The following is a 72,089-nucleotide window of genomic DNA, read 5'->3' on the forward strand; positions in this document are numbered from 1 at the left end:
TTCCCCATGTGGCTACCAAAACGAATGCGTGCGACAATCAACGGCCACCCTTCCATCTTAGATGAAAATCCTAGTCGTCCAAGGTCGCCAAACAACGCATGGTAACCTTTGGCCCAAAACCCTTGTTTTGGCCACGCCAAACCGTGCCAAGGCATGCCATGAAACATGTGCGAATGGCATGCCAACCACCTTGCCGCGCCATACCATGCCGACCTTCCCCACGCGGCTACCAAAACGAAGGCGTGCGATGATCAACGGCCACCCTTCCATCCTAGATGCAAATCCTAGCCGTCCAAGGTCGCCAAACAATGCATGGTAACCTTTGGACCAAAACCCTAGTATTGGCCACGCCAAACCGCGCCAACGCATGCCATTCCACATGTGCCAATGGCATGCCAACTACCTTGCCGCGTCATACCATGCCGACCTTCCCCATGCGGCTACCAAAACGAAGGCGTGCGAGATCAACGGACACCCTTCCATCCTATATGCAAATCCTAGCCGTCCAAGGTCGCCAAACAACGCATGGTAACCTTTGGCCTAAAACCCTAGTTTTGGCCACGCCAAACCGCACCAAGGCATGCCATGCCACATGTGCCAATGGCATTCCAACCACCTTGACGTGCCATACCATGTCGGCCTTCCCTATGCGGATACCAAAACGAAGGCATGCAACAATCAACAGCCGATTTTTCATCTAAGATGCAGATCTTAGCCGTCCAAGGTTACCAGCTAACACATGGAAACCTTTAGACCTAGTTTGGTCGCGCCTAAACAAAGACAAAACCCTAAATTTTGGCCGCGCCTAAACTGGGCCATATTAAAGATATACTGATCATACTTTCATGCCACTGGATACCAAACGAAAGGTTGCAATAATCAACGGCTACCTTCCTCTTAAGATGTAAAATCTCGACCGTTGAAGGTCACCACCGAGCCGGCAAGTCTACCAAGCTCAACTTGCCAGACTACAACAACATGCTACATGTTTTCCACAAAAACACTCGAGACATCAACACATGTCACAAACTTGGGGATGCTCATTGCGTATTAGTTAGGCGGTTTACAGCATGCGGCGTACACTACGCTCGTTATAAGAAAGTGTCATAAGGATGAGGCGGTTAGTAAATATAGGGAGTAATGGTGAAACGCTTTCTTTTATGGAATATCAATTCCAAGCGTTACCGGTTATCACCTCCTCCCATTTACTCACTCGTTTTTCATTTCTTAATGAGACAAGAGTACGTTTCACTTCGACTTGTATAAATAGACATTACCTACCACCAAACAACAAGTTCAGGTCAGGAGGATACAACACTCAGAAAATATTTGCTAGCTTTCCATCTATTAGCTTCCCACTTTATGATACAAGTCGTGAAACAACTACTCTTCACTTTGTGACCGAGCAAGTCTGGAACGACCATTTCTTGGTTTAGGCCGGATTTGTACAGATTTATCTCTCGAATCTAAAGTACTCCCTTGCAGTACATTGTTTAGGGTTTAAATTCATTTCTCACCCACACACCCGAAATTACCAAAATCAGCAAAAACCGTTTTCACCCTCAAACAACAAGATACAATTGAAGCAAAGATGATTTGATTCAATTGAATCGGTTCATGAACTTTTATAGCCACGGTTTGCAAACTGCATTCCTTAGTCTTTTTAAGTTGAAGTTCAGAAATCATCTTTAGATATATAACCTTCTTAAGTTCGCACACTAGGTTCGCGGACTTAAGCAACCAGGCAGAGTTTACAAACTCCAGCAGAAAATCTCGGCAAAAGACCTTCCGCCGGTTCGCGGACTGGTACTCACGCAACTAGTTTGTCAACTCCAGCAGAATTTTTCGGGATGAGAAGTTCGGCAGTTCGTGGACTGAGTTCGCGTACTTGGAAACAAGCCATTCTTCCGGTTTCTCTTGATCAACAAAGTTCACAAACTATGGTTCAAGGAATAGGACTTATGCACATATGTGTTTCCACAACAATACTTATGTCCATAATTGGTTATGTAATCTAAACTCTCATTCCAATCATTGAAAAATTCTTAGAGGACGTTATATAGTTGTTACACCATTTCTCGTCAAAGCAATTTTCAAGATGATTGAAAAATACTAGGTAAAGATAAACTTGATCGAAGTGAAAAGCTTACCAACACATATTTGGAGATATAGATATGCGAGGTATACTCGACTCGAAATACCAAATGTGTATAATCCAAGTCTATATATACCATACGAGTTCTTGTCTCAAAGAGTATAAGATAAAGTAGATATACTTTTGAGTGACAGGTAAGTTCAAGTCTTCACATACCTTTTTGTCGATAAGTTCCACTGGTTCCTTGAGTAGTTCTTCTACTTGTATGATGAATCGCCATGAAGTCCTTGAGCTCAACTACACGTTCTATCCTAGTCCGAGACTTAGCTATAATAGACTAGAAATCAAGACTTATAGTTTTGATCACTAACATTGACAAACATGCTTGAGATAGCAACGCATGCGAGTTCGACCGAGCAATGCTCTAACACTTTTAATTAATTATATACAGACTAATTAAAGAGAAAAATAATCTAATATCTCATTGTTGTTATGTTATTCGTATTTCCCCCACAAAAGTTGTTATTCTGCACCAAACAACTTTGCTAGTTCATCTGCTACTTTATCCTACAAAGGATGGTACTTGACTTCTCTCAAGAAGTGAATATTTATTTCAGCTGGGGAAAAAAATGTAGAAAGAGCAAATGATAATTGTTCTCTGGTCTTCTTGGTAAATATAACATAATAATAAAAAATATATCAACGTATTAATAGAAAATGAACAACATAATGCAACTATACCGAGTAATAAAGTTGACAGGAATCAATGTTAGCCAGTTTTTCACTTGTACCGTGGAGAGGAAGGCCTTAACCAGAACAACCACGTGCAAGGTGACCAACTTTCCTAAATGGCATATAGATTCATTATTGCATTGGACAACATTTCCCGACTTATTGCATCTCCAATACACATGGTTTGCATTGCTTTCGCCAAACATATGCTGAAATAAGATAAAAAATACATCAAAGAATAAAAATGAAAGTAAACGAACAACTCAGCAAATGAAGCTGCAGATAAAATGAGTGTATCATAAGACTGTATCTTCATGAATAAAAAGAATGATTAGTGACATTATCCCCACTCTCTGAGTTTCTACTGAAAACCACATTTTTTACTGGTTTACTCATGAAGTCTACAGTTGTTGCAAACAACCACATCGGGACAATATATGGCATAGTGTCCAGGCCTCTTGCAGATGCTGCAAAAATTACCATATGAGAATAACCTAGATGGGGATGGTATATGGGGATACTTATCTAATCTGTGAAGTGCCTATTATAGATAATCAACTAATTTTTTAAGGCTACTACTTACATTATCATCGAGCATGAAGACGCCTAGGATGGCGACCTAAGTGGTCCCATGAAATCTAGAACAATCCACTTTCTTGAGATTCAAACATGAGTCGTCCATTTTCAACAGATGATGGGAGAAAATGGAAAGAAACAAGAAAATCCCTAATAATTGGTACATAATTTCAACAGACATAGGTCTTAGTTTGGTATTGCTGTGAATATTAACTGGCGGATACAGTTCCGTTGGGCGGAGCCTAAGGCAGTATCTCCAATGGGGAACCAATCATGTTTGATGATTGAATATTCACAGCCTATAGGTGATAAATAATAAACTACTTAGAATACTTACATTTTCATCAAGCATGAAGACGTCCAGGCTGGTGACCTCGTTGGTCACCATGACATCTAGTTCATTCCACTTTCTTGAGATTCAGACGCGAGTCATCCATTTTGTTCCTTCTTCTGCCTCACCAATATGAGAGAAATTTTTATAGGAACCCAGTTGAAAATATTGATAAGGTATATACCGCACAAAATTGGAATCAATTTAGTCAGCAAAATTAACTTGAATGATATATGAAAACTAAACAAATACGGTATGGGTTTTTCTAAACAAATATGATATATGGAATTTTGTCAATATTATTAAATGATATATTAAACAACGATATTAACTTGAATTGAATGCGACTTATTAGAGTTATGAGTACATCCCTAGGGTTTTTCCTACTTCACAAAACCCAAGATACAGTGCACAACAATCTAGTATGCATAAGAAGTGAGATGTTCTTTTGTCACTCAATTTTGTAACAATCACTCATTCATGGATTTACAATTCTAGATAGGAATCAACAAAGTCTGGAAACAAAAAAGAAATCAATCGGACACAATCATAAATGCAAATGAATTACCTAAGATGTTTAGAACTGTGATGATTCTCTGAACCTACAATAGAACAATAAAATTATCAGGCACTCATATTTGTAACAATCACTTATTTGCAAACTCATTCACATATTTACAAACACATAGAGGAATTAACAAAGTATGGAAACCTAAAAAAATAAAAAAAAAATCAATCGAATCATAAACAAAATTGAATTACCTAAGATGTTTAGTACTCTGATTATTTTCTGAACACAAGAATCGAAACCTACAATAAAATAATAAAATTATTAGGAACATAAATTGAAAAATCAAACTAGAAGAATTAACTATAAAAATCACCGGGCGTGTAATTCCTGTGATGATCTACCAAATCGATGAAACATGGTGAGATGATGAACTCTTCAAGGGTTTATGTAGGGATGTTGTTGTATGTAATGTATGAGGAAATTATTAAGGGGTCTTCAAAAAAAATCATTTTTGTTTCCTTAAATCAGAGGAGTGATGTAAGAATATAAGATTAGGGGAGAGTTTTGAAACGGAACAGTGAAGACTGAGGAGATTATTCCATAAATTAACGTTGATTTTATCTGGAGTATAATGATTCCATAACAGAGGAAAAGGGTAATAATGGATGGGATGTGAGCGGTTGGATATGGGCATTAAACATAGGTTGATTCTGAACCACGATTTATCTCTCAACTTTGATAGCAAATGAGAGAAAATGACGGTCGTCGATCACAATAAAACACTGATTCAAAACCGTCGGATTATACTAAAACATCTTTTTTTGCTAAGAATGATAACATAATTTCCACATGTAAATTTGGTTACATTTTCAAATTGGTATGACAAAAACAGTACATATTGGTATGTAGTCTAAGTATCATTTGAATAGATATTTAACTTTTTTGAGGATTACATTTGATTCCTCCCCTTTGGATGCTGGTGAAGGAGTACCTTCGTTTTCATTCGTTTTCGTTGATGGAGGGAGTGACAGATTGAGAAGATTTTGTCATACTTCTTGTAGTTGGTGAATTTACAGGGGGTTTGGTTTTTGCTGCTCGTGAATCAACGACAGTTTTCCTTCTTATTTTTTTCCGGTGAAGGAGTTTCTTATACAATTACTTCTCTAATTGTTCGTTTAAGTTCCCTTTTGATAACCATTTATTTTTTCAGATTGAAAATTATTGGTTCTGTTTAGGGTTGCTGAAAATGGAGTCAGGGTTTGCTGAAGAAGATTGATTGGAGATTTTGGTTTTTGCTGAAGAACCTTGATCAATTTTTAAAGATGATTAAGCATGAGTTTAAGTTGATTTTGTTTTTGGTGTTGTTGATTGATAAGAAGGAAAAAGGAGTTTTGTCTGTAGATGAAAACAATGAAAAGAAAAAATAAAGAAGAAGAATGAGATAGTTATTTCCACACGTGAGTGGTGAGGGTAAGCGAGTAATTTTATCTATTCAAAAGTTTTTTGGACCTCCGGTTAACTGATTTTTGGCGCTGGACTACATGATAAAGTTAGACGGGTTTTCTGGATGAATCAACAAATTTCCAAATTCAAAATCATCAGGACATGGATACACGTTTATATATTAACTAAATAATTTTTATATACGAATATCATATAGACACGTTTATTTATTAACTAAATAATTTTTATATATGAAAATCATAGTGATACACTGCATCAAAAAAAAAAAGATCATAGTGATACATTAAAAAATAAAAACTAAATTTTATACGGTTAGGTAAGCTTATCAGTTGGAAAATTTGACTACCTACTAATTTTCCTAGCATACCATATTACCCAACCAGTAAAATAAAGTATAGTTTTTGACACTTGCGTTGTATCGGTATTCCACGCGTGTCCTGTGTGCAACACGCATTTGAAGTGAATATGGCGCCAATAGCTTCATATCTGAGTATATTAAGGGCAATTCCTATGACAATAGTCAAATTAATTTTTTTATTGAGCCAGGTGGATGGCCAAACTGACTTTTCCACTATGGTAAAGCAGTGGGTGGGTTATCACTAAGCGGCTGGACTAGGGACACATGCTGGCGTGTATAGGTTAAACGCGGCACTGGTATGGAAAACGTTGGCACTCGAGTCAAAAACGCTGACGTTAGTCATACCAACGTGGGCGTTAGAACCCAAAAAGCCCACGGTCGACTTTCCAACGCCCATATTTCAACGGTATTATTTTCAAAGTATAAATTCTGTCAACTGAATTTATTTTCAGTCAGCACTACCATTTTTTTCTTCTAAAACTCTTATAAGCCAAAAAAATTAGTACAATTTGAGCAACTTATTCAGAAAAGCGACGAATATTATCAAGAAGAAAAGAGATCGAAGAAATGATCCGGCACCGCGGCCTGCCACAAATGTAGATTATTCTCAAAATTGGGAAGCAGAGTTTGCTTCGCTGAGTGTCGTTGATACTCTATCATTAGTCCAAGGTCATGTGATGGGGCATCAAGATCGGTTTGAGGGTTATTATAGAATGAGAGGTGGATTTTTAGACTTAAAGGATGTTTATGAAGGTCTACCCCCTCGATTCCGAGAAAGGGTTGACATATATACCTGGCATGCGCTTTATATTGTGAAGCCTAGAAGACACGACAATAAAATTACGACAACAGTGGTAGAAAGGTGGTGGTTGAAGACGCACACATTCCATTTTATGGATTTTGAAATTGGTAAGCTTGTTTAACTTAACTCAAATTATATTTTTAAATAATTATTAAATAACCAAAAGAATTAATCATAGTTGATATTATTCTTGTAATAGGAATTACTCCCCTTGATTTGTATTTCATTTGTGGGATCCCAAGTGAAGTGGGAGAACCGGTACCATTCAACCAAGATGAATGCATATCAAATACTAAATCGGAGACGCTTTTTTCCCTCGTTTATAGAATCAGAAATACATGAAGATCATAAAGAATTAAAGGAGGTGGTATTAAATGTTCAGCGTTGAAGTCTTTGCTTACCCAAGGCAGAAACCCAGAAGATGTAGATGATTATCCTGAACTATAAATGGTGTTTATCTTATGGGCACTGGGTCAGACATTTTTCCAAACTCAACTTCCGTTGTTCATGCTGGTTGGCTTCAAGGTTTAAAAGATCTTGACAAAGTACCATATTATGACTGGGGATCTGCAATTTTAGAAGAATTGTACTGTGGGATGGATCAAGCGTCCATGGGTAAGGAAAATTTCGCTAGTTTCTGGGGCATCATAGAGGTAAATATCAAAATTATTATTTTTAAATTTAAATAATATTTATGAACAAATGTAGGTTAAGTCAAAATACTAAAATTATGGAGTAATTTGCAGTATTGATGGTATACCTACTTCCGAAAACCAATCCTTAAAGACTCCACTCATAGATTTTCAATCTTGTACATGTACATCTCGAGCAACTGGGCGAAGGACACTGGCAGCGACGTCTCGGCTTCCAGTTTTGTTCATAGGTTTCACAGATGACTCGAAGCCACAAGAATGTTGTTGTTCGCCCTTACATTGATTTTCCTCAGTATTTTGAAAATGATTCAGGACGTGTTCTTGATTGTTCTCTCCGTAGAGTTGTTTTTTACACTCCAGATTGGATAAAGGGGCTTGGTACCTGGGAGAAAGACTGCAATACCAAATACAAGGTATATATGCAATTGCAATCAACCCGCTACAACAGATGGAAATCATATTTTGATGTTCTGAGAAGAACCAACTGGGAGAGGTATGAATTAAATACAAAGAGGGGAATTAGTGAAGCTGAGTATGTAACTGGTACGAGTCGATTGCGAAGCCTATAATTGGGACACAAAACATGCACATATATGGGTTTGATTTCCCAGGGTTATCAACCCTGTCCCATGATGCAAATATCGTTTCTAACCAGATACCTCCAAAAGAGCCATGCTTTATGACTTACCCCACCACGAGTGCAAGTCCTTCATCATCTTCGCCAAATATGCCCGAAATTCATTAGGAGATGGCAAGTATTACTTCACAAGGTGAGCCAACCACGATACCCATTGTTTCCCAAGGTATGGAACGTGATTATCCTTACTACAATGTGACTGCCAGAAACGAAGATTTGAAGAGATAACTGAATGATATGTATTGGCTGAACCGGCAAATGGAGGCTACACACTTGGTTGTGTGTCGGAAATGGCAGACAGAAACAATGTTTGGATTGAGTCCAACTGTAAATGATGATGTGCGCTCACAGTCTTCTGATTCCACCAGGGACACCAGATCATGGCACGATAGTGATAATACAGTGATGGGAGAAACACAGGTACGACACAGTACTTCACCACAAATTGTGCATGTATCTCAGCCTCAACTAATTCAGCCAGATCCTAGGCGCATTGCATCATCATTCTCGCCCTACAACCCAAATGATTTCTACACCGTTTCACCACCACCACAACAACAACAACAACAAGCATCTTATATGTTTGGAGGACCGAGTGCGTTTGGAGGACCGAGTTCTTACCAATCGTGTAATGTTGTTCAACCAGTTTTTACCCCTTATGGACATTTATCTAATATTTTGGCAAGTGGGGATATCCCAGGTCTTGGGGAATTCTTAACTCCAGAAGATAACAATGAGCGAGTTAACCATGAGCGACGTTAGAGATTGTAAACTTTAATTCTGCTACATTTGTAATTCTAGTTTTAAAAGTATGACGGTTTGACTTAAATGAAATTACATATGTTTAAAATTAAGCGTCTTACAAATAGATTCATCTTCTTCTACAATATACGGAACTCTCTGAACTAATAAGGGCTGAGACATTTTTGACAAATAGATTCAAGAATTGAAGAATTTTTTTAAGCTCAAAGAAGAAAAGAAGACTAGATGTGTTAATTTGGAGTGAAAATTGAGAGTATTTATAGAACTCAAAATTCTAACCGTTGGATGACAAGAATTTAGCTGTTAGCGTATTTGTGTCAAACGTTGGAGATTTCAATACAGATGCTGGCGTGTGAAATATCAACGTGCGCTTTAGCCAAAACCGATGGAGCTTTTCTGTCAAACGCCCACGTTGTGCCCACCCGCGCCCGGCCTTCCATCGCGCGCGCTTCTATTCTTCCAACTCAGTGAATAAACCAACAATTTTGTTGGTTTGTCCATCCGTTTTTCAAGTTTGTTGAGTCCATAGTGAAAATAAAATAAACAAATCCGTGATTTGTTCATTCTATATAGGAACTGCTCTAATTTTCACGAGCCAAAACAAAAAAGCAGCACAGGAAGACAGGCCACAGCAGCGCGCGCGCACACAACAACAAAAAGAACAACTCCAATGACCCCACCCAGGCAGAACCAATAGCCTGGTCTATCGGAATATAAACCAAAGGAAAATATGTAACCTGTACGATGGGACTAAACTTCTGTAAGCTTTATAAACACACACCAAAATCTTAAACTTCACATCTGTCTGTTTTAACTCTTTTCAGGCGATAAGTGAAAATTTGAAATCCTAATAACAATTCTGCAATTAGAAATGGGTTATGATTTCTCTCACTCAGATTCGGAAGAAGGGAAATGTCTGATTGGAGGGGGGATTTTGTTTCTACGTAACTCTACTGATGGTATTGTAACAGAAAATAGTGATGTAGAGGACACACCTGTTTTGGTGATTGGAAAAGAGAAAAGAGAGCTTCAATGGAGATTCTTATTCATCTAATTGATTTACAAGGGGAGTCTAATGGAATGTATGTATGTCGATATTAAGTTTGATTTTACTTGACTGATTTAGAGTTGTGGTTTCTTACAGTTTTCCTGATTTCCTAGGGTTTCTGTGATTTTCTTTCAATGTCTCCAACCTTTATTGAATTTCCCTAAAATACTACTAATAATCAAGGTTTCGTTTCATTTGACTAGTTTTTTAACCATAGTTTTTGATGAAGAGTGTTATATTTCAAAAGCAGCACTTTGACGAAACATGTCTAGTGTAGGTTGTGGTGGCTCTGGTGCAGGTGGTGTATATCACCTTGGAGATATCAAATGACCCCCAAGAGTATCCTGAAGGCTGAAAATGATGCCCACCAATAACAACCCCAAGTCTTTGCTTGAATTCCAACCTCCATCAACAAATGTCAAACATAACACCAACTAATTCCGTTTCTGAGCACATGCCAAATGTTGTTATTATGCAATACAAAATCTAATTCTGGCAGCTGATGAGGTTCCGAAAAGGCATGGTCCGACAATGAGGACTCTAGCTACTCAAGTGCAGGTGCTTATCTTGTTACATATTTCTTTTTTGACTGATTCATCAATTTGCTGTCTCTTACTGTTTCAGTGTTTGATATTGTTGTCCTATCTTAGTGTTACCATACTTGGGTTGCATCTTTGATACATCTGTGCACAGATTACAACCTTGTTTCATATGCTAGTAAGACGAGCCTTTGTTGATTTATAAATTTGTATGTTTCTGTATGTGCACAAACCATATTTTGTACATGGTTAACTGATATAAATGTCCAAACCTGCTAGTGATATTAATCTTGGAATGTTGGAACTCTAAACATGGAATTTAAAAGAATACGATTAACTTATCAAGTTATGAAGAGTCAAGAATAATTTGAGAAACAGAAACTTATAAACAACACTACTATATAAAGAATCTTGGATTCTTAATGTTTCTTTTATGAGTTCCACTTTGAGTGTGCTATGGAGGTCTGTCCCCAGTAATATGGATGTTCCACTAGCACAGCTACTGCAGAAGAGGATTCAAGAACTGGAGGCTGGAGATGCCAGCCTCAAAAAAACCATGTCACAGTTAATCCTTCATGCAAGCACTCCAGGGATCGGATGTTAATCTCAGTCAAAAGTAACTGAGGAATCAAGATCTGCCAATCCTAGGAAAGTGGGTACTGGTGTTAGGATTTGTAAACATAGTGAGATTAGTAGCCTAAATGTTCCAAATAATCCTCCAAGAGGAAGTATAGATTTCATGAATAAACAGTATTTGGATATCTTGCAGTCAATGGGCCAGGCACTCCAATTTTTGATCAAGATGGTCCGATAGGTTACTGGTGAGTGTTTTTAGCTTTGGTTGAACCACCTAAAAGAAACCGAAAAAGTAACAAATGAGGGAATGTGAAGGAAGACGCCAAATAAAACTTGTTGGGTTCATTCATTTTATTTCCTAGTCCCCCTCCAAATTTGAGCTCAGATTGTTGTCGTTTTCAGTTCACATAGTGTAGTTTATGTAACATATATACTACACTTCCACCTATAAATATGTTTATGGATAGTAGATCATAATTTCGGATCTTAAACGTTTTACAATGTTATTGCAGGAATAGAGCAGCTGCACAAATTTATGGTTACTCTGCATCTGAAGCTCTTGGTCAGAATATCAATGGCTTCATAATTGAGGTGCAGGACATCAATGCAGCGAATGAAATACTTCAAAGAAATGCCTCAGGGGAAAACTGGACAGGGATTTTTCCTGCCAGGAATAAGCAATGCCGGCTATTTCAAGTACTTGCCACCGGTGCCCCGTTATATGATGATAGTGGTACTTTGGTTGGAATCATTTGTTAACAATTGCTTCGGAGTCTTTTGAAGAAACCTTGGTACCAGATTCTCTTGGTACAAAACCTTTAAAAGATAATTCTTATCCCAGCTCTAGTTGGCTGCATAATGGTGGTCTAACAACAACCAAACCTGATTTTGATGCTCGGCACAAGCCTCTGAAATCTATTACATCTTGGCTGATACCAAAATTGGTAAGTTTTGATTTATTAAGAATGTAAACCATCTCTTCTTCTTCTTCCTTTTTATGCGTCTATCTCTCTCTTTCTCTAATAACACAACTTTGTATCCGATATCGAGATCAAAAAATAAAGTATGTCTGAAAACGAAAACATTGGAAGCCGCTCTCTCTGACCACAGGGTGCACCCTTCCCTTGAGAACATATGCCCAAAGAATCCTTTTAGAAATTCTTCTGATGGCAAGGATGCAAGTAAGAATGGTGTCTACAAGATGATAACTTCTAGAGTGAAGGGAATATCATGGTCCTGGGAGAGCCAACAAATCCCGCAGGTTGCGGGTGGCAATGAAGTCTCTAGATCCCTATCCTATTCTACTAACAGTGATGGAACAAGTAGCATGGGCAGTAGAAGCAGTCCTCGTCGCAATTTTTATATGGAAACAGATTATTTTAATTGTGATATCTCGTTGAACAATTTGACATTCGGTGAGCAGATTGGGCGAGGTAGTAAATATTTACATTATTGCTAAAGCATTTACTTCTGTGTTACTTTATCAACTATGAAGTTCTTTTGTCTTATCCATAATATTTTGTTGTTGGGTCTCAGGTTCATGTGCAACTGTGTACCATGGTCTTTGGTGCGGCACGGTATATTTCTCTTTCCATCTTGAAATCTACATTTCTTGATAGAAGTACCACATCTTATAGAATTCACATTAATGGAGCATCTCTGTCAGACTACATTGTCAATTTGAAAATGATTAGGTATATCCTCCGACAGATAATTAGAAGGTAAAAAGAGAAAGAAGCACATACTTTTTACCCATGACCTACCAACCCTGCATAGGTTAGGGTCAAACCTGACTCGTTACATGGTTTTCAAAAACAATGGAGCAAACAATATACTGTAGGATCTAGCATTTGTCACCCAACCTGGCCCCAGAATGGTGCAGAGGGATTGTATTCCAACAAGCTGTTAAAAGGAACTCATTTCCATATCTCGCAGGATTGTGCAATCAAAGTATTTTTGAACTTTGATTACTCAGAAGACTTGCTAATGCAACATTCCTTCAGACAAGAGGTTTGTTTATGAACTCAAGCTAAGTTTTATCATCAAATAGTTATATTGCTTAAAGAAGTTTCGGAGACAGGTCTATATATTTACTGGATTTCGCTGTGAATCTATTGCTTAGGTTTCAGATTTCTGTCATCTGTAGAATTGGATTAAATTTCTATGCTTAAAAGTATGTACTGTATTAAAAATGAAGGTATTACTGATGAAGAGGCTGAGGCATCCAAACGTGGTACTCTTTATGGGGGTGGTAACTTCACCTCCGCATCTGTGTATTGTCACTGAGTTCCTTCCACGGTTCGTTCTCTACATTTATCCGTTTTTCATTGTTTGCTTACTGGATAATTTACCTTTCAATTCCTTTCAACAACTTCTATTAAGGAAAGTTCATCAGGAACCAGATTTCAGATATAAATATCGTTTCTGGGTCTACCTCTTTTGCAGGCACGAGGAATGAATTACCTTCATCGTCACAACCCACCAATCATTCACCGTGATTTGAAGTCATCAAATCTTTTGGTTGATAAGAACTGGAGTGTGAAGGTACTTATTATCTATCTTCTGGGATGCTAATAATATGCTAATACGGAGAAGGAAAATAATTCATTAACCTCCTTGATATTGTTTTCATGTTAGGTCGGTGATTTTGGTCTCTCACGGCTGAAATATGCAACATTCCTAACAAGTACCGGAAATTGAACGGTAACACACGTCATAATAAGCATTGCGTTAGTTCTTTTGCTTCCTTTTGCTGTAGCTTTGAAACAAGATTATTTTTGTTTGCTGTTTTTTGCAACTTCAGTGGATGGCTCCAGAGGTTATCCGTAATGAGCCAGCAGATGAGAAGTAAGCGAGCAAATTCTTGAGATTGCACTCTTTTATTTTCTTGCTCGATCCGCAAATTCTAACGGATACATTGGAAACTAATTAGGTCAGATGTATATAGCTTTGGAGTTGTTCTATGGGAGCTTGCCACACTAAAAATCCCTTGGAATGACCTGAACCCAAAGCAGGTATGTTCATCACATGATATGATTCTGTGATAATCAAGTAACATTCTTACTCAAGGTATGGATTGTGGAGATGAACTACGCAGGTGATTGCCGCTGTAGGATTCATGAACCAACGAAATGAGATACCTCCGAAAAGGCATGGTCCGACAATGAGGACTCTAGCTACTCAAGTGCAGGTGCTTATCTTGTTACATATTTCTTTTTTGACTGATTCATCAATTTGCTGTCTCTTACTGTTTCAGTGTTTGATATTGTTGTCCTATCTTAGTGTTACCATACTTGGGTTGCATCTTTGATACATCTGTGCACAGATTACAACCTTGTTTCATATGCTAGTAAGACGAGCCTTTGTTGATTTATAAATTTGTATGTTTCTGTATGTGCACAAACCATATTTTGTACATGGTTAACTGATATAAATGTCCAAACCTGCTAGTGATATTAATCTTGGAATGTTGGAACTCTAAACATGGAATTTAAAAGAATACGATTAACTTATCAAGTTATGAAGAGTCAAGAATAATTTGAGAAACAGAAACTTATAAACAACACTACTATATAAAGAATCTTGGATTCTTAATGTTTCTTTTATGAGTTCCACTTTGAGTGTGCTATGGAGGTCTGTCCCCAGTAATATGGATGTTCCACTAGCACAGCTACTGCAGAAGAGGATTCAAGAACTGGAGGCTGGAGATGCCAGCCTCAAAAAAACCATGTCACAGTTAATCCTTCATGCAAGCACTCCAGGGATCGGATGTTAATCTCAGTCAAAAGTAACTGAGGAATCAAGATCTGCCAATCCTAGGAAAGTGGGTACTGGTGTTAGGATTTGTAAACATAGTGAGATTAGTAGCCTAAATGTTCCAAATAATCCTCCAAGAGGAAGTATAGATTTCATGAATAAACAGTATTTGGATATCTTGCAGTCAATGGGCCAGGCACTCCAATTTTTGATCAAGATGGTCCGATAGGTTACTGGTGAGTGTTTTTAGCTTTGGTTGAACCACCTAAAAGAAACCGAAAAAGTAACAAATGAGGGAATGTGAAGGAAGACGCCAAATAAAACTTGTTGGGTTCATTCATTTTATTTCCTAGTCCCCCTCCAAATTTGAGCTCAGATTGTTGTCGTTTTCAGTTCACATAGTGTAGTTTATGTAACATATATACTACACTTCCACCTATAAATATGTTTATGGATAGTAGATCATAATTTCGGATCTTAAACGTTTTACAATGTTATTGCAGGAATAGAGCAGCTGCACAAATTTATGGTTACTCTGCATCTGAAGCTCTTGGTCAGAATATCAATGGCTTCATAATTGAGGTGCAGGACATCAATGCAGCGAATGAAATACTTCAAAGAAATGCCTCAGGGGAAAACTGGACAGGGATTTTTCCTGCCAGGAATAAGCAATGCCGGCTATTTCAAGTACTTGCCACCGGTGCCCCGTTATATGATGATAGTGGTACTTTGGTTGGAATCATTTGTTAACAATTGCTTCGGAGTCTTTTGAAGAAACCTTGGTACCAGATTCTCTTGGTACAAAACCTTTAAAAGATAATTCTTATCCCAGCTCTAGTTGGCTGCATAATGGTGGTCTAACAACAACCAAACCTGATTTTGATGCTCGGCACAAGCCTCTGAAATCTATTACATCTTGGCTGATACCAAAATTGGTAAGTTTTGATTTATTAAGAATGTAAACCATCTCTTCTTCTTCTTCCTTTTTATGCGTCTATCTCTCTCTTTCTCTAATAACACAACTTTGTATCCGATATCGAGATCAAAAAATAAAGTATGTCTGAAAACGAAAACATTGGAAGCCGCTCTCTCTGACCACAGGGTGCACCCTTCCCTTGAGAACATATGCCCAAAGAATCCTTTTAGAAATTCTTCTGATGGCAAGGATGCAAGTAAGAATGGTGTCTACAAGATGATAACTTCTAGAGTGAAGGGAATATCATGGTCCTGGGAGAGCCAACAAATCCCGCAGGTTGCGGGTGGCAATGAAGTCTCTAGATCCCTATCCTATTCTACTAACAGTGATGGAACAAGTAGCATGGGCAGTAGAAGCAGTCCTCGTCGCAATTTTTATATGGAAACAGATTATTTTAATTGTGATATCTCGTTGAACAATTTGACATTCGGTGAGCAGATTGGGCGAGGTAGTAAATATTTACATTATTGCTAAAGCATTTACTTCTGTGTTACTTTATCAACTATGAAGTTCTTTTGTCTTATCCATAATATTTTGTTGTTGGGTCTCAGGTTCATGTGCAACTGTGTACCATGGTCTTTGGTGCGGCACGGTATATTTCTCTTTCCATCTTGAAATCTACATTTCTTGATAGAAGTACCACATCTTATAGAATTCACATTAATGGAGCATCTCTGTCAGACTACATTGTCAATTTGAAAATGATTAGGTATATCCTCCGACAGATAATTAGAAGGTAAAAAGAGAAAGAAGCACATACTTTTTACCCATGACCTACCAACCCTGCATAGGTTAGGGTCAAACCTGACTCGTTACATGGTTTTCAAAAACAATGGAGCAAACAATATACTGTAGGATCTAGCATTTGTCACCCAACCTGGCCCCAGAATGGTGCAGAGGGATTGTATTCCAACAAGCTGTTAAAAGGAACTCATTTCCATATCTCGCAGGATTGTGCAATCAAAGTATTTTTGAACTTTGATTACTCAGAAGACTTGCTAATGCAACATTCCTTCAGACAAGAGGTTTGTTTATGAACTCAAGCTAAGTTTTATCATCAAATAGTTATATTGCTTAAAGAAGTTTCGGAGACAGGTCTATATATTTACTGGATTTCGCTGTGAATCTATTGCTTAGGTTTCAGATTTCTGTCATCTGTAGAATTGGATTAAATTTCTATGCTTAAAAGTATGTACTGTATTAAAAATGAAGGTATTACTGATGAAGAGGCTGAGGCATCCAAACGTGGTACTCTTTATGGGGGTGGTAACTTCACCTCCGCATCTGTGTATTGTCACTGAGTTCCTTCCACGGTTCGTTCTCTACATTTATCCGTTTTTCATTGTTTGCTTACTGGATAATTTACCTTTCAATTCCTTTCAACAACTTCTATTAAGGAAAGTTCATCAGGAACCAGATTTCAGATATAAATATCGTTTCTGGGTCTACCTCTTTTGCAGGCACGAGGAATGAATTACCTTCATCGTCACAACCCACCAATCATTCACCGTGATTTGAAGTCATCAAATCTTTTGGTTGATAAGAACTGGAGTGTGAAGGTACTTATTATCTATCTTCTGGGATGCTAATAATATGCTAATACGGAGAAGGAAAATAATTCATTAACCTCCTTGATATTGTTTTCATGTTAGGTCGGTGATTTTGGTCTCTCACGGCTGAAATATGCAACATTCCTAACAAGTACCGGAAATTGAACGGTAACACACGTCATAATAAGCATTGCGTTAGTTCTTTTGCTTCCTTTTGCTGTAGCTTTGAAACAAGATTATTTTTGTTTGCTGTTTTTTGCAACTTCAGTGGATGGCTCCAGAGGTTATCCGTAATGAGCCAGCAGATGAGAAGTAAGCGAGCAAATTCTTGAGATTGCACTCTTTTATTTTCTTGCTCGATCCGCAAATTCTAACGGATACATTGGAAACTAATTAGGTCAGATGTATATAGCTTTGGAGTTGTTCTATGGGAGCTTGCCACACTAAAAATCCCTTGGAATGACCTGAACCCAAAGCAGGTATGTTCATCACATGATATGATTCTGTGATAATCAAGTAACATTCTTACTCAAGGTATGGATTGTGGAGATGAACTACGCAGGTGATTGCCGCTGTAGGATTCATGAACCAACGAAATGAGATACCAAAAGACACTGACCCACTCTGGGCATCTCTAATCGAGAGTTGCTGGCACAGGTTTGTGCTTATCTTGGAACGTGCTTTTGTTTTTATACAGGTCAAATAATCAGCTCTATGTTCAGTTAAGCATTTCCACAAAACAGTTCGAGTACACATAGCAGTATCTAAAATTGTCAGTGAAAAATCTTTTTTCTAACTTGTAACTGCAATTTGATTAGAGGAAGTGCTTGTCAGCCAAAATGCCGCCCAACATTCGAGGAAGTGCTTGAAAAGTTGAAAGCTATGCTGAGACATAATTAAAAGCCAACATATGATATATAGGACCTTGCCGCCTTTCTGTCTAGATATATGTAGAACTTTTTTTTGTTATGCACCACATTAGGCCATGGTGAATGTAAGAGTCAAGTACAAAACGAGTTAGAAAGAGCAGAAGAAAGGTTAAGGATTATCCGGAAAAATCAGGTTTTAACTTTTTATTTCCTTAATATGATACCACTGTCTGTTGGTTTTTGTGATTGATTAGGACAAGTAATGGATATTTATTCTATGACCCAAGGTCGAATATGAGAACCATGCTAAGAAGAGAACAGATTGAAGCACTCAAACAACAAAATGCCTCTTCTTCAGCCTTTGCCGATGCCTAATTGGAAGCACAAGAAAGAAATGCTTTCTTAGTAATTCTTAATACTACATTACTTACGACTGTAAATATTGTATTGAATGGACTGAACTCTACTTTGGTTTTGTAAACGCTACATAAAATTTTAGTTTCCAAGTATTGTAGGGCTTTACCCTTGATTAGAGGGAGCCCTTCCAGAAATTCTCGACGGCCCTAGGAGACCCAAGGCCGAGGAGGGGGTTTGGAAATAGTTTTCAACCAGCAATTGACGCGCCTCGGTTATTACCTCATTAGCTGCGTCATTGCCCCAAGCGCAAAGATAACTTGAACAGGCTGCATCGACTAGTTTTTATAATACCTTCATTCGCATTCCCATCTCAGATTAGAAGGATGTGGGACTAAAGGTTTGCTAGCTTCACTGCCAAAACAGCCTTAGATAAGTACTCTTCTTATTTCTCCTTGTGCTTTCTTCGCCACCTTATGATTCTTGATAAGTTCTGGCATGGGCCGTTCCATGGCAGTTGCAGAGGTATAGCTTCCGCCAACAAACAGGTTCTGCAAATCCGTACAAAAACTTCAATGGTCAACTTTAAAATACTTAAACTGATGTTTGCAAGATCTGAGATTCTGAGACTCACCAAAATTACTCTGATATTATTTCTTCAATGATCATATTTTGATCCCTCCTTGTTTGTCTGCCCCTTCAAGCAATTCTCATGTATTGTGCAAATGGTAAAAGACAACAAGTAGTTGTCTGCACCATGAATGTTGTATGCAAGACTGTAAATGGAACTGCAGTTGGAGACATATTCCAGACATAGTGGTTGGAGTAATATTGCATCCAGGCTCAACAAGAGTAGCTTCTTCTAATGCATTTCACCACGGACTGATCGTTTTGCTGGGTAGAAACATCAACTGATTTATATGCGAGGAAAATAAAAACCAAGATGTTACAACGTTCAACACCAGTGGTCTAGTGGTAGAATAGTACCCTGCCACGGTACAGACCCTGGTTGGATTCCCGGCTGGTGCATGGTTTTGTTGCTTTGCTGCTCTGCAAAGCTGTCCATGGTTTTGTTGCTTTGCTGCTCTGCAAAGCTGTGTAATCAGCTCTAACAACAGAGCAACATCTAGCACGGGAAATTGGAAAATATCAATTTGCTAACCTGCGCGGTAGAGAACTGTGTGCAGCGCGATGTTCGTGCAGGTAACAAGTGCTGATTGAAATAGCGAAGAACATTCCCACCTCTTTGATTATCACATTTTTCCATCCCATTTGAGATAAATTTACAAGATACACTGATCCATTATGCACTCTGGTTAATTAGCATTCTAAATAACGGTGTTCGATCTGCAATGCATTTGCTTAAACTGAATGAGCCACCAGGTGTAGCTTTTCATCTTTCCCAACAGTGTGTGGAGATGGCAAGCGTTAGTGATGGTGTCAATTGCGTGGGATTTGAGGTTCAAAACCTTAGACTTTCATCATTATTTGGTTGGTGCAGATTGTCACCGGGCCAACTCACCTGGACTGGACGGAAAAAAAAAAGGCGGAAGATTAATCATCAAAGAAAAAGAAGATTAAGGATAAAGAATTCATTTGTGTTAAGAAAAACTATGAGCAAGAAACCCAAAAATTGGGAGAAGAAGCGGCTAACTGTGTAAACCTTGTCATTAAACCAAAGAATGAAAATACACAAATAGGAAAGAGCCGGGAACTCAACTCACCACCTGACAGAGAAGCTATTAAGACTTCCGAGTTTCAAGGCAGATCCCAACTGAACCAAAACAAATCCATAAAAAATTACTAGAAAATAAGAATGGTACAGTAATTTAGGTCCCAAGCATAAGAAAAGTTCTAGTCTTGAGAGGGAGTTAAACTCGACAGTCAACAATACCAAATTTCTTTCTGAAACAAGAATATTAGACATGGTGGTGATGACCCTTGAGATTCCATCCAGATACAAGAAGAAGTTGGCAACAACAAACATACATGGTATTACTGCCAAGTTGAGATGTTTGCATTTTGGGGTTCCTGAGCCATAACAGGTGAAGCATGAACTCGATGTTTTCATTAGTTTTGGTGGGGGTGCGCCAGGCCTTTGCAGTAGTGCAACACAAGGGCGACGCGTGAGAACCCCAGCAGCAAGCTGCTGTGATGGGAACTCCCCCATGAAAAAAATTAATTTAATATCGTGTGAGCCGATGGCTCACATATCAGATATTAAACTGATAAGAACAGATACTACACTTGATCTTAGCCAAAAGGCCGAGAAAGGTATGCTTGTTCTCAGTTTGAGCTTCTGTTTTTATACCGTCTCTTTTCCATTCCGCTGCTCTGGACTAGTCCATGTGGGACCTTATCTCGATCTCCATGGGACTGATACGAGTCCAGTTTATTTGGAGCACAATAATTCGCCTGATGCATGAGATTAAAGCTTGATGGAGTGGCATTTAATCATCGTTAAGTGATGATTTTAGTATTTAATAATTGGCTTGATGGTTGCAAAGATATTTTCGAAGCAATGCATCAACTAGTTACGACACCTTCAGCTTTGAACATCATGGAACTATTACTTGTTACTTCCACTGACAGAAATATAGTAAGCTACTGTATAGCTTACTGCTAGGCCCTTTGGCCTCTACAAAATCTAAGAAACTGCATCTTGGTCTGTAATGTGTTCCTTGAGCAACACCAGGAGATGTGGTCAGGAAAGATATTTGCGGCATAATGCAATTTAAATAAGAATTACTCTAGTTTGCGGTTTTGTTTTGCTCGGAAAGAAGAGAGACAGCCATTGTTTGGTGATAAAAATTATGAATGAAAAGTAGTAGTGAACATGGTTATACAATTAGATTGTTGTATTGGATGTTACATAGTTTTATTAATTGCTTGAACTGTTTTCAGTGTCTTGATCCGCTATGTATCTCCGTTTTTTTCTTATTTGTTTGTGAATGCAGTTAGACGGTTCCCGAGCATCATGTAAGGTACTGAACAACAGTCTTTTTGATGTACCTCTGCAGTAACTGTTTGTTTGATTTCAGATTGATTTTCTATTAGTTATTTGGAAGAGTGGTCTCAGGATCGAATCCCTCTCCCTACTGATTGTGCATATATATTATTATATATATTAACATTAGTCCGGGAGCGGGGCTTTGGGGGTCTTGGGAGGTCTCTTGAATTTGGAAAGTATTTTTGTTGTGTTTAAAAGAATTTTTCAAACCGTTTTACTGCACTTAATTATGTTTTAATCAAGAGACCAAAAATACTTAGCAAAATAGAGAGAGTAAAAATGATCAATTTCTCATTGTGTGCGTGAGAGATCGAATGAGTTTTTTTTTTCTCGGCTGTTCTATCCTGGGGGCATTGTGGCGGAAAATAACTGCTTGCACAAAATTCAAGGCAGAGCCACGAAACGTCCTAAAGAGAGCGACCTGGTCGTGACTCAGCCGTCAGTTTGTTTCGTGTCTTAATCTCTGTTTTGCAGGTGTGAAATCGGCAATTGTTCCAACAGTACACGTCTGCCTTAGAAAATAGAGTTTCCTAGGAACAAATTTGGGCAGAGACGAGTTTATGGGCATGAGTGTATTTTCAAATTTGCCTTCCTAGTAAAGGTTTGCTAATTTCACTGCAAAAACAGCCTTAGCTAAGTACTCTCTAGCAAACTACCAGGCACTTTAGTTTTGTTTCCAAACAATTTCTTGGTCAGTTTTGATTATTTATAAGTTCTGACATAATCCATTCTATGACAGTTGCAGAGGTTTCGTCCCCGCCAAAAACTTCAAGCATCAACTATATTAGCTAATGTTTTTAAGACCAAGTCTCGCCACCTTTGATATTGCTTCTGCTGAGACTAAGGTTATCTGATTCAACATGGAGGAGCAGATCCATAAAGTTTCTTTGAACGTTTTTAGCACTATCAATAAGAGGACGCGTGGAGTGTCATTAGTTCAGTTGCGTACTCGATGTTCAATTGCATAGTATTGTTACCATCTTTCTTCTATTCACTGGAAATGATTAGTTCTAATTTTCATTAAAGGAATTTTGCTTTAGGTCGTACGCTGAGGAAAAATATCCATTGCAAATAGGAAAATTGAACATGGAGACTCAAGTAAATAGTGGTATATAAAGCTTAATGTGTTGACAACCATCGATGTCGTCGGTTTGCATGTTTTGAACCTGTAGAAACGCAATTTTTTTTATTTTGAGGATCATTCGGTTCTTCTTAAAGAAAGAGAAACCCTCCAAAAATAGGCAACTAATCATTCACCTCCAACTAATCTTTCTGGACTTGCTAACCAAAGGAGAAATAATAAGCTTCTGAAATGTACTCATTCTGCTTCTAGGTGAAGGAAAGGTTGCCTTCCTAGTGATTCTTCTCGAGGTAAGGAAAACCTAAAAAGGGGATTGAAATAGTATTCACTTTGATTCATTCTCGTATATTATGCTAATGGTAGAAGGAACACAAGTATCCAGAGCCTTCCATTGACCAGTAAGGTAATATTTGGTTTAGAATTGGCAGGGGCCGCGCGGACGCGTTCCCCCTCGGGAACAAATTATGACGTAGACTCTCCCTCATTGGGGAGATCTTAGGCGAGCACCCCTCCTTAGTGTGCAATGGAGGTCGCTAACCTAGGCCATGGACCTTCTTGATCATCCATAGACCCCGTCCAGGTAAGTATGTTTTCCCATTCCCATGTCTCATCTACTTATACTCGCTCGTTCCTTGTCTCTTGAATGAACACAAGCAGTGTGGGACTAATCGTTTTGCGGAGAGAAACATTATCAGGTTTTATCTATATGGGAGGAAAATAAACACCGAGATGTTACACCGTTCAGCACCAGTGGTCTTGTGGCTTTTCTTCTTCTTCTTCTGCTCATTTTTTTCTTTTCTCTAATGCTCGGAAACCTACATCAACTATTCCTAAACATGACGGTATAATATACGATCAAAATCAACCAAGGAACTCCAGCTCAAGCCAACGTAAGACTAGTAATCGATCTTGGTGGAAAATTATTTGCATCATCATCTCGGATTCACTTGCATATTTAAGGTACGATCAATTCGAACCCCAATTCTTTACTCCTCTCTTTTAATCAGGCTCTCTGGTATTCGATTATGTAAGTTTGATTTTTTTTTTCTTTATTGGGTCTGTAATAAATCAAGGGTTTAGGGTTTATCTTTGTCTTCAATTTTTGTTTGTGATGAATTCATCAAATGAAATTCTTGATTTGAAGTCATGATATTGGTATTTAACTAGGTATAATTTGTCCCTCCCATGAAATCTAGAAGCGGTAACTATTGACACCCAGATAATCCATCACCTCTATATCTATTGTCTTCTTCATCACTAGGGTTTTGATGCTTCTCATGGGTCTAAAAGGACTGACCATTAAATTGGAGCACTTGTTCATTTCTACTTCAACAAGCTCTTAAGTTACTGAATTGTATGTTGAATCTCATTTTATTATGCAGTTTACTTGAATTTAAATCTATTTTTTGATTTTGTCATCCAAATCGTCATCATTAACTGTATTGAAATGTTTCCGTCTGGATATTTCAGTTGGATATGTAAGATATTGTCTATAGATGAGTAATTGAGATGCCTTTACTCTCTACTCTATCTCCTTGATGCTCCTAGATTCATTAAATAAATGGTAGTAGTTTAGGAATCATTAATTGGAGCTATTGGGCACTAACTATCTGACTGAGGGATAGAATATCTCAAGTATGAGGATGTTGCTAAGATAATTTTTGGTCTGTTCAAAAGTAATTTTGGGCAGGGCCTGCCATTTTCTATGTTATGTAGGTATATTTTACTATCAACCAGATCAAATTGTGTATTGACTGCTACCCGAGTGTAAATTACTTAAGACTTTGTACACAATGTTGTGTGAAACCCGTTGGTTCTTTATGACTTTGCTTTATCAGAATCTAAGTCTACCGTGCATATTAACACCGCCAAACGTGTTTCTTTCGGTATGTCACAGCATTAGTTTCATCAAATTCTAGGGGCATTTTGTAATGAGTGCACTGTCCTCTCTTCAGGCAATGACAGTGACGCTATAAGCTACTCTTAAAATGATTTTTGTTCTTGAACTTAATGCGGCTGCCAAGATTTAGCATAGATAAGTTTTTCCTGTCCCACCACTTCCTAAGACGAAAACCACTCCCCTGTTTTACCTTTTATGTACCGCCTCTGTTACTGCCTCGAGCACCTTTCTTTGCTCGATGTTCAATCCCTTGTGCAGCCATAGAAAAACCTCAAAAGTGGAGGTTTGTAGTGCCATATAGCTCTTGACTGATGAGCATGTTTTCTTTTTGAGTTGTTCATCTTCGATCTCAAAATCTTCACTGTCTGATACAGTTTTTTGTCCATGTTTAATATCATCAGATAGGAGTCTCCACTACCGGTTCCATAGTTCTTCTGCATTTGTTATTTCGCAAAATAGTAACAACGCAGTAAGCATTTTAGTAATAACTTACTGGATGGGCAAGTAACTGTCTCTTCCATAGCCTCATGCTATTCTCTGTCATCGTCCATTCTTTTGGAATTTTGGAAATGCAAAGTGGTGGGTTTGGTAGTTTTGCTGTAGTGTGCATGTGTATTTATAATGTTACAAAACGATGTGATATCCTAAATCTAAAGCTAAAAGGTTATGATTTGGAACAGGGGATATATCTTCATGGATTGTGCCGGTTAGAAAAAGAGTTACCTTGTTGACTTTTGGTAATAATATTGTTTAAGGTTACGTTTTTTCTTTTGCTTCCTTTGAGGGGGTTAAAAATCATCTGGAAAGATGTGACCTTTGTTACTTTGGCGACATTTCTGAGAGATCTAAGTAAAGCCACCACCAATAGGTGCGAAAATATATACAGATGTACCGTATCTTTTTTAAGCGGCTGTTAAATGCAAATGTATAATTTTTAAGCGACTGTTGAGGTTGTCTGTTCTGTCTGGGGTTGCCTGTTGGATTTTGTCTTATATGAATAGCCAATCAGGATAGTTAGTGCTGACATGGCTTCACCAAAATCTAGAATGATTGCGGTGTCGACATGTGGCGACTTGGGAGTGTGTGAAATCCATATAAAGTGATGGGAAATTGTTGTCATGTCAAATGCTGAATATGCTTACCAGATTATAGCGATCAATGGTGATATCTCCGTTAATTCCATTTATGATTTTACCTGCAACAAAGACAACAGAATCAGCTGTCTATAAAATAGTTAACAATTGTAGTTCAAGTTATGCTTCTATCACAGCTTAGTATTAAAGTTAAAATAGAAGTTCAATGTCTTAATTTTTTTCTCATCATCAGTGCTCGTTAATTATGCTTTACAGATTTTTTGTACAGCACATAGTTCTTAAATCCTGAGTTTTTTTGTGTACATTTGTGCAATTTGATGACCTTTTTCGCTTTCTTGTTTAGGTTATTAGTTATTAGGTTTCATGGAGGGGAGTGAGAATTTATTAAAAGCTATCTCCGAAGACGATAGTCTAGAAGATTATCAAGATGCTGACATGCTTGATTCAGAGACTTTGGAAGAAGGGGAGTGTAGGATACAAATTGGTAGTTTGCAGTTGACTGAAACTAGTAAGTCTGTGGAAGGAGAGTACACGGGGAAGATTGGAGACTTAGGATTGACATAAATGGGAAGCAGGGGTGACGTTACAATAAATCAAGCATCTAATACAAACAAGAAGAAGAAGAATAAAAACAAGAAGAAGAAGACTAAAAGCAAGAAGACTGGTCCTGCCCCAGCTATCAAAAACATGAATAAGTAAGCTTACCATCAATTCTTACCATTTTTCTTTTTTTTAGTAAGATAAATTGTCTAGCTGACAAAGAAAAGAATACATGACGAAAAGGAAATAGATTTGTCTTCTGGTTAGAGAAGAAGTTGGTTGTTCTTATTTGACTAAATTGATTTCTCTAATTTTACCTGTTCTATGTAAGGTGTTTACCTGTTCTATGTAAGGTGTGGGATTATTTAATTTCGTACAATACTGACTTAGTTCTTATTAGGTTTGGTTTTTCTGTGTCTGTAGGTTCGTTATTGATACTTGTAAACGCTTGAAGGAGAGAAAAACTTATCTGGTTTGGAATGCTGTGGGTGTTCTTGGTGTCTCTGCTCTGAGCGATATTGTCAACGAGGTGAGATGTTTTTTCTCTTTCACATATTGTGCAAGTGAATTGTGACCATGATGTTCTTTTTTGAGTGACAATTTCCAGGAATAAAACTATTAAAGTGACACTTTTCGCAGTGTGTGTATTGTCCAGCTTGTAACCCCACAATTACTCATCGAGTTAAAACTGTATTTTACTCTCGTTAGCAGGTTTGTACACAGATCCAAGGAATGAGTGGTTTCGAACATGGTACGTCTATGTCTGTAATTGAGCTGAACGCTCTAAAGTTGTTTTAAGTCTATGTGTTGTGTCAATGTTGGTTTCTGATCCAGTGACTCATTTTTGGTGTTATTATCAACTGTAGACTACCATTGGAAAGTTTGCAGTAAGAGTGAAGATTTGTTTCCAATAGCTGCAAACTAGAGAATCGCAGCTATCTAGGTAAATTGGTAAACTGGAGTTTCACCACATTTTCGACATGTAAGCTTAGACATGCAAGTTGAACATTATGTTGAAAAGAAACCGTGGAACAAGAAGGAACACAAAGAAATGCAAATGTAAAAATAAGACCTTACTAGTTATGCAAAATCCTAGAGTTACTCCCAAGAATGAAAGTAAAGAACTAAAGAAGGAAGAATCTTGCATATCAACTCACCTGTATGTGCTACTTTCTGTTGGATAATCTTTTTTTACTTTAATATCCTGAAAACAAACTTACTTGTCATTATTCTTTCAGAATTTTCTTGGAATTTGTAAATAGAAATTTTAAACTTGCAGGTGGATGCAATTCAGGCATGTGGAGGACAGATGACTGCTGATGGAAAGCGTCATCGCTATGGTGGTGGCATATTATGGGGCATTCTGAAGAAACGTGACCCTAATGCTTACAAAGAGATCATGGTCAAGGGCAAGGAAATTGAGGTTTGACTAAATATTTTTGCGTTACATATTTCTTTCTCCAGGCTCTTACTCAGCTGATACGTGTAAAGAATGCAATTTTAATTTTGTTGATATGATTCTTCCTTAGGATATCTGTTGTAGTTTCCTCTGAAAAAATTATGTTTCTCTAACAGAAGAGAAAAAAGTGAGTCTCTCTAGCAGAAGCATGTTTTTTTTTAATGCCGCAAGTTTGACACACTCGGAGACTAGGAACAATGGCAGCTTCTGATAATGTTTTTTTGAATGCCACAATTTTGAACACTCAGCATTAATACCTTCCAGTGTAAAACATTTTGATCACATATATACATGTGTGGAAGGAGTTCAATTTTGTGCACACTCCTCTGAAGAGTGTATATTTGACATGTTCATTTGATTGGTTGATTACTTGACAAATCGATCATTTTCACTGAACTCAACCACACAAATCTCTACAAGCTAGGTAATGCAATTTTAGCCCTGAAAAGGACTATGCAGTAAGAATACACTTCCAATCAAAGGATAGCTTGATTAAACAGCATGACTGGATAGATAGAGATCAACCAAACATAGCCTTAGATTCTTAGCAGGGTCGTGAAACTGAGTTTGTGCAATAGCAAGACTAGCCATGCATGTAGCATGTACATAAGTAACCCACCAACTCGGTCAGTCTGCAAATGTGAGCTCGTTTCAGATCTTGTGACAGTTGGATCTGATTCTGACGGCCAGGGACACCAGTTTCTTCGACCTTTTGGTGCACATTTGGTTATGCAGCTACAGGTAATATCTTAAGTGGGCTTGCAAAAACTTACGGAGGAGTCGCTGGTGTTGAACGCTCACCTGCTATTTCTTTAGTTCCACGATTTGTGGTTGCATTTTGATTCTCCAGATACAAAAAGAAGTTGGCAACGACAAACATACATGGTATTACTGCCAAGTTGAGATGTTTGCATTTTGGGGTTCCTGAGCCATAACAGGTGAAGCATGAACTCGATGTTTTCATTAGTTTTGGTGGGGGTGCGCCAGGCCTTTGCAGTAGTGCAACGCAAGGGCGACGCGTGAGATCCCCAGCAGCAAGCTGCTGTGATGGGAACTCCCCCATGAAAAAAATTAATTTAATATCGTGTGAGCCGATGGCTCACATATCAGATATTAAACTGATAAGAACAGATACTACACTTGATCTTAGCCAAAAGGCCGAGAAAGGTATGCTTGTTCTCCATTTGAGCTTCTGTTTTTATATTGTCTTGTTTCAATTCCTCTACTCTGGCCTAGTCCGTGTGGGACTAAATCTTGATTTCGATGCCTTAGTAGTCCTTGGACAAGTTAAGTTTAATTGGGAACTGAGATGAATCCATGGGCATGGTTAGGTCCAATTTATTTGGAGCACAATAATTGGCTTGATGTAGGTAAGTGCAGATCATGAGATCAAAGCTTAATAGGGCGGAAATTATTTACTGTGGAGTTAGTCTGATGTTCTAGCTTCAGGTGCAGGTCAATAAATAAGAGCTCATTTTTTCGTTGGCCTATCCTTGCAGAACGATTAGTCCTAAGTGTGTTTACATTCTTGCAGGAAGATTAGTATGAAGTATTCTATGGATTTAACCCTTGATTAGAAAGGGCCATTCCAGAAATTTCCAGCTGGCTTGGGAGATCTAAGGTCGAGGCAGGAATTTGGAAATAGCTTTTAACTGGCAACTGACACGTAGTACGTCATTAGCAGCGTCATTTCCCAGGCGTAAAGATGTTACGGAGTAATGCATCAACTAATTATAATCATATGACAGATTTGAATCATGGGACTAAGGGAAATTTTGTTACTTATGTTAACAGAAACATACTAGGCCCCCTAATAAATCTAAGAAACTGCAGTTGGTCTGGAGTGAGTTACTAAGAATTGTTTCCAAAGAATAAGGAAATACCCTAGCATTTTCCTTGAGCAACCCAAGAGACGAGGTCAGGAAGCACTTTATATAAAAGAAGATATTTGTAGCAGGAAGCACTTTACATAAAAGTTGCTCGAGTAGGAGTGAATATGGGCACAAAAACAAACTGATTAAAATAGGAGTGATGTTTGCCTGCCATCTAAACCGAACATTCTCCTTCGATGGGATCTGTCAAAGGACATGCCTTCAACAAAACAAGGGGTAAGCTTTGGTTTTGAAAATTGTTGGGTTCCCCTTAAAAAAGAGAAACCCTCCAAAAATAGGCGTATGCCGCTTATAAACGGCAAGCACACGGTATTCTTTAGTAAAAGGCGAAAGAATAGTTCGCTTTGTGCTTACCGCACGGCTGCGTGATTCATTTGGGAGAGTGAGGTGCTAGTTTTATACAGAGCAATTTGAGCATAGTGGTGCTTCCTGACCTGTGTGGGACTAATAGTCCAAGTTTCTTGCTATACTTCAAACACTGTGCTAGTATGAATGTAGTAAGTTCCTATCATGTACCATGCATCCAAGAACCTCCAACATTGTTTAGACTTTTTGATTCTTTTATTAGATTCATTGGATCCTTCTCAATCCTCCTTTTTTACTAGCAACAATGGCCTAACTACTTGTCGTCATGCCACAACATTCATACTTCTTTGGATTTAATAGGAGCCACACATTTTACCAGTAGGATTTTGGCATATGGAACTAAATGATAAGCTTTCGACAAATTAGCAATTGAGAATAAAGGATCGGTTGCATAACTTAGGTACAGTATAGTACATCAAAACAGCATCAGCAGTCAACAAAATGCTAAGAAATCCGTAGAAGAATTGGTCTTCTTCTACTGTGGAAAGTGTTCATGTTTCTTAATGACGCGGAATACCCGACTAAAACTATTAAAATCTCAAATGTTAAGCTAAAGGGCTATTTAAAGTTTGGTATCAATGTCCGACACCTAGTTGTGGTACCCAATATTTAAAGTATTAAGGGTTAGTACCTGGACTAATTGATCAAAAGTGTTAAAAATTGGTTTTCAAATCTCCATGATTTTGCAAATTCTATGTTTGTTTACTTAGTTCTCTTCTTTGTTTTAGTGATTTTATTTATATCTTTATGATTGACTTCAAATTAGATTGATTATTTTCATAAAATACCCTATGATTCTAATAGTTTGTTTTTATAAAAAGAATTTTTCATTTCTTTGTAAACATGAGGAGCTAATTTTCTTTTTATGTTTTGCAGAACTCAAGTAGTGTTTCATTGGTGATCCAGTTGTGGTTTTTGGAGCAGTGGTGTAGAGATATTCAATCTTCCTTTATTTCGGTGGTTATTCTTGCATCTGTCATGATGATTCAAATCTACAACAAGTGTAGGATTTCAAAAAACAGTGTTTTTTTTTGTATTATGCTCGTTAGTATATAGGATACACAAATCAGTGGGATTTGCTACCAACCATCAAATCAATTCGTATCAAAATTTGGGATTAATTTTTTCAACATAGGATCGAAATTGCAGAGTCAGAATGATGAAGGGTAGAGTTGGTAATTCGCCAAAGAAAAAAGCGCGATCTCCGAAATTTAGTGTATCTTCACAATTACCATACCAGCCTGAAGTTAACACCCTTTGAAGCTCTGTATGGGTATAAGCCTCCACAATTTAGTGTATCTTCTACCAATGCTGGAATCAATCTTGGTGCAGATGAGTATTTACAACAGAGATTGATCATGGGACAAATGCTGAAGGGGGTGCTTGAAGAAGATTAACACATGATGAAACAGCAGGCAGATAAGAAGAGAATTGAAAGGGAGATCAAAGAAGGTGATCGGGTGTATTTAAGGCTCCAGCCCTACAAACAGACATCAATGCAATTAAGGAAAAAACTGAAGCTTGCTGCCAAATTCTTTTTCCCTTATAAGGTACTTGAAAGGATTGAGAAGATGGCCTACAAATTGCAACTTCCACCAGAGTCAAAGATTCATCCCACATTCCATGTCTCCCAGTTGAAGACCAAGCTAGGAGCAGGATTGCTACCCCAAACTACACTTCCCAAGTTGAACAAGGACAAGGAGATGAAGGTGAATCCTCTGCAAGTTTTGGACAGCAGGAAAGTTAAGAAGGGTAACCAAAACATCCCCCAAGAGTTAGTGCAATAGGAGAATTTATCATCTCAAGATGCTACTTGGGAAGACAAGGACTTCATGACACACCAGTTTCCAAAGCTAATCCTTGAGGTCAAGGATTTGGAAGAGTATAAGGTATTGTCAGGACCCAAGTTTAGTTATTTTTTAAATTATGCTTGAGAATAGTTGTTAAGGGCTGACCACAGGAAGATTATAAGTGATCTTAATAAACCATGGATTATTTTAGGTGATTTCAATGCAGTACTTACTCAAGATGAGAAGGTGGGTGGTAGAGTCCCTAACAGAAATTCAATGTTAGAGTTTAATGATTGTCTAAATCAGTGTGAGTTATTGCAAGCTCCTAAAACTGGTTTACAATACTCATGGTATAATTGTCAACATGGAAGCAAGAGAATTTTATGCAATTTAGACAGAGTTGTGTTTAATCAAAAATGGTTGCAGTTGTATAGTGATTGGGGGTATAAGGTTGGCATGAGAATAGTATCTGATCATGCACCTTGTTAGGAGGATGTGCTAATATTCCAAAGCCAAAGAATACTCCAAGGAAGTTCCAAAAAATATGGCTCGGTCATCCATATTTTATGCAAGTTGTATCAAATTGTTGGTCTCAAAATGTGGTGGGGGATCTTGCTTTTCAGTTTATACACAAGTTAAAGGAGTTAAAAAAAAGTTCCCAATACATGGAACTGGGAAGTCTTTGGTAATGTCCAAGTAAAGATTAAGGAAGCTGCAGATAAAGTAAGTTTGGCAACTCAAATTTCAGATGCTAACCTATTTGATGAGGAGGCTCTTGCTAATTTATTTCAAGCCCATAATGAACATGCTAGTAGAGAAATTCAAGCTAATACTCTGATGAGGCAAAAAGCTAGAGTCAAGTGGATAAAAGAAGGTTCAGATAATACAAAATTTTTTCATACTAAAATGAAAATTAGAAATGCTAAAAACATGATTAGTGAGCTTGAATACAATGATGGTAATGTAATTGCAGACCAAGACAAAATAGTTGAAGCTTTGGTTAATCATTTTCAAAAGAAGTTTGAGTTCCAGCCTGTGAATGAAGCATAAAATTTGTTGGATGTTATACCAAAAATCATTACTGAAGAAGATCAGCAGAAATTAGATATAATCCCAGAAGAGGAGGAGATTAAAGCTGCTATTTTTGACATGGATCCAGAGAGTGCTCCTGGTCCTGATGGTTTTTCTGGTATCTTTTTTAGAAGATGTCGGGATATTATCAAAAATGACTTGGTAGCAGCCATCAAATTCTGTTGGAGGAGAAGATTTATACCAAAAGGGATGAACTCAAGTTTCTTATTCTTGTTGCCTAAGATACAATGAGCTAAAACTACAAATATATTCAGGCCAATTGGATTAAGTAATATGGTTTTCAAGATCTTTACTAAGATAATTGATAGACGCATTTATGTGTCTAATATATCTCAATTGTATATAGTGTTAGTGCTCGATTCTATACTTATTTGGTTATTTTATTTATTTGTAGGTGTTTTTAGAAGAATAAGGATTTGCGGCGAAATTGGCTGAAAATGCGGCGTTTGGATCTCCGTTGATAGAGTGCCGGAAGCGTCCCAGAAGTGTACCGGAAGTACCCCAGAAATACCCCGGAGTAACCCCGAAAAAAGTGCGGAAAATGCCCCAGAGGACACTTTCTATACGGACCCTTGATTTTGGATAAGGGGTAACCTAATTACTAAGGGGCACCCATTTCAAGGCACATGCTAAAGGGACTCCCAGTCTGGTTAAGGGGACACCACATTCAAAGTTCAAATAATGGAATTTGGCGGGAAAACTAAAGTTCACGTCTGATAACTTGCTGTTGGATTTCTGGGCAGTTTTGAGGGAGATTAAATCCCTGAAATCAATTGGGCTAGGCCTGTTAAGACTAAACAGACCGTATGCAGGTGATTTTATCGATCAACTTGGGCTGGAATGGCTGGGAGAAGCGATCAAAGTCCAAACAGGATACGTATTGTTCTGTCCAGTTTCAAGGATTTGTATGAAAGATTTTGTGAGAGTTTTACGCTGGATAGTTACGTACTAGGTCCTTTTCAAGTCTTGATAAGAGTTTGGTGGAAAGTTTATAGCTAACAGACGCGTACGAATAGCTTTGAGCAGTATTTTCCGAGACTTTGGAAGAAAGAAAAAATAGAGATTCTATCGGGATTTCTTTGAGCTGTGAAGTATATAAGAGGTGGAGAGAAGTGAGAGAAGATTATCAAGAGTTAGGGGTCGATTGGGAGGCCAGCAGAGAGGCGCAGGAGGAGTTGCAGGAATTGTACCTGCTGCTGCTGCTGCCATTAACAAAGCTCGAAGAACACGAAGAACACACCTGCAAAGACAGTCGTTCTTTGAATAGTGGAAAGATTAGCGGCCGTGGGTCTTAAAAGAAGGCGTCAACAGCAGTCTTATTTTTGCAGCGTCAACAACAGTGGTATTTTATCGTTCTTTTCTGGACGCCGTCTGTGGGTCGCAGAATCACTGTTTTCATTCTTTTCACTCTTTTAATCAACTTTTTGAGCATCAAATATTTATTTTTAGAACATGATTATTATGAGTAGCTAAACCCCATTACTGGGATGATGGAGGAAACCATTCTTTATGCATGAGTAATTCTATTTAATTCTTTATGACTATTTGCACTATTATGAGTTGTTTTATGATTTTTCTTGATTATTTGTGATTTTATCTGATGATGTATGCTTAGTCTAGGAACTCTTGATGCATCATGCTTATGATTTACATCTAATACTTTACAAAATCTAGTTTTGGCAAAGAAAATAGTCGATATTTGTTATCATTATAAGCTATAATTGTCTAGAATTAATAGTTGATTCGCATGAGTATAAGAATTGGTGGAATCCTGAGTCCTAGTATCTCTTGATCCTGTGACAATTTTGTATATATTTTTGTTTTTAAATCTATTCAAGTCCGAGCAACGAATCCGTATTTACCGCAAATTTAAGACTACAATAAAATGGCGCCGCCGACGCGGACTTGTATATAGATTTGTTTTTAGGTTTAATTTTTTTTTTATTATTTATTATTATTTGTTCCTTTTTACGTTTCTTTTTGTGTCTTTGATTTACAGGTTCGAAGTGGAATACTAAGGACTTGGGAACAAAAAGCTTAAAGCTTAAAGCTAAAAGAGAAGAAAAAAAAAGACATAATTTTTTTTAGGATTTAATTTTTATTATTATTTTTATTTTTTTGTATAAATCTTTTATTTATTTATTTTTTAGAATTTGTAAATAGGCTTTATTTTTCATAATTTTTGTAATTTTTGGACTTTATTCTGGACTTTGGGACATTTTTATTTTTATTTTTAAACCCTACGGAAGGGTATCCTTAAATACAAACTGTTTGCAGGGAAGGACGACGATTACGATATCGTCTCGGCCCCTCGGGTTCGTACATGACATAGGAGTCGTGGCCCGAGTCGACTTCAACGGTTCATCCCCCGTCTGGTACGGGAGGTAAGTCCATCGAAACACTCGCGAATCTCCTGTAAGCGAGTTATTGTATTCCTTAAGGTGATTCATTGATTGAGGACGAATTTGGACTGTTTTTAAATTCCTAGTAAAGGGCAAGGCCTGGCCATTACAAGATAAGGGTTTGGATTTCATCACCGTTCCCTTCTTGCCCGCCTTAGGAAAACGAAACCGAACGTGAACCTAAGCTTTAAAATTTGGAATAGAACGAGACTGATAGGGTAACGAGCTTAATAGGAAACTCGTTCGAAAAATATTGGTTGCTCTTTAAGCACATTTCAAAGTTCATGATGGTTTCTGTGAGTTGAATGCGTGACTGCGCCACCTTGTGATAGCGGTGAGGCCTTGGGTATCAAAGCTCCACTGAGCTTCCCTCGCCTCGATTCAACTTACATTAGCTCGGATTGATTCCAGAGGGGTGTGCTCAAATTGTAACGAATTCCTTTTCGAAGGAATAGAAGCTGGTCTAGAAAACAATCTAAGTGGAGCCATCATGCTTTTTGTTTGCTAGATTCTATAGGTTTGATTTGGTCGAGTCGGACTTGTTTGTGATTGCGTAGAATTCCCCTGCAATTAAGAATGTCGAACTGGTATGATAGAAGCCAATACAATGAATATCGACCTGAATTTGAATATGGACATCATCAGTATTATGACCATAGTGAGAATAGTGACTGGGGACGCCAACCTTTTCAAGGTTATGGTTCATACCATGGTGAGCCCAATTACTATCCGCACGCGCATCAGTCATACGAGCAAGAAGATTATAATACTAGTTCTTCGTCTTTAGAGGATACAATCAAACTATTGAAAAGTAGTCCTTATTATGATCCTTCAGTTCCTATTCCCTCTCTAGAAGAGACTCTCAGGAATTTAGCTGAGTCATCACGTCAGTTAGCTGAATCGACGTATAAATTAAATGAGGTGAATAATGTAGTTATGGACGAAAGAACTGCAACAACAACTGAATCTGTAGAAGATATCCTCAATAGATTAACTCAAAACTTAGATCCTACACTAAGGGAACTTTCTTTGGAAGAGACCCTTGAGAGGATAGCTGAGTCGACACGTAGACTTGAGTTAGAGACGAACGAAAGTATTGCTCGAAATAACTTGAATTGCCAATATAGTGTATCCAATAATACCCTTGAGAATGAAGATACTTTTTCACATAATCAAGATAACGAGGTTATAATTGGTAACACTACTTATTTAGATAAGGTTCAATCATCTTCGTACTATTATGATGATGAGGATAGTAGTGATGAAGAATCTGAAATATGTAGGCATAGTAATCAGGAATCTAGTAATCCAATTGAGATTTATAGTGATTATATTATTTCTACTTCAAATCCAAATAATTTTTATGATTATTCACCTATTCAAAAGGACGAGGATTTGATTAGGGATACCACCGTTTTAGACGATGTAGTTTTTCCTTTTGATTACGAAGCCGATTGTGGTTTAGAGGAACGGGTTCATTTCGAAAGTACTGTTTTAGAGTCTAGCGACTTAGAAACAATAGTCTTGGAAGAAGAAGATACACCCGTAGAGATGAGTAAAGATGCACTACCTGATAATAACTTGGAAGAATCTCTTGAATATTTTAAGGACTCTGAAGATACGGAAATTCAAGAAATAATTAGAGGTCTATCTAGAGAAACTGAAAACTCTAAGTTTGGGGGTGATTATCACTTCCCTAGTGCCTTACCTTTAACTCTCAGAAAGTCCCCACACTTAGGACTTGACATCAATGCCTCAACCATTTTACAAGATTACTTTCATACTCGTTTTCCTGAACCTAGTGATGTCCATAAGGAAGTTCAGTTGTTAGAAACCCATCCTCTGGTTGATGAGGTTAGACCAGGCTATGATACTAAGATCGACTTTGTTTTCCCACCAAATATTTTTCAAACAATTGTGGGAACGTATAAATTTCAAATGTGTCAATTATTAAGTTATGAGACTAAACCTAATTACTTTAGGATATTAGAATCGACACATTTTCTTAAGAATGACCACTACTCTCACTGTGGTCAATTATGTAAGTCAAACCTGGTTGACTTAGAGGATCCTCAATTATTTAGGTTATTATTTTGTGCTTCTAAGTTCTTATTTAAGTATTTACAGACTCTAGGACCTAATAATTCGGATCTCAATTTTGAGGAGTTGCAGCCTAAAGAAATATATTTAGACCCTTTTATAGAACCTGAACCTGAACCACAATTAGATATAGATATCTTAATCAGGAAACTAGGTAAGGGCATGCTAGTCTTGTACATTTTCTTGGTTCACTGCAGTTTCCTTTTGTCAGCTCTTTTTGGTGTTAAAGACCCACAGTTATTCCGGCTACTGTTATACGGTTCGAGTTGAGTAATACTTTTCTTAGTCTGGCTGAAGACTTTAAACTTAGCATTTCTTGGGAGGTAACCCAATCTCATGCAACCAGGTAATATCCTTCCGTAACTCTTTCACTTCAAATGGTAACAGTTTCTCCTTGTTCATGCTTTTAATTTCATCTTTAGAACATTGAGGACAATGTTAGTTTTAAGTTTGGGGGTATGGGAGAAACTTTTTAGTTGCAGTATGAATAAATAAACTCCAGAGCCTAGAAATTTATGCTTATTTAGGATGGCACTAACCAATCTAAGTGGATGGAAGCATTTTGATCGTAGGAGTTGAGGAACCAATCTGATTAGATGGAAACATCTAGAAGAGTCTATTCATAAAAGCACAGAGCTCAGGTGTTAGAAATAACATGATAGTTTCACCATATCTCGTTGAGTCCTTTTCACTTCTATTTTTATTTTATTTTGTTTTTAAATTATGTTTCTCTAAGTGATTAGGTGGGGCTCACGATTCAAGTTGTTACCAATGCTAGGGTGAATTAGAGTGATTGAGATAAAAAAAAAAAAATGGTAGTTACCAAAAAGTTGAAAAAACAAGAAGAAAAAAAAAAGAAGAAAAAGTGAGAAAATATTGAGACCAGACCATTTGACCAAAAGGAATAAATTCAATAAAGTCGACCACTGGTACCCTTGTATATGCCAGTTGTGTTGACCTAGAGTTAGGTTATCGACCACTGGTTCCCTTGTATATGCCAGTGTGTTGATATTAGTCAGACTAATATCCCAATCCATTAGGATAGGTTCATTTTGGCGGAGGCCTTCAGACAGATATGGGAAACGCCGTTCACTTAGTAAACATCAAAACCATCTATGTTTTTCTATATCCATCTCTTAATATTTCCATGTGATTAGTTTGACTCCGAATATGATGTCCATAGTGCAACTATCTGAGTAGAGCTCTGTCACTTTATATGAATTTTAGTATGCTTGAGTGCAAACTCGTGTACAACAATTGGAATTTCGCATCAGGGTACTTCTTCCTGTAGTCAATAAGTATGCCAACCAAGGAGATTCTTTAGTGCCTTCCAAGGTTCGTTGTAGATAGCTAGGGTCTGGAGTATAAAGGTTTTGTGGGTATATCTCTAGTAAGCCCTCCCGAGACTATAACTCGGCCACTAGGGCCACCTAGGGGTTTAAAGGCTTATTGCATACGCTTAATGCAATCGACGATGCCTGCGACAATGAGTTAGGATTTTATTTTGTAGTTTTGATTTGCTCGAGGACTAGCAAATAATAAGTTTGGGGGTATTTGATAGACGCATTTATGTGTCTAATATATCTCAATTGTATATAGTGTTAGTGCTCGATTCTATACTTATTTGGTTATTTTATTTATTTGTAGGTGTTTTTAGAAGAATAAGGATTTGCGGCGAAATTGGCTGAAAATGCGGCGTTTGGATCTCCGTTGATAGAGTGCCGGAAGCGCCCCAGAAGTGTACCGGAAGTACCCCATAAATACCCCGGAGGAACCCCGAAAAAAGTGCGGAAAATGCCCCAGAGGACACTTTCTATACGGACCCTTGATTTTGGATAAGGGGTAACCTAATTACTAAGGGGCACCCATTTCAAGGCACATGCTAAAGGGACTCCCAGTCTGGTTAATGGGACACCACATTCAAAGTTCAAATAATGGAATTTGGCGGGAAAACTAAAGTTCACGTCTGATAACTTGTTGTTGGATTTCTGGGCAGTTTTGAGGGAGATTAAATCTCTGAAATCAATTGGGCTAGGCCTGTTAAGACTAAACAGACCGTATGCAGGTGATTTTATCGATCAACTTGGGCTGAAATGGCTGGGAGAAGCGATCAAAGTTCAAACATGATACGTATTGTTCTGTCCAGTTTCAAGGATTTGTATGAAAGATTTTGTGAGAGTTTTACGCTGGATAGTTACGTACTAGGTCCTTTTCAAGTCTTGATAAGAGTTTGGTGGAAAGTTTATAGCTAACAGACGCGTACGAATAGCTTTGAGCAGTATTTTCCGAGACTTTGGAAGAAAGAAAAATAGAGATTCTATCGGGATTTCTTTGAGCTGTGAAGTATATAAGAGGTGGAGAGAAGTGAGAGAAGATTATCAAGAGTTAGGGGTCGATTGGGAGGCCAGCAGAGAGGCGCAGGAGGAGTTGCAGGAATTGTACCTGCTGCTGCTGCTGCCATTAACAAAGCTCGAAGAACACGAAGAACACACCTGCAAAGACAGTCGTTTATCAACAGTGACAACGACTAGCATCCGAGGGTCTTAAAACAACAGCGTCAACAGCAGCAGTGAGGTATCGTTATTTACAGCAGTGGTATTTTATCGTTCTTCTCTGGACGCTTAAAGAGGGTCGTAGTTTCACTGTATTATATTTTTCACTCTTTTAATCATATTTTGAGCATCAAGTATGTATTTTGAGAACATGATTATTATGAGTAGCTAAACCCCAATACTGGGATGATGGAGGAAACCATTCTTTATGCATGAGTAATTTTATTTAATTCTTTTATGACTATTTGCACTATTATGAATGGAATTATGAATTTTATTGATTATTTGTGATTTTGTCTGATGATGTATGCTTAATCCATGATATTCTTGATGCATCATGCTTATGATTTACATATAATACTTACAAAATCTATTTTTGGCAAAGTAAGAGTCGATATTTGTTATCAAAATAAGCTTTAATTGTCTAGAATTAATAATTGAATCGCATGAGTATAAGAATTGGTGAAATCCTGAGTCCCGGTATCTCTTGATCCTGTGACAATTTTGTATATATTTTTGTTTATAAATCTATTCAAGACCGAGCGTCGAATCCGTATTTACCGCAAATCGAATTACTACAACAAAATGGCGCCGCCGACGCGGACTTGTATATAGATTTGTTTTTAGGTTTATTATTTTATTTTATTTTTTTTACTATTATTTGTTCCTTTTTACGTTTCTTTTTGTGTCTTTGATTTACAGGTTCGAAGTGGAATACTAAGGACTTGGGAACAAAAAGCTTAAAGCTAAAAGTTAAAAGCTAAAAGAGAAGAAGAAAAAGACATAAATTTTTTTTTAGGATTTAATTTTTATTATTATTATTATTTTTGTATATAGCTTTTATTTATTTATTTTTAGAATTTGTAAATAGGCTTTATTTTTCATAATTTTTGTAATTTTGGACTTTTTATTTGGACTTTATTCTGGACTTTGGACATTATTTTTAAAACCCTACGGAAGGGTTATAAATTAAAAAAAAAATTAAATACAAACTGTTTGCAGGGAAGGACGACGATTACTATATCGTCTCGGCCCCTCGGGTTCGCACACGTCATAGGAGTCGTGGCCCGAGTCGACGACAACGGTTCATCGCCCGTCTGGTACGGGAGGTAAGTCCAATCGAAACACCCGTGAATCTCCTGCAAGCGGGTTACTGTCTGCCTTAAGGTGATAATTGTTTGAGGACGAACCGGACTGTCTTTATTTTCCTAGTAAAGGGCAAGGCCTGGCCTAAACAAGATAAGGACTCGGATTTCATCACCGTTTCCTTCTTGCCCGCCTTAGGAAAACGAAACCAAACGCGAACCTAAGCCTAAAATTTTGAATAGAACGAGACCAATAGGGTAACGAGCTTAATAGGAAACTCGTTCGAAAAATATTGGTTGCTCTTTAAGCACATTTCAAAGTTCATGATGGTTTCTGTGAGTTGAATGCGTGACTGCGCCGCCTTGTGATAGCGGTGAGGCCTTGGGTATCAAAGCTCCACTGAGCTTCCCTCGCCTCGATTCAACTTACATTAGCTCGGATTGATTCCAGAGGGGTGTGCTCAAATTGTAACGAATTACTTTTCGAAGGAATAGAAGCTGGTCTAGAAAACAATCTAAGTGGAGCCATCATGCTTTTTGTTTGCTAGATTCTATAGGTTTGATTTGGTCGAGTCGGACTTGTTTGTGATTGCGTAGAATTCCCCTGCAATTAAGAATGTCTAACTGGTATGATAGAAGCCAATATAATGAATATCGACCTGAAATTGATTATGGGCATCATCAGTATTATGACCATAGTGAGAATAGTGACTGGGGACGCCAACCTTTTCAAGGTTATGGTTCATACCATGGTGAGCCCAATTACTATCCGCACGCGCATCAGTCATACGAGCAAGAAGATTATAATACTATTTCTTCGTCTTTAGAGGATACAATCAAACTATTGAAAAGTAGTCCTTATTATGATCCTTCAGTTCCTATTCCTTCTCTAGAAGAGACTCTCAGGAATTTAGCTGAGTCATCACGTAAGTTAGCTGAATCGACGTATAAATTAGATGAGGTGAATAATGTAGTTATGAATGAAAGAACTGCAACAACAACTGAATATGTAGAAGATATCCTCAATAGATTAACTCAAAACTTAGATTCTACACTAAGGGAACTTTCTTTGGAAGAGACCCTTGAGAGGATAGCTGAGTCGACACGTAGACTTGAGTTAGAGACGAACGAAAGTATTGCTCGAAATAACTTGAATTGCCAATATAGTGTATCCAATAATACCCTTGAGAATGAAGATACTTTTTCACATAATCAAGATAACGAGGTTATAATTGGTAACAATACTTATTTAGATAAGGTTCAATCATCTTCGTACTATTATGATGATGAGGATAGTAGTGATGAAGAATCTGAAATATGTAGGCATAGTAATCAGGAATCTAGTAATCCAATTGAGCTTTATAGTGATTATATTATTTCTACTTCAAATCCAAATAATTTTTATGATTATTCACCTATTCAAAAGGACGAGGATTTGATTAGGGATACCACCGTTTTAGACGATGTAGTTTTTCCTTTTGATTACGAAGCCGATAGTGGTTTAGAGGAACGGGTTCATTTCGAAAATACCGTTTTAGAGTCTAGCGACTTAGAAACAATAGTCTTGGAAGAAGAAGATAGACCCGTAGAGATGAGTAACGATGCACTACCTGATAATAACTTAGAAGAATCTCTTGAATATTTTAAGGACTCTGAAGATACGAAAATTCAAGAAATAATTAGAGGTCTATCTAGAAAAACTGAAAACTCTAAGTTTGGGGATGATTATCACTTCCCTAGTGCCTTACCTTTAACTCTCAGAAAGTCCCCGCACTTAGGACTTGACATCAATGCCTCAACCATTTTACAAGATTACTTTCATACTCGTTTTCCTGAACCTAGTGATGTCCATAAGGAAGTTCAGTTGTTAGAAACCCATCCTCTGGTTGATGAGGTTAGACCAGGCTATGATACTAAGATCGACTTTGTTTTCCCACCAAATATTTTTCAAACAATTGTGGGAACGTATAAATTTCAAATGTGTCAATTATTAAGTTATGAGACTAAACCTAATTACTTTAGGATATTAGAATCGACACATTTTCTTAAGAATGACCACTACTCTCACTGTGGTCAATTATGTAAGTCAAACCTGGTTGACTTAGAGGATCCTCAATTATTTAGGTTATTATTTTGTGCTTCTAAGTTCTTATTTAAGTATTTACAGACTCTAGGACCTAATAATTCGGATCTCAATTTTGAGGAGTTGCAGCCTAAAGAAATATATTTAGACCCTTTTATAGAACCTGAACCTGAACCACAATTAGATATAGATATCTTAATCAGGAAACTAGGTAAGGGCATGCTAGTCTTGTACATTTTCTTGGTTCACTGCAGTTTCCTTTTGTCAGCTCTTTTTGGTGTTAAAGACCCACAGTTATTCCGGCTACTGTTATACGGTTCGAGTTGAGTAATACTTTTCTTAGTCTGGCTGAAGACTTTAAACTTAGCACTTCTTGGGAGGTAACCCAATCTCATGCAACCAGGTAATATCCTTCCGTAACTCTTTCACTTCAAATGGTAACAGTTTCTCCTTGTTCATGCTTTTAATTTCATCTTTAGAACATTGAGGACAATGTTAGTTTTAAGTTTGGGGGTATGGGAGAAACTTTTTAGTTGCAGTATGAATAAATAAACTCCAGAGCCTAGAAATTTATGCTTATTTAGGATGGCACTAACCAATCTAAGTGGATGGAAGCATTTTGATCGTAGGAGTTGAGGAACCAATCTGATTAGATGGAAACATCTAGAAGAGTCTATTCATAAAAGCACAGAGCTCAGGTGTTAGAAATAACATGATAGTTTCACCATATCTCGTTGAGTCCTTTTCACTTCTATTTTTATTTTATTTTGTTTTTAAATTATGTTTCTCTAAGTGACTAGGTGGGGCTCACGATTCAAGTTGTTACCAATGCTAGGGTGAATTAGAGTGATTGAGATACAAAAAAAAAAAAAAAAATGGTAGTTACCAAAAAGTTGAAAAAAAAGAAGAAAAAGTGAGAAAATATTGAGACCAGACCATTTGACCAAAAGGAATAAATTCAATAAAGTCGACCACTGGTACCCTTGTATATGCCAGTTGTGTTGACCTAGAGTTAGGTTATCGACCACTGGTTCCCTTGTATATGCCAGTGTGTTGATATTAGTCAGACTAATATCCCAATCCATTAGGATAGGTTCATTTTGGCGGAGGCCTTCAGACAGATATGGGAAACGCCGTTCACTTAGTAAACATCAAAACCATCTATGTTTTTCTATATCCATCTCTTAATATTTCCATGTGATTAGTTTGACTCCGAATATGATGTCCATAGTGCAACTATCTGAGTAGAGCTCTGTCACTTTATATGAATTTTAGTATGCTTGAGTGCAAACTCGTGTACAACAATTGGAATTTCGCATCAGGGTACTTCTTCCTGTAGTCAATAAGTATGCCAACCAAGGAGATTCTTTAGTGCCTTCCAAGGTTCGTTGTAGATAGCTAGGGTCTGGAGTATAAAGGTTTTGTGGGTATATCTCTAGTAAGCCCTCCCGAGACTATAACTCGGCCACTAGGGCCACCTAGGGGTTTAAAGGCTTATTGCATACGCTTAATGCAATCGACGATGCCTGCGACAATGAGTTAGGATTTTATTTTGTAGTTTTGATTTGCTCGAGGACTAGCAAATAATAAGTTTGGGGGTATTTGATAGACGCATTTATGTGTCTAATATATCTCAATTGTATATAGTGTTAGTGCTCGATTCTATACTTATTTGGTTATTTTATTTATTTGTAGGTGTTTTTAGAAGAATAAGGATTTGCGGCGAAATTGGCTGAAAATGCGGCGTTTGGATCTCCGTTGATAGAGTGCCGGAAGCGCCCCAGAAGTGTACCGGAAGTACCCCATAAATACCCCGGAGGAACCCCGAAAAAAGTGCGGAAAATGCCCCAGAGGACACTTTCTATACGGACCCTTGATTTTGGATAAGGGGTAACCTAATTACTAAGGGGCACCCATTTCAAGGCACATGCTAAAGGGACTCCCAGTCTGGTTAAGGGGACACCACATTCAAAGTTCAAATAATGGAATTTGGCGGGAAAACTAAAGTTCACGTCTGATAACTTGCTGTTGGATTTCTGGGCAGTTTTGAGGGAGATTAAATCTCTGAAATCAATTGGGCTAGGCCTGTTAAGACTAAACAGACCGTATGCAGGTGATTTTATCGATCAACTTGGGCTGAAATGGCTGGGAGAAGCGATCAAAGTTCAAACATGATACGTATTGTTCTGTCCAGTTTCAAGGATTTGTATGAAAGATTTTGTGAGAGTTTTACGCTGGATAGTTACGTACTAGGTCCTTTTCAAGTCTTGATAAGAGTTTGGTGGAAAGTTTATAGCTAACAGACGCGTACGAATAGCTTTGAGCAGTATTTTCCGAGACTTTGGAAGAAAGAAAAATAGAGATTCTATCGGGATTTCTTTGAGCTGTGAAGTATATAAGAGGTGGAGAGAAGTGAGAGAAGATTATCAAGAGTTAGGGGTCGATTGGGAGGCCAGCAGAGAGGCGCAGGAGGAGTTGCAGGAATTGTACCTGCTGCTGCTGCTGCCATTAACAAAGCTCGAAGAACACGAAGAACACACCTGCAAAGACAGTCGTTCTTTGAATAGTGGAAAGACTAGCGGACGTGGGTCTTAAAAGAAGGCGTCAACAGCAGTCTTATTTTCGCAGCATCAACAGCAGTGGTATTTTATCGTTCTTTTCTGGACGTCGTCTGTGGGTCGCAGAATCACTGTTTTCATTCTTTTCACTCTTTTAATCAACTTTTTGAGCATCAAATATTTATTTTTAGAACATGATTATTATGAGTAGCTAAACCCCATTACTGGGATGATGGAGGAAACCATTCTTTATGCATGAGTAATTCTATTTAATTCTTTATGACTATTTGCACTATTATGAGTTGTTTTATGAGTTTTCTTGATTATTTGTGATTTTATCTGATGATGTATGCTTAGTCTAGGAACTCTTGATGCATCATGCTTATGATTTACATCTAATACTTTACAAAATCTAGTTTTGGCAAAGAAAAGAGTCGATATTTGTTATCATTATAAGCTATAATTGTCTAGAATTAATAGTTGATTCGCATGAGTATAAGAATTGGTGGAATCCTGAGTCCTAGTATCTCTTGATCCTGTGACAATTTTGTATATATTTTTTTGTTTTTAAATCTATTCAAGTCCGAGCAATGAATCCGTATTTACCGCAAATTTAAGACTACAACAATAATCACTAAAAGAATGAGTGGACTTAAGGAAAAATTAATATCACCTCAGCAGGCAGCCTATATCAAGGGAAGAAACATACGTGAGCAAGTTTTGCTTGCTTCTGAGTTGGTCAATGAGATGAAATTCAAAAGAAGGGGTGGAAATGTTGGAATTAAGCTAGATATTTCTCAGGCCTATGACTCAGTAAGTTGGGATTTTCTTATTAAAGTCCTTTTGAAATATGGTCTTTCTGAATCTTGGTGTGAGTGATTAATCATTCTTCTCAAATCAACAAGGATTTATGTGTTAGTTAATGGAGGCCCATGTGGATTTTTTTTCTGTGGGAAGAGGACTGAGACAGGGAGTTCCACTCTCTCCGATTCTCTTTGTTCTGATGGAGGATGTCTTAAGCATAAACATCTCTGCTTTGATGGAAAAGGGTGAGATGCAACCAATGGTTATGAAGAATGGAATTCATCCTACTCATCTGTTTTTTGCAGATGATGTATTCATCTTCTGTAATGGAGGTAAGAAGAGTCTAAAGAATTTGTTTAAATTACTAGATGAATATCAAGTTGTTTCTAGTCAGATCATTAACAAAAACAAAAGCAAGCTCTTTGTGGATGGTAATTCACATATCAGAAGAAAATTGATTAGTAACACGATACACATGGAAGTGGCCAAATTCCCTGGCAAATATTTTGGGGTATATCTTGCTCCAGGAAAAGTTACATCTGCAATGGTTTGGCATATAGTGGAAGTGCTTCAAAGCAAATTGGCAGCTTGGAAAGGTAATTTACTATCTTTTCATGATAGATTGGTGCTAGTTAAATCTGTTCTTAGTATCTTATCTATCTACAACATGTCCGTTTATAGACGGCCTTCATCTGTAATTAAGGTCTGTGAAAAAATTATAAGGAATTTCTTATGGACTGGAGATGGAGATACAAGAAAATTCAAAACTCTTTCATGGAAAAAAGTTTGTACCCCTTATGAGGAAGGTGTTCTAGGTATTAAAAGACTAAAAGTAGTCAACCAATCATTGTTAATGAAGCTCATGTGGAGAATTTTGAATTCAGATGAAGAATGGGCTATGTTTTTATCTGCAAAATTTCAAGATAGATATGGTCAATGGACATCAAATTGGAAACAATCAACAATTTGGAAAGGACTGAAATGGGCATGGAATGCTTTAAAAGATGATATCAGATGGAAAATTGGTGATGTCTCTCATATTTCAGTTTGGTTTGATATTTGGTTGGGGGAAAATCCACTGATAAATGACATTGGTTATACGGATTTTATCAAGAACAATATTGGTTTGAAAGTGAATTCACTTTTATCTGAAGGTCATTGGAACATTCCAATTGAACTGCAACAATATATTTCCAATTATAAATTGCCTGCTGTTCATGGTGGTGTTGATATAAGATTATGGAATGCTGATAAAAATGGTAAATTCTCAACTCACTCTGCAGTTGAAAGAATAAGATCTCAAGAACTAGTTTTGTCATGGACAAATACATTTGGAAACATTTTCTTCATCCTAGTATTGCCAGCAATGTACGAAAGTTGCAAAAAGAAGTCTATGTAGATGATGCTATCATAGTGAAGAGGGGATTTGAAATGGCTTTAATCAGTCGTATTTGTTGTGCAGATCAAGATAATATGAATCATACTCTCTGGGAATGTGAGTTCGGTATTGCAGTTTGGGATTGGTTGACTATAGTTTTTGGATTTCCAAAGCCTAACTCATTTGCAGATGTTTGTCAGGTGGCAAAACACAAAGGTAAAATGGTAAAACAGATGTGGATGACAGCTACTTGTGCTACTATGAAAGACTTGTGGTTTCAAAGAAATGCCAGGCTTTTTGGTGTAATTAAACCTAATCTTAATAGGTTTAAAAGCAGAATCATTCAGCAAGTTCATGAGGGTAGTTACAGAATGACTGTAAGCAGATCTGGGCTCACTTATGAGAGCCAAATCATGTTTTTTTCAAAATTTAACATTCTTTTAGCTTTACATTTCTTGAGTCTGTAATTTCTGTTTTTGTTCTTTGTAATTTCCTTGAGTCGGTCCTGTTTTAGTCTTGTGACTTTGTTTTTTCAATCAATAAAAAATGTGATTAAGCAAAAAAAAAGGGAGATCAACATAATTTAGAAGAGATATAAGCCTATGGAAATCAATACCATGGGTCATAACCTCTCTTTTTTTTTAAGTTAAAAACCAAGGAAGACATGCAAGATGTGTATAATAGGATCCATGGGTTATTAACTTCGTGTTGGTTTTCCTGCGTAAGTATGATAATTCGATACCGTTGGAAGATTACAAGTTCATTCATCAGATTTTCTCTGTGATCTTTCGTAATTTTTTTCTAGAACATATTGATGATGGTATAATAGATAAGTTAATTCAAGATATTGGTCAGAAGATTGAGGTTGACGAGAAGAAGTGTGTTATAATTAGGGGAAGGGTGGTTACAAATAAGGTTATGGAAGACTTGAGCAAGCCCCTAAATATAGGAGTGTGGATTCTCAATGCTCGCCCGAACTCGCAAGCGTTGTTATCTCAAGCTTATTTGTCAAGTTTAGATGATCAAAATTATAAGTCTTGGTTTCTAGTATACTTATAGTTGTGTCTCGGATTAAGATAGAATGTGTAGTTGGGCTTTAGACTTCACAGCGTTCATCGATTGAAGACGAAGATCTACTAAGGAGAGCTTAGAGGAACTTCATCAACAAAAGGTATGTGGAGACTTAAACTCATCCATCACTCATAAGTCTATTATATTGTATATCCTATTGAGCCTAAGTCGTATAGCTATATAGACTTTTACATTATACAATGTGATGTTTCGAGCTGAGTGTAAATGGCTTACATATTTTTCGAAATATGTGTTGGAAAGTTTTTTGCTTTAACTACGTTCATCATTATTCTTGATGAGTTTAGTTGGAAACAATCTAATTGTTGGAAACTAAATAATGAGTCAAAAGATGATCATGTGAAAATCTCCTTGTAGTATCTTACATGATTTGTGTGAGATAGTCATTTGATGTAGACTCGGAATGTTTCATATTGCTCATTCGTTCACTTGAAAATTACTTATAAGCTAATAGTTGGTGTGAGACAACTGTTGTCGTCTTCTAAGGATGTTTCAATGATTGAAATAGGAGTTTAGAACAATTAAACCATTGTCTGGATATAGCGCAGTATGCATACCCGTATGAGAACGGTTTTAACTGTGAAGGTACGGGAACGAAGTTTGCATACCCGTTTGCAAATTATTTCACCTGAGTTCGGTCTGGGACGATAATATGCGTACTCGTTTGTGAACTGTCGGACATGACCAAAGTCCGGAACTCTAGTTTGCATACCCGTTTGCAAACTGAGTTGGTTTTGTTAGAGCACTGCTCGGTCGAACTCGCAAGCGTTACTATCTCAAGATTGTTTGTCAAGTTTTGCTGACCAAAACTATAGTCTTGATTTGTAATGTACCTATATGAGTTTCGGACCAGGATAAATTGTATAGTTGAGTTTTAGACTTCACGACGATTACAACTGAAGACGAAGATCTACTGAAGAACTCAGAGGAACTTCATCAACAAAATATATGTGGAGACTAAAACTTATTTATCCTCAAAAGTATATTATATTCTTACTTATCTCATATTGAGACAAAAGATGTATACAATATAATCTTTCGTATCATACACATTTGATACTTCGAGCTGAGTATAACTCGTTTATCTATTTCTCGAAATACGTGTTGGTAGCTTTCTGTCTTATATACATTCATCATTATTCTTGACCTTATGTCAAAAGATTATCATGTGGAAATTATCTTAAAATATCTTACATGATTTTTGTGAGACAGTCATTTGATGTCGCTTGGAAAGTTTCATATTGATCATTCAATCACTTGAAAATTGCTTATTATCTAATGGTGTGTGTGAGACAGCCATTCCCGTTTTCTAAGAATGTTTCAATGATTTAAATTGGAGTTAATATCTAAAGCCCATGTTTGGATACATTACGGTTTGTGTACTAAGTGTGCGGACCATTTTGATATAATTCAGGACCGGAAACTAAGTTTGCATACCCGTTCGCAAACTGTTTCAACTGTTAAGTCAGGATACTTAAGTTTGCATACTCGTTCGCAAACTGATTTAACTGTCGAAGTTCGGGAACTAAGTTTGCATACCTGTTTGCGAACTTATTCACCTGAGTTTGGTGTGTAACTAAAGTTTGCGTACCCATTTGCAAACTGTTGGTTCATGACCAATGTCCATAACTTAAGTTTGCAAACATAACTTAAGTTTGCATACCCGTTTGAAAATTTAAGTGGTCCAAGTTCTAAAATCGGTAAAATATGATTCTTTCAAATCGTGGCTTAAATGTTCATGAATTGATTCTTTCAAATCATTCCGATTTTGCTTCAATTGGATCATATATACTTCCTTGTGATTTTTAAAAATTTAAAAACTCTATGAGGAACACAGTTAAATTATTTGGTTATTGTTCATGATTGATTGATCATCATAGTTGATCGAGATGTATTAGATGTATGTGGATTAGACAAAAGTGTTCATATGGCTAACTTTGGTTAACTATTATTGAGGCAACCTTATGTACATGTTTAGGTACAACTACCCATATATTAATGAAGTATATTTCATTTGTGTGTGACAAGCTAAGTCCATCTAACGGTGGAGAGATATTGTTTTGGTTTCAAGAAAAACCTAGCTTGCATCTTAAATCAGGATTTCATCTAACGGTGAATAATGAATGCTTTGTTTCTAAGCTAACTAAGCAAACCTTGATTTGAAAGCTATATAAAGGAGAACTCTAGCAAATGGGAAACCTAATCCCCACACCTCATGTGTGATATTAGTTGCGTACTAGAGTCGATTCTCCATTAACCTAGGTTTTTCCTAAAACCATTTTAGGTTAACGAATTGAAGACTACATTGGAATTCTGAATCCAGATCCAACTAAATCCTGTGTAGTTACGTATTCTGATCTTACTTGTTCTATCGTATTGAGTATTATCTTCTCTAAGATTTGCTCGAGATTTATCTCCGATAGGTAAGATATAAAAAGTAATCACAAAGATCTTCATCTCATTCTTTGTGATTCCTCAATAACTTGTTATACTACCATATAGTTAAGTTATTTTGAGGTGATTGATATTTATAGACTGTTCTTCGGGAATATAAGTTAGGTTTATCAATTGGTTCACGTGCACCTTGATTTATCAAAAAACGGAACAAAACATCATAGGTATTTATGTGGGAGACAACTTTATCTATTAGAATAGACTTTTTTGTGGGAGAAAGATTTGTTTATAAAGTCTTCGACTTTGGGTCATAACAACTCTTCGTTGTGGGTGAGATCAGCTAAGGGAATCAAGTGCGTGGAGTCCTGCTGGGATTCAGAGCCGTAAGTAATGCGACTGTACCTTAATCGGTGTGAGACTTGGTTAGGGCACAACTACACTCCAGTCCGAAGTTAACTTGTAGTAGGCTAGTGTCTGTAGCAGCTTAATCCAGTATGGTGTTCAAATATGAACTAGGTCCCGGGGTATTTCTGCATTTGCGGTTTCCTCGTTAACAAAACTTCTGGTGTCTGTGTTATTTCTTTTCCGCATTATATTTTCTATATAATTGAAATATCACATGTTGTGCATAGTTCAATCAATCGGTAAATCCAACCATTGGTTTTTGATTGAAATTGATTGACACTTGAACATTAGTCTTTGGTACCGTTCAAGTTGTTTCTCATAATAATCAGGCTCACGGATTCTATATGTTTGATTTGATGATTACATTGATAAACCGAGATATAGCTCTTGTATATATTTCCTTGATTGAGTTTGACTGTCTAACTGATTCTCTTGGAATTATATGGGAGTTAGTCCATAAATATCGTCTAACAAAATATTGGGTGTGGTTGTTACACCCCTGTTTTTTCAATTGGTATCATATCAGGCATACACGTTTAAGACCACATAAGTCTGTGTTTGTAGCAATCTGACTCTATGGACAGGAGCATTATCTCTATAAACGTACCGCCAGTCTTCGATGGCTCGAATTACTTATGGTGGAACATTTCTATGCACGCCTTTATCCAAGCACGTGATTTTCAATCATGGGTTTATGTTGTTAATGGCTACAATCCTCCATTGGTTACAGTAGACGGTGTAACTGTTGCAAAAGATATTGGTAGGTATGAGCCTGATGAGATTCTTGCCGCAAAGAAAAAATTCTGACGGCGTAAATGCTATCATACATACCATTAACCAAGATCTTCAACACCATGTGACTACGTGCACTCGGTCTAAAGATGCTTGGGATATCTTAGAAACCGTATTTGAAGGGAATACATGTGAAAAGGAAGCTAGGCTTCAAAACCTAATTTTTGACTGGGAAAACCTTCGTATAGCTGATGAAGATTCATTTGATGAGTTTAATCACAAAGTGTCTGAAATTGTTAATGCATCTTTTGCATTTGGTAAGACTATTCATGAGAAGGACATTGTGATGAAAATTCTCAGATCGGTGCCAGCTAGATACGATTCTAAGAAACATGTCATCATTGAAGAAAATAACCTTGATACACTTTCCAGAAACTCACTTATTGGAAAGTTAAGAGTCCTTGATCATGATCAGAACACAGTCATAACTTCCGCGTTCAATGTTGTGACCACCACAAGTATTTATCCTAACTTATCTTGGGATGATGAATGTTTTCCAAATCATATTGATCCTGACAGGTCATTGATTTTGCAAAATATCAAGGATATTATGAGAATAAGCAAAAGATTTGATGAAAATCTCTCTCACTCTCTGATGTTTCAGATGATTCAATACAAGAAAATCATATCATTTGGTCAATACACATACTTCCAATGTTTGCACTGAAATATCAGATTTCACAGCAGAAACTTCTACTAACTCAAATTCTGATTCAGAATGCAAGTGTGACACTGAGATTTTTGAATTCTTGGATAAAAAATGAAGAAATTCACCAAGAAAATCTTCAACTAAAGAAGAGGTTGAAGAAACGTGATTCATCACTTCAGGTGAAGAATCTTGAGATTGACTGTCTTAATGATGAATTCACCAGAATCATGTCTCTAAAATAAAAAGAGATTAATACACTTAAGTATGAACTGCAAAGGTTGTCTGGAAGCTCTGACAAGATTTCAGCAATGTTATTTAATCAGAAATCTTTTAGAAACACAAATGGTTTAGGTTTCAAAAGAAAGACTGTGAGCACAAACAAATCTTTTGTTCCGTCCGGTTCTAGAATAACTGATGTTAAAAGTTGGGATAAACATGAGTCAAATCCGCAGATGAAAATTCGTCTGTGGATTGTTTATTTTGTGGAAATGTGAATCATGTTCAAAGTAAGTGTTGAAAATTCAAGAAGAACAACAAACAAATGGGTAAACTTCAGAATGACATGCAGAGGATGAATCTGGCTTTGGGTAAAAAACAGGGAACTCCTGAAGACAATAAGTAGTCTAACAGAACCAGAGTCAAACGAGCTAAGAAGTCTATTTATACAACAAACCTTGATAAGTCACCATGTGACACAAGATGTGAGTATTCTGCTCACTCCATCACTATCTCATTATAGTGATATTTGCTTCCTCATTATTAACTTAAGAATATGAGGATTGCATCAAGGTTGCTAAGTCTTTTATAGTTGTTAATTTCTTATCCTCAATTTTATTTGGGTTTATATAAGTTAATATATGCAATTGAATACTATATTTTTATCAAAAATAGATAATGGATAGTGAACCGTAAAGACTTTTTCGATTTTTTTTTTGGGGTTTACTTTTCTGGTGCTCTATTTATATTCATTTGCGATCAAAATGCCCTTCTCTCCTTTTTTCTTTGAAAGATACAGTTTCATGGCTCCTGTAACTAGAGGTATCACAAAAAGGGATGCAGTAAAAGCAGTTAATGTCTATATTTGTGAAGGAATCCAATCCTCAAGGAAGAAAAATGAGAAGTCTACAAATGATGAAAATGGTTCTTCCTCTAATTGTTTTTTGTTTATTTGTCAAAATGATGTTTTCAGTTCACAAATTTTTCTTTGTCAGAGATATCATTTGTTCATAGTGAGCTATCCTTTCCAAAGAGAACATGAGTTGAGATTTTAAATCATTTATTTTGCTAATGAAATCCTTCACCATAGCCTTAGTGAGTTAACTGATATTCCTGAAGATCTGGAAGAACTAAATGATCCCATAATTAATGGGTTCTTCAATAATGAAAAGGCATTCTCAGTGGATGCTATGAGAAAGCTTTACGATTTCTACGAAACTTCTTATGAGAATTTATTCCTGTGTTTTAAGAAGGATAACTAGGGTTTGGAATAGCAAATATTGTGATTACACATAGCCATTTCAAACGGATTCCATCTTGCAATGTTTTCAGATTTATTTATTTAAATTCTAAGTTATTTGGAAGATGATTTTACAGTATTAATCTTTATTGTTTTATATATTGCAAAAATATGGTATGGGATATGTGTGTTTACGTCCGTGAACTATGATTATCTCATATATGTCAAAAGTTAAGTCTATTGTGTCACTATGCAAATATTGATGGAAAATAGAATGAACTTTTGAATATTTTGTATATTCAAAAGTTCATAGAATGAATGTTTGTATATTTCGCAGTATTGATCTTTCCCCGATCCACTTCTATGTGAAAGTACTGTATGTCTCCGTAAATTCTCTTATGTTGAGCATTTCCGATTAAATTAATCTACAGGTTCTCTTGTGGATTAATTTATTCGAGTTTACATGATACAAATTCATGTTTTATGTGATTTGTTAATATCCTTAGAAATCCTTCTTTTCTTGTAAAAGTAAGGTCGCTCTTGTTGTTCTTTCGGGAATGACATTTTATGGGGGAGATTTTTTAATTGAACTTGCGCTTATGAAAATACGAGGGTACCCAAATATACCTCAATATAAAACTTCTCCACCTATAAGTCCTCTTACTAAAGTGATTGTCTATGGACTGAGTCAAGACAATACAACGAAACGATATTCACACTTTGTATGATCGTCTATGGATACGAGATCGAGACAATACAACAATCAAAGTGTGATACTTGATAATAGGTTCGGACTTAACCAAACTCTATAGGATTGATATCAAGTATATTCGGAAATAAAGTTTGTGTATTTTACTTATAATTATAATTGCGGAAATAGAAAAGTAAAAGAAACAGGAAGATTTTGTTAACGAGGAAATCGCAAATGCGGAAAAATCCAGGAACCTAGTCTAGAATTGAATACTCTCATAATTAAGCCACTATACAAAATCAAACCAACTTCGTATAATTGAGACCAAGCAACTAAACCTATAGTTCACCTAGTTTCTTCAGTATCCCTGCGCTTCCAACATTCGATAAGTTCACGAACTGGAACAATCTGTTTGGTTCGTATTCCAAACAGTAAAGGAACAACAAATATGTTCGGTAACAACTCTTTTCAACCACAGTGATATGAGTTTGAAAAAGGCTCTTCCGTTTAACCAATAAACTCCATTGTGGGGTCTTGGATCTATTTAATATTCAACTATCAAATTAGTTGGGTTTAGATTTTGCAATCAAATATATAAATCACACAGATAATATATATATTGATGCCGATCTACACAACTAATCAATCAAGTCCATCAAGATAAACCGATTATAGTTGAATCCCCAGCCGATCAAGTTTTGTGCACACCAAAGATTTTGAAACCAATAAGAAATCTTGTTTGTCTTCAAATCTTCTTAGATCTTCAATAAACACCTGCACACCACAACTTGAATCTCTTGTGACCAATCACGCACAGAACGGAGTCTGTGAACAATGGATTATCACAAGACGTCTTTAGATCTAAAAACAGTTCTAAAGATCCCGTCGAAACTTCGATCTAGTTTGAGTGAATCTTATATCAGAAGAGAAGATTCTCAAGTATAAACAAACTAGGAGCAAACAAAGTTCAACCGCCATTAGTCAATTAAATCAAATCGAAAACTAATAATACTGCAATTATCTAATTACCCACCAACGGTACTCGTAGAGCTTCTCAATCCCAAAGAATTCTTTAAAACGAGCGGTCGTAAGAGATTTCTCCTAATTATGATACTTTCCTCTCCGGATAGACGGCCCCACCAGTAACAACACAACTTGGTAGTTTTGCTAGTTTGCTCGAATTGCAAATTTATGTATTTATATACAAAGGAAGTTTGGACACCAAGGAATTTCCAAAACAAAATATTCTCAAGATATGAAATAAATGCCCAAATCGGTTTTCATAATTCCTGGAAATGCTTTGTCCAAATATTTACCGAAATCTCACTAGAAAATCTCCAATTAGTAAATGCATATTACCAATTTTTATTTTCCAGAGATATGCATTTAATTGCTGGCAATTAAAAGCATATAAAACTAAAAACCTTAACTAAAAGATTCTCAATTTATTTCGTTTCGGGATTCTCCTTTAGTTATTAAGGAATATTTTTGAACAATAAAATATAAGAATTACATAGCATGTTCAAAGTATGTCAACATTTTTATCTTTGTACATCATTTTTCATATTTACAATCTTGGAACCGATTTGCCACACTTCCAAACAAGTTTAGAATTGGTTCATCTGATTTTCAGGAACTATATGTGATTGATCAATATCAATTATCAAATCACTAATCATGGGTTTACGGTTATACCAAACACAAGGATCGGTTCTACCTCCATATGGTTACTGGGACCGGTTACATCAGTTACTAGGATCGGTTACATCAATTACCAGGACCGGTTACCATATACTCATGGTATTACTTGTCATCGGTCCCACCAGTTAACAGGATCGGTTACACCAATTACCAGGACCGGTTACACCAATTACAAGGATCGATTACACATTCTTTTGTGATCGGTCACACCAATTACTAGGACCGGTTACACCAATTACTAGGATCGGTCACACCAATTACAAATATTGATCATACCATCTTAGGTGATTACTTAAAATCGCTTACACTAAAAGTCATACCAATACATAAGTCAGGCACTGTGAGTAGTTTTACCAAGATACATAACACGTTATGATCGGTTCTACTAACTCACCTATATTGGTAATCGAAAGATATACAATGAATAACAATACCAATAAGCCTAGCGATTTCCCTTTCGATTCACAAAACAAGTTTATGAATGTACTTCCTTTAAACAAATGTAAAAAATTGTTTCCTAGGACGAAATTGTCATCTATACCCATACACATAATCACAATAGCATTCATACGACTATGTCGATGTCTTATATACGAAGTTCAAAAGATAAGCGTTATACTTCGTATTATAATTCCTTAATACTATGTCTATCTAGAGTATAATCATTCACAACTTCGAAGTTATGTTTTCAATATAGCACGACTTGAAAGATACGTTAGGAATGAAACAGTTCAAGTCAAAATATTACTAACCTCAAGAGGAAGGATGATGTTGTCGATGTATCTCTTTACTTCTTCACATTCTTCAAGTCCTCGAGTAATACTTGTATGTCTTATATCCTAATAACTTTCTAGTTTAACTTATACGAAGTTGACTCTAGTACATAATCAAAGCAACTCTTTAAAGGAGTTTTGGTTCACTAAAAAATATGACAACCAAACTTGACATACCAACGTTTGGTGGGTTCAACCGAGCAATGCTCTAACATCTTAATTGCCAAATCTTTGTGGGGAGTGTGGCTGTGGAATATTGTAGGAGTTTTCTTGTATCTTTATAAACTCTTTGATGAATACACTAAATTTTGACAATGTGAAATCATCGAAACAAAGTTGATATGTTCTCTTTCAGTCATGAAGTATCTCTATGAGAATTTCATTATGATCCCGCTAATTTTCGTACCTTTGCCAATTCATATTGACGAAAATGGGGAGAATTATTGTGTAGTTCACACGACAAATACATATGGTTTACGGATCATTGTGTAAGGGGGAGTGGTTTTCGTTGTGAGATGAAGTATTGACTAAGGGGAAGTGATACATATCACCATAGTATTATTGTCAAAGTTGTGATACAATCAAACTTTGATGTTGTGTAATAATACTATGACACTGTATAAAAATACGGAAATTTCTTGTTTTTATATATTGTTATGGCTATGGATCTTCAACAAGTGTGATGCTGGATGAGAAGCTACAAAGTTTATTTATTTTGTAATCCATATGTACTGATAGTTTTATCACTAAAATTGACAAAGGGGGAGATTGTTAGGGATCTGCTCGGTCGAACTCACAAGCGTTGCTATCTCAAGCTTGTTTGTCAAGTTTAGTTGTGAAAACTATAAGTCTTGATTTCTAGTCTACTTATAGCTATGTCTCGGATTATGATAGAATGTGTAGTTGAGCTCTAGACTTCACGGCGTTCATCGATAGAAGACGAATAACTACTAAGAGGAGATTGTGGAATTTCATTAACAAAAGGTATGTGGATACTTGAACTCATTTATCACTCAGAAATCTATTTCTATTATATCTCCTATTGAGACAAAAGTCGCATAGCTATATAGACTTTATCTTATACACATTTGATATTTCGAGCTGATTTTAACTCGCTTCCATATTTCTCGAAATATGTGTTGGTAAGCTTTTGGTTTAACCAAGTTCATATTTTATTCTTGATGAAAGTCAAAAGATGATCACGGAAAGATCACCTGGTTGAGACAGTCATTTGATGTAGACTCAGAATGTTTTGTATTGATCATTTGATCACTTGAAAATTTCTTTGAAGCTAATAGTTTGTGTCAGACAGTTATTCCCGTCTTCCGTGAATGTTTCAATGATTAAAATGGGATTTTAGAACAATTAACCTTTGATTGGAATAAGCATAGTATGCGTACATGCACATGTATATTCCATATCCGGGAATTTAGTATGCATACCTGATAGACACATTTTTGTGTCTAATTTGTCCTCAATGTTTTGTATTGTTGGTACTCGATTTCGTACTTATTATGGTATTTTATGTGTTTGTAGGTATTTTTGGGAAATAAACATTTTTGGAAAATTCGGCTTGAAAAGTTACTCGGGGCACCCCCAGAAAAGTGCTAAAGGCATCCTCATTTTGGATAAGGGCCACCCCAGGGCACTCATGCTGTTAAAGTGCCCCTACTCTAGATAGGGGGCACCCCCTTCTTCTTCATTTGAAAATCTTTTTTCGGCGGGAAATATTTCATCACTACTGCACGAGATTTTGGGAAAGATTTATGGAAGATTTTCATGGATATTATGCTGCAATTATGTTGCCACTTAATCAATAGGTCGCAGGACGTGTTTTTGGAAGGAAAACAATGAATAAAATATACCCATGAATGGTTGTTGCGTTAAACATGGTAACAAATATTCTCGGATTACGCTTGAGTTATAAGATCATATTACGTGGGATTTAAGAGGATATATTCTCTGAAAATTTGTTTTTATCCAATCCAGAGAGAGTTATTTCACAGGATTCTGTTGGTTTTGGAAAGTTGGAGCGAGTCTACAACGTGTATCAATCAGTTTGGAGTGTGTAAATAACAGTTAGTTGCGTGAGAAGTTAATACAGGGAAGAAAATCCCTATCTTGCATGCAAATATTTTTTTATTGATTGCCGAGTAATGGAAGATTTTTGGGGAGTAATGAGCGAGATTTCTTGGTCATGTTCGCTATAAAAGAGTTGCTGGGATGTCAGAGAAGAGCGATGGAGAGTTAGGGAGATATTGAGCACATTACAGAGCTAGGAATTTCGAGTTGCAGAGAATAGCCATTTTCTGCTGCTGTGAAGAACATAAGACGCACATAGAACAGTCGTTGTTACTATAGTGTCAGCGACAATACTCATTTATCGTTCTTTGTAACAGCTGGTTTGTAACAGAAATAAGTGTTACAAACCCGTTTTTAATTATTTTCTCCCATATTATCATCCTTGTAAGCACCTTTTGAGCAATGAATTATCTTTTTGAGTGTGTTTGCATCATGAGAAGCTAAACCCATCACTGGGACGATGGAGGAAGATGTTTTCACCCATCTGGTAATTAAATTAATTCTTTTATAACTATGTGCATAAAATTTAATTGTTTTATGATTTCAATTAATTATTTGTTATTTTGTCTGATGTCGCAAGCTTAGTTTTGATTACTTTTGATGCGTCATGTTCACAACTTACAATTAATGTTTTATGAAATCTACTTTGGCAAAGAATAGAGTTAATATTACTTTTATTTTGAGCTATAATTGCCTAGGATTAATTTCTGAACCACTTGAATATGAAAAACAGTGAAATCCTGAGTCCCAGTAAATTCTTCATCCTGTGACATATTTTGTATATATTTTCTTATTTTTAGTATTTAAGCCTAGAATCAATCCCAACAAAGTCCGAGTTAACGACAACCTATTTACCACTATTCAAAATTTGATCATTTTGGCGCCGACGACGCAAATTTATTTTTAGGTTTTATTTTATTTGTTCTTTTTTACGCGTTTTGGTATTTTTGTTTGCTTTCAGATTTGGAGCTAAGCTAAAGGAAAAAGAGAAAGTGCTGAAAAGAAAGAAAAGCCCAAAAAGGAAATAAACGAGAAATCCAAAAGGAGTGAAGAAGAAGATTTTGTAAATAATTTTATTTTTATTTTTTTAGAAACTGTAATTAAGGTTTTTATTTTTGTAATATTTTATTTTTGGACATTTTCTTTCTTTCTTTTCTTTTGGACATTGAACATTGGACTTTATTTTTAAAACCCTAAGGAAGGGTTAGTTTAAATATAAACTGCACATGGAAGGACGGCGATTACGATATCGCCTCGGCCCCTCAGGTTCGTACACTGACATTGGAGTCGGTGGCCCGAGTCGACTTTAACGGTTCATCCCCGTCTGGAACGGGAGGTAAGAATTCCAAACACTCGCGAATCCCCTGTCAGCGGGTTTACTGGATGATTTTGTATGCATATATGTTGAGGACCTGAAATCGGATTTAATTTTCTAATAAAGGGCAAGGTGATAGACACATTTTTGTGTCTAATTTGATCTAAATACTATATATTGTTGGCACTCGATTTTGTACTAATTTTGTTATTTTATGTATTTGTAGGTATTTTTTGGAATAAATATTTTTGGAAAATTCGGCTCGAAAAGTTGATTTTGGCACCCGGAGGACACGTGTTATTTGGACTCTCGCTTTTGGATAAGGGGTAACCTAATTACTAAGGGGCACCCCCAGGACACCCTCTTCTTCATTTGAATTTCGATTTTGGCGGGAAAAATATTCATAGCACAGGAGAATTTTCGATCGAAGAAATGAAGTAGTGGTAGGTCGATTCAATGGCTGAAATTTGGTGGGAAGTTGTGATATGGGATAGGGAACACATTGTGGGCATCGGATTCGATCGGAATTGGCTGGAAATCCTGGTTTGAGTCACGATCTCAAAACAGAGCAACGTGTCCTGTAACACGAGTTTGATTGTGTGTTTGCCATGCATGGAGTGTTTTGGAGGAGTTCGATGACTTTGGAGGCGTGGGGAAGGTTAACTAGAGCGTGCAGGATCAAAGTTTACGTGTGTAGAAGCCAAAAATGGAAATTATTGTTAAATATGGGCAGCGAGCAATGACGGGATTAATGGGAGATTATACGGTGTTATGGTCGGATATTTTTGTTCTAAAACACTATAAATACAAGTCTAAAGAGTTGAGAAGGGTTAGAGAGTCTTGGGGAAAGTTTAGGAGTCGAGAGAATCAAAAGAAAATCACGCAGAGAAGAGAAGAGTTCTGCTGGTGTAGTTGAAGACGAAGAACATTGTACAGTCCAGGAAAGTCGTTGATTAGGGTCGCAAATTTGCGACAATTCTCAGTTCCTTTCCCGCGACGAGCTTACAGCACTTCTGTAGTGCCGTTCTTCCCTACGCTTCCCGTGTGTCGCAAAGGACAGTCTTAAAACTATTTCTTTTTATTTCATCATTTGTACTCAACTTTGGAGCAATAATAATATATTTTGAGATGCATTACACCATGATGAGCTAAACCCAATCCCAGGGGTGACGGAGGAAGCCATTCACACAATATTTATGTGGTAATTGTTATTTATTTAATTTTTGCAATATTTTTATATGATTAATTGCATTGAAAAAATATGATTTAAATGGTTTTTATTAATCAATTGTGTTTTCTCTTGATAATGCATGCTTAGTTTTATACTCTTGATGCATTATGCTTGCGACTAACATTTGATATTTTGGAAATCTGCTTTTGGCAATTATTAAGAATCAAATCAATTGTTTAATTTGCATAATTAAAAATTAAATAACATTACATAAATATTGTTGAATGGTGGAATCTCACCTCTATTTTTCTCCATAAAAATTCACATCACTTTGTTTAATTTTGTTACATTTCTAAGTTTTAAAAAAAAATAATCTATCTTCACAAGTCTGAAAAGAACCCTGTTTTAAAACCACTATCTACAACAACTTTTGAAAATACATCAAATTTTGGCGCCGCCGACGCGGACCTGTGCTTAGGTAGAATTTTTTTAGGTTTATTATTTTTTTTACTTTTTACGTTTCTTTTTGTCTTTGATTTGCAGGTTCGAAGTGGAGTACTAAGGACCTCGGAAGGAAAAGCTTAAAGCTATGGGAAAATCTTTTAGTTGCAATAAATAAACTCCAGAGCCTAGAAATTTACGCCTATTAAAGATAACACTAACCAATCTAAGTGGATGGAAACATTTTTGTTTTAGGAGTTGAGGAACCAATCTGAATAGATGGAAACATCTATAGAGTCTATTCATAAAATCACAGAGCTCAGGTGTTAGAAATAACATGATAGTTTCGCCATATCTCGTCGAGTCCTTTTCACTTTCTATTTTCAGTTTTCTTTTATTTCAAGTGATTTGGTGGGGCACACGATTCAAGTTGTTACCACTGCTAGGGTGAATTAGAGTGACTGAGATTACTAAAAAAAAAAAGACTGGACCAGTTAGACCAATTGGAATAAGTATTAACACTTGGATAGCAATATGCGTGTGTTCTCCCTGTTTCCGTCGCCTAAGCAAGTGTGGAATGCAGGACCCGTGGAAACTATCGTGTAATCTGCTGACAAGAAGCATGCGCTTGGATCAAAAATATCTATTCATGTCGTTAAAAAAAATGGTTATTGTTATGTGTAGTCAACTGCTGGTTCCCTTGTATTTGCCAGTTTGTTGATCTAGATTTAAGTTATTGACCGCTGGTTCCCTTGTATATGCCAGTGTGTTAATATTAGTCAGACCGGTATCTCAGTCATTTAGGTTAGGTTCACCTTGGCAGAGGCCTTCAGACAGATATGGGAAACACCGTTCACTTTTCAACCATCTACATTTTTCTTTTTCCATCTTCTTAATCTTTTCATGTGATTAGTCTGACTCCGAGTATGATGTCCATCGTGAAACTATCTTAGTAGAGTTCTGTCACTTATATGAATTTTAGTATGCTTGAGTGCAAACTCGTATACAGCAATTAGAATTTCGCGTCAGGGTACTTCCTCCTGTAAGTAATAAGTATGCCAACCAAGGAGGTTCTTTAGTGCTTTCCAAGATTTTTCGTATATAGCTAGGGTCTGGAGTATTGGTTTTTGTGGGTACACCTCTGATAAACCCACCCGAGATTAACTCGGTCACTTTTCAAGAATAAATTTTGCTCGAGGACTAGCAAATAATAAGTTTGGGGGTATTTGATAGACACATTTTTGTGTCTAATTTGTCCTCAATGCCTGTATTGTTGGAACTCTATTTTTGTACTAGTATTGTGTTTTTATGTTTGTTTAGGTGTTTTTGGAGAAAATACCCTTGTATGGAAAGAGTTGCTCAAAAAGTGATGATATACACCCCGGAGAAAAGTACTAAAGGCACCCCAGAAATGTCCTGGAGGCGCCCTAGAAATGTACCGGAAACGTCCCAGAAATGTCCCGGAGGAAACCAGAAAAATTACTATTTCAACCCAAGAATTACTATTTCAGCCCAAATTCCTAAGGGGACACCACTGTTTGCTAAGGGGACACCTTTTCACGATTTGAATTTGAAAATGGCGGGAGAAATCAATCACGCCTGCATGAAATTTCTACTCGATTCTTGGACGTGTTTTTGGAAGATTCGATCGCTGGAAATTATTGGGCTAAGCCTGTTAAGGCTAAACAGGCCGAATGCAAGTGATTTTAGCGATCAAGTTGGGCTGAAATGACCGGGAGAGAAGATCAAAGTCCAAACAGGGGAGCTGTTTTCACGAGAGAATATTTTGGAAAATATTGGATTCTGTTGGAGGATATACGTGCGTTATCTCATGGGATTCGAATATATCTAAGCTAGGAAAGGTTGAGAGAGCGTCAGATGCCAAGAGAATATTTGGTAAACACGATTTCGATTAAACAGGAAAAAAATCAAAAATATTATTCTCGCGTCTGCAAAGAATTGAAGAGAAGATTATATGGAGTTATGATGGAAGATATCGATGCTGTTGGGTATAAATAGCTCACTGAGGTCAAGGAGAAAGGGTGTCGAGAGTTGGGAGGAGAGAAGGAACGCTGCAGAATCGAGAACCATGATTTCTCTCTGCTGCTGTTGCTGCCATTGATGAAGATGAAGAACACGAAGAACAGACAGCCAAAGACCGTCGTTCTTCAACAGTGTCTAAGACGCACGCCCGTGGGTCGTAGTTCGTCGTACAACAGCAGTTACAATTTATCGTTCTTCTTGTAACAGCTGAACAACGCCTTTGCAACAGTTATTTCTGTTGCGATTTTTCTGTTCAATTGTTTTACACCTTTTCATCATTTGTAAACCACTTTTTGAGCAATAAATAATTATTTTGAGAGCATTTTTACTATGATGAGCTAAAACCCAACACTGGGACGACGGAGGAGGCCAAACTTCATACTTGGGGTAATTTCATTTAATTCTTTTTTATGACTTTTGCATTAATTTAAAATTGAAATATGATTTGAATTAATTGGTTGTTGTTTAATTTGATGATGTATGCTTGGCTTAGGTGTTTTGATACATCATGCTTAGGACTTACAATCAATGTTTTGAGAATCAATCTTGGCAATAAATTAGAGTCGATATATTTAATATATTTTTTGAGCTATTATTGATAAAAGAATATTATTTCAACCTTAAGAAATGAAATTGGCGGAATCCTAGTCCCAGTACCTCTCGCCCATTGTGACAAATATTGTGTATATGTTTTTATTTTTAAATCTTTACAAGTCCGAGCAACGAACTTTTACTACCACTTTTAAAATTACAACAAAATGGCGTCGCCGACGGGGACTTGTATATAGATTTATTTTTATTTTTTTAGGTTTATTTTTTTTTTATTATTTGTTCCTTTTTACTTTGTCTTTTTTTCTTTGATTTACAGGTTCGAAGTGGAGCACTAAGGACTTGGAGAGGAAAAAGCTTAAAGCGAAAAGCGAAAAGAGAAGAAAAAAGGACAATTTTAGGATTTAATTTTTAATTTTTTTAGAGTGTGTGAGGAAAACTGTAATTTTAATTTATTTTTTTTTACTTATTTTGGACTTTGGACTTTAAACAATTGGACTTTATTTTTTTTAACCCTACGGAAGGGTATTATAAAAAAAAAAAATTATATAAACTGTGTGCAGGGAAGGACGACGATTACTATATCGTCTCGGCCCCTCGGGTTCGTACATGACATAGGAGTCGTGGCCCGAGTCGACTTCAACGGTTCATCCCCCGTCTGGTACGGGAGGTTAGTCCATCGAAACACTCGCGAATCTCCTGTAAGCGAGTTACTGTATTCCTTAAGGTGATTCATTGATTGAGGACGAATTTGGACTGTTTTTAAATTCCTAGTAAAGGGAAATGCCTGGCCAATACAAGATAAGGGTTCGGATTTCATCACCGCTCCCTTCTTGCCCGCCTTAGGAAAACGAAACCTAACGTGAACCCAAGCTTAAAATTTGGAATAGAACGAGACCGATAGGGTAACGAGCTTAATATGAAACTCGTTCGAAAAATATTGGTTGCTCTTTAAGCACACTCCAAAGTTCATGATGGTTTCTGTGAGTTGAATGCGTGACTGCGCCGCCTTGTGATAACGGTGAGGCCTTGGGTATCAAAGATCCACTGAGCTTCCCTCGCCTCAATTCAACTTACTTTGACTCGGATTGATTCCAGAAGGGTTTGCTCAAATTGCAACGAATTGCCTTTCGAAAGATAGAAGCTGGTCTAGAAACAATCTAAGTGGAGCCATCATGCTTTTTGTTTGCTAGAAATCTTTAGGTTTGCTTTGGTGGAGTCGAGTCGGCCTTGTTTGTGATTGTATAGAATCCCTCTGTAGTTTATATTTCGTCGGTGATGAATCCTTTTGAGGAGACGCCACCTGCGATGACGTTGCGAGAATATATGTCTAGAAATTCTCGTTATCAAGAGACATCTTCGGAAATGACTCTTGGTGAATATATGCGTGGGCAGCAATATATGGATACTCCAACTTTTATTGAGGAATCACCTCTAACGATCTATGAGAAATATTATAAACATAGACCATGTAGTTGGGAACAAAGCTTGAGAATTCGTGAATATCAAAAATTATATTGTGATGATGATGAGGAGGAGGATGGTGATGATGATTATAATGATATTTCTAGTTCAAATCCAAATAATTTTAATAATTATTTACCTATTCAAAAGGACGAGGATTTGACTAGAAATACCCCCGTTTTAGATGATGATTACGAAACCGTTGATGGTTTAGAGGAACCAGTTTATCTTGAGAGTACTGTTTTCGAGTCAAACGATTTAGAAACAATAGTCTTAGAAGAACTCGTAGAGATTAGCGGGGATGAACCTGACTTAGAAAAATCAATCGCCCACTTTCAGGAATCTGATGACCTAGAAATTAGGGAGATTACGACCAGTCTACCTAGAGACGCCGAAAACTCTAAGTTTGGGGGTGTGGTGTGGAATGGAAAACACACAGAAACTTGCAAGTATACAAGGCCAAGTTTATAGAATAGAAGGAAAGCAGGGGAAAGTCCACAGGGAGTGGGAGCACTATAAGAGAAACCTAAGCTAACAATGGAGACAGTGAGCAAGACAAAGTAATATGGCATACAAAGTGGCAGAAGTAAAGAACCAAAGCAGCAAGGTAAAGCAAAGCAGCAAAGAAAATAGCTAAGAACCAAGGCTTGGAAGCCAAGGGCAGAGGTGAGTTTGTGCACTGACTTCAGTGCACAATAGGCTTCAAAATGCAAGAACTAAGCAAAACAGTAAAGGAATGTAACTAAGCAGTGAATAAAAGCAGAGCAGGAATTGTAAATGACTGAAGAAAGGAATTGTGGCTAAGCTAAGGCTTAGATTCCACCTTGTGTCCTAATCAAATAGCATATTCCTAGGTTGAGTTGAGTCCTATGCATACAATAGAAAGGAAAGAAAAACAGCTTGCTAACAGAAATACCCCTAGTATTGACTGTCTTTTGACAGCACAATCAATCACAAGCAATCATAGCACTGCTTTCTTCCCAATGCACAAGAAAAACAAGCATATGACATCCTATCCTAGCAATTTGCCATTTGACAGTGCACCAAGGCTTCATCAAAGCCTTAGCTTGTTGCTAATTAGCTCATACTACACATGTTAACAGCATCAACATTCATCACATATGCTAATTGAAACAACATTCTCAACATTGAAGATAAAAATCAAAACATCATATAACATTCACTACCAACTGTCATGCAGTAACTGAAATTGAAATTGTGACATAAAACAGAACAAATGTTTTTCTGGCTAGTCCAGAGATCATCCCCCCCTACTCACAACCCTTAACACCTATTTATACAAATAGACAAAATCCCCAAAAATCAGGACCACATCAGTCCAATTAGGGTTTGGTGAAAATACAAAATAAATCAAAGAAAATCCTACCTAACTATGATAACAACCCTAATAGACTAACCCATGCTTCAATTAGACGTACAATTGATTTCCCCAAAAAGTTCCCAAATCAGAAAAATTAGGGTTCTTATAAAAATTATTAAAATTTACCTAATCACTGTTGACACTGGTAGATGTCGACCCATGCCTCCAATCCTTCTCCTGATGCTTCTCTTGTTCTTCCCATGCCCTAATTGCTTTTCTAGCTCATCTATTTCATCAACCCCTAACCTAGGGTTCCTGTGAGAGGAAAAGATCGAGGAATTGATGTTATAGAAAGCTAGAGGAGTAGGGGAATGATGGCTCGAATGGTGATGGTTGAATGATTTGGGGGGGAGAAGATGGTGGAGTGATTTGTGGGAGAAGATGGTGGAGTGATTTGTGGGGAGCGTCACTGTTGCAGAAGAGGGGAAGAAGATGGATTCGATGGTTTTGGGAGAAGGGTGTGTTTGTCTAATGGGTATAGAATGGGGTATTAGGGTGTTGAGCGGGTTCAGCGAGGTTTGATGATCTGCGACAAGAAGCGATGGATGGGAAGATGGTAGGTGGATCCAACGGCGATACGGAGGTAAGCGTGGAGCGACCGTCGGATGAAGGGATGTAGCAAAACGGACGACCCAAGATGGAGATGGGTGTTGCGATGTAAAGCGGGAGCTTCGGAGTTTGATGTGCGATGATGGAGCGACCGTTGGATGATGATATGGATCCAATCTGACGGCTACATGAGAAACGGGTATGGATATAGGAAATGGACTTGGGTGAGGGTTTTGGGCATTGGGTATGCCAAGCCCATATCTTCTTTAAGAACAATTCTTCCTTCTTGAGCCCATTCCTAGCTTTTTGGACGTGCGCTCCATTCTTTGCGGCTTCCTTGCGTAATTTCTTCCGGCTTTTCACCACTCTTCAACTCTTTTCCGCTCCGCAAGTTATCCAGACTTTATTTATTACCTAAAAATGCAAAACTAAGTAAGAAAAATATTTATTCTTGAAAACAATGAAAATACAGAATATGGGATAAAATGTAGAATTAATGCACAAAAGATGAGTTAAATGCCAACAAAAAGGGATAAATATATACATTATTTGGCACTCATCAAATACCCCCAAACCTGAATTTTACTTGTCCTCAAGTAAAACAAAACTAAGGAAATCCTAACTATACCACTGTCGCTGGTCTCTCGAATGCATTTAGCGTATGCACTAAGCCTTTTAAACCACTAAGTGTCCCTAGTGGACGAGTTAAGTCTCGTGAAGGTTTGCTTAGAACGTACCTACAAAGTTCTAGGTCAAAATATAAGCTCAGATTCCATCAAATGTGACATGTGCAAAACAGTTTGAGCTCACAGCAAAATGGAGATGTCAATCTAGCTATCAAAGGCACAATCCTAGCACTTATAACAAAAAAAGACATGTGATAAGAGTGTAAAGTGTATCTACACATGTGTAAAGAAAGATCTGAAGTTATGACTACTAATCACCAAGAGATAGTTTCTCAGGCTAAGAACTGAGGTCGAAATCTAGCTAGCTGTCCGGACTTTACGAGAATTGTGAATGAGTTGGAGGTATTTCACAATTACTCGCGTTGTACATCAATGGCATACACCCTCCTTGCTTATTACAAAAAACAACAAAATAACTCTTTACATGACTCTTATTTACATTGACTATTCTCTTTTTATTTTTGGAACAAGAGATGATGGAATACTTGATTTTTTTGTATTTTTCTGATATTTTTTTTTTTTTTTCTGAATATATACATCGTTTTTTTTTTTTTTGCATAAGAAAACACTTTTGATACATATACAAAAGGAAACAAAAATTACATGACACTTTGCAAGAGGTAGCCCTTTTTGATGCACCCAGTTAAATTCGATGGTTGTTTTTCTTAATGTAACCTCCACCTTCTATCCCAACCAACCAAAGAACAAGCTAGTCAAGTTTCGTTCAGTATTCTAAAGTGATTGGCAATCGCAACTTCCTATCAAACACCTTGAAGATCGAGGCCATACATGTATTGGTAGATCGTGCGCGTGCAAATTTCTTATCACTATGTGAATTGTGCTAGAATCAGGGTGCCTAAATATCTAGACTAAGACTCCTAATAAAAATACATATTTGCACAAGAGTCAACATTTCAAGGTAAATGAGCTCCATTTTTATGATTTTTTAGTTTTTTAATTTTTTTGAATTTTGATTTTTCAATTTTTTTGGAATTTTTCAATTTTTTTCAAAAAGAAGAAGGAGTTCGTTTTTCAATTATGGCAAATTATCATGGTATCTACTCTATACCCCCAAACCTAAACTAAACATTGTCCTCAATGTTTCAAAATATGGAAAGAATTATAAAACAATATATGAAGAGGAACATGCTGAGTAGAGTAAAAGGAGAGAGAATACCCGATTGTACGGTGGTAGCTCGATTAAAACTCCGTTATTTCAAGGCAAAAATCCATCATATTAGCAGTCACAATGGATGAGCACACAATATTCACAAAAGGAAATTTTACTAACACATTATCTACAAGAAAATTTGGTTTTTAATGGGATTGGACTTTTTGGAAAAAAATTTGGTTTTGTTGGGAAAAAGACAAATTTTGGTTTTTAGGGAAACATTTGGAAAACTGTTTGGTTATTTAGGGAAAGAGTGGACCAGTTTAGTCCACATAGACTGGGTCCTCCAGGTTGGTTGTTTCAATGTCGGGTGGAAATGGCTCAAGGAATGGCTTTAATCTCTGCCCGTTGACTTTGAAAACGTTCTTGTTGGAGACATCCTCCAACTCTACAGCTCCATGAGGAAAAACTGTGCGTACTAGGTACGGACCCTTCCATCTGGAACGCAGTTTTCCTGGAAAAAGATGTAATCGGGAGTCATACAGCAAGACTTTCTGACCAGGAGTGAAGGATTTGCGTAGAATACGCTTGTCGTGAAACATCTTCATCTTCTGCTTATATAACTTGGCACTATCATAAGCCTCATTTCTCAATTCTTCCAACTCGTTGAGTTGAAGTTTCCGTTGAATTCCAGCTTCGTCCAGAGAAAAGTTCAGTTGCTTGATTGCCCAATAAGCTCGATGTTCTAATTCCACAGGTAGATGACATGGCTTTCCATACACCAGACGATAAGGGGACATGCCAATTGGTGTCTTATAAGCTGTTCTATAGGCCCACAAAGCATCATTCAATCTTATTGACCAATCTTTCCTAGACGGGTTAACCGTCTTTTCTAGAATGTGCTTAATCTCCCTATTAGAAACTTCCACTTGTCCACTAGTCTGAGGGTGGTACGGAGTAACAACCTTGTGAGTTATGCCATACTTGCGTACTAAAGACTCAAAGTACTTGTTACGAAAATGTGAACCGCCGTCACTGATGATAGCTCTAGGGGTACCAAAACGTGAAAATATGTTCTCCTTTAGAAATGAAAGTACCACCTTGTGGTCATTTGTTCTGGTTGCTATGGCTTCTACCCACTTAGAAACGTAATCAACTGCGACTAGGATGTACAACTTGCTGTCAGACATGGGAAATGGACCCATGAAGTCTATCCCCCAAACATCAAAAATCTCCACAATCAAAATGGGGTTCAATGGCATCATGTTTCTCCTCGAAATGCTTCCTAGCTTTTGACAGCGCTCACAAGCAACACAATAATCATGGCAATCCTTGAACAATGATGGCCAATAGAATCCACACTGCAAGATCTTTGCAGCGGTTTTCTTGGCACTGAAATGGCCTCCACATGCTTGGTCATGACAGAAAGATATCACATCTTTCTGTTCGGTGTTGGGGACACATTTCCTAATGATTTGGTCCGGGCAGTACTTAAACAAATATGGGTCATCCCAAAGGAAATGTTTAACTTCAGCCAGGAATTTAGAGCGGTCTTGTCTCGACCAACGTGAG

General features: G+C 37.0%; 1 protein-coding gene, 5 non-coding genes and 2 pseudogenes across 12 annotated transcripts; 2 read left to right on the plus strand and 6 right to left on the minus strand.

Moving 5' to 3' along the window:
- The first annotated feature begins 16,032 nt into the window (after nt 1-16,032).
- LOC113279757 lies at nt 16,033-19,066 on the plus strand (annotated as a pseudogene).
- LOC113284693 lies at nt 18,751-18,906 on the minus strand. Its single transcript, XR_003328324.1, has one exon. It is a non-coding gene; the product is annotated as a U4 spliceosomal RNA (small nuclear RNA).
- A 1,603-nt stretch (nt 19,067-20,669) lies between the features above and the next one.
- On the minus strand, nt 20,670-20,867 carry LOC113284660. Its single transcript, XR_003328300.1, has one exon. It is a non-coding gene; the product is annotated as a U2 spliceosomal RNA (small nuclear RNA).
- Nucleotides 20,868-23,104: 2,237 nt separating this feature from the next.
- LOC113284820 lies at nt 23,105-23,268 on the minus strand. The gene has a single exon (XR_003328404.1). It is a non-coding gene; the product is annotated as a U1 spliceosomal RNA (small nuclear RNA).
- Nucleotides 23,269-23,271: 3 nt separating this feature from the next.
- LOC113282994 lies at nt 23,272-28,161 on the plus strand. Of its 7 annotated transcripts, none has more exons than XR_003327283.1 (6): nt 23,272-23,640; nt 26,018-26,369; nt 26,638-26,743; nt 26,923-26,965; nt 27,081-27,373; nt 27,494-27,843. XR_003327283.1 is itself a non-coding variant. In XM_026532115.1 (6 exons), exons 2-5 carry the CDS (start codon nt 26,239-26,241, stop codon nt 27,137-27,139), a joined length of 339 nt encoding a protein of 112 aa, XP_026387900.1. In that variant the 5' UTR covers nt 23,272-23,640; nt 26,018-26,238; the 3' UTR covers nt 27,140-27,157; nt 27,494-28,161. The 7 variants fall into 7 exon arrangements, 3 of the variants coding, with proteins under 3 accessions (XP_026387900.1, XP_026387901.1, XP_026387899.1); XR_003327284.1 differs by having other exon boundaries at nt 26,926-26,965; XM_026532115.1 differs by having other exon boundaries at nt 27,081-27,157; nt 27,494-28,161.
- A 485-nt stretch (nt 28,162-28,646) lies between these two features.
- Nucleotides 28,647-28,844, minus strand: LOC113285090. Its single transcript, XR_003328588.1, has one exon. It is a non-coding gene; the product is annotated as a U2 spliceosomal RNA (small nuclear RNA).
- A 393-nt stretch (nt 28,845-29,237) lies between these two features.
- Nucleotides 29,238-29,380, minus strand: LOC113284707 (annotated as a pseudogene).
- Nucleotides 29,381-29,808: 428 nt separating this feature from the next.
- On the minus strand, nt 29,809-29,929 carry LOC113284721. Its single transcript, XR_003328345.1, has one exon. It is a non-coding gene; the product is annotated as a U5 spliceosomal RNA (small nuclear RNA).
- Between the last annotated feature and the right edge of the window lie 42,160 nt (nt 29,930-72,089).

Source organism: Papaver somniferum, chromosome 5 (assembly GCF_003573695.1).
Source record: "Papaver somniferum cultivar HN1 chromosome 5, ASM357369v1, whole genome shotgun sequence".
In the NCBI taxonomy this organism is placed as follows: Eukaryota; Viridiplantae; Streptophyta; class Magnoliopsida; order Ranunculales; family Papaveraceae; genus Papaver; species Papaver somniferum.

Bases quoted from the DNA above. Each gene is read 5' to 3' on its own strand.
- LOC113282994 (XM_026532114.1), top strand. From the start codon at position 26,239: ATGGGAAGCAGGGGTGACGTTACAATAAATCAAGCATCTAATACAAAC. The intron at 26,370-26,637 runs GTAAGCTTACCA...CTGTGTCTGTAG, and splicing joins GCTATCAAAAACATGAATAA to GTTCGTTATTGATACTTGTA. The intron at 26,744-27,493 runs GTGAGATGTTTT...TTAAACTTGCAG, and splicing joins TGAGCGATATTGTCAACGAG to GTGGATGCAATTCAGGCATG.